Source organism: Lactuca saligna, chromosome 7 (genome assembly GCF_052625555.1).
Source record: "Lactuca saligna cultivar CGN05327 chromosome 7, ASM5262555v1, whole genome shotgun sequence".
In the NCBI taxonomy this organism is placed as follows: domain Eukaryota; kingdom Viridiplantae; phylum Streptophyta; class Magnoliopsida; order Asterales; family Asteraceae; genus Lactuca; species Lactuca saligna.
The window spans coordinates 177538237-177610325 of NC_136423.1; the positions used below are offsets into that span (position 1 = coordinate 177538237).

Sequence of the window (72089 nt, forward strand, 5' to 3'; positions counted from 1 at the left end):
GTTGTATGAAAGACCAGGAGGCAGCTCCTGGAAAACTGTATGCAAGAATAGAGTCTGAAATCTAGCAGTTTATTAGTTAAGTAGTGTAGATTGTATGCTACTTGTCTTTGTGATGCTTGCATGGAAGACCATGAGGTGGCTCATGGTACTTATCTGTAAGACCTAGGTTTGTGGCCCTCGGTCTGTCAAGGAAGACCACAAGGTGGCCCTCGGTTTTTAAATTCATGTTTTCTAAAAAAAGTAAAATATCACCATTTAAAAAAAATCGAAAATTATTAAAAAATCCAAAATTTTATTGATCATGTTAATTTTTAGATTATTATATTAATATTTTCAATAACAAAAAAAAACATTAAATGAGATTGATAAGATGACGATCATGCCCTTAATGAGTTAATTTTGATCTAATGCTCCAATATATATATATATATATATATATATATATATATATATATATATATATATATATATATATATATATATATATATATATATATATATATATATAGGTTTAGGAAAAATCCAAAAATTCTTTTTTTAATTATTATTTTACTCATTTTCTTTACCTAAAAGAAATTATAAAAAATTACCGTTTTTTTTTGAAAAATACGTGAAATATTATAATAAAATATTACACTGAAAATATTTCAATGTGATTTTTTGAATGTTAGAATATTTTATTATTCTAGTAGATTTATCATATATGTAAAATATTCTACTAAAATATTGCATGGATATTTAAAAATAATAATAATTTTTTTTTGGATAAAAAAAGTTACGAAAATAATATTTAAATTTTTTTTCGAAAATTTTCAATTATTTTGCATTTTAAAAATATATCTTTTTTAATCTTTAAAATGGGTTAATATCGTAAAATTATAACAAATAGTATTTCGCTTTCTTTTTAGTCACTTATCTTTTAATTATATTTAAAAAGTCAATGAACTCTTTCTATGTTCTCATTATATTATTTAAGTGGATTTGATCAAATAATTTTTGTCATAGTGGATGCAATACCACCATCATTAGCTAGATATAAGCAAACAAATTTAATAGGCTTTGGAAGTGCTTCTTAAATTGGCTTATTAGTTTATTGGTTTTTCAAAAAACAAATAAATTAAAAATGTTTGGATTGTTTAAAAAAGTTTTTAAAATGATTTTTTAGCTAGATAAAATAACAGAATTTCAAAAAGCCATAAAATCTTGGCCTTTTAGTTTTTTGTGATCAATTTAGCCTAATCAAATACTTTTTAAAATCAATTTATTGATTTTTTAGTTTTTCCCACGATAAAAATTAACCCAAACACTTTTTAAAAACTTATTTTAAAAGCAATAAATAAATAAACGCTTTTCCCAAAAACACCTTTGAGATTAAAAAACAATTCCAAAGATACCCTATGTCATATTGGATTTCAATAGAATAATTTGTCATAGTGGATGCAATACCACAATAATTCTATAATATAAGTAAACGAAATGTCACATTCACAATGTACCTTACATAAGCTTTGGTAGTCGGTTAAAATCTATCTCAATAACGATGATACAAAGCCTAAATAACAAATTACGTCAAGTTTATGACATTAATTCAAAATATGTTATTGAATTATGTAATTTTCGTCCCATTATTTCATATTTTTTTTTCTCAATAGTAAATAAACTAATAATGATTTAGAATTTAAAATTGTAATAATCTTATAATAATAATATATATTGAGCATTTAATTTCTGTATTAGCGGCAAAAATATAAAGACCAGAAATTTCACAAGACAGCAGCATTTGCAGTTTCACTTTCTGTTGGTGTGGGTGGGTCTACTCCCCTTAAATAATGTCTATTTTCCACCGCACCACCATCTGCTTTCAACCATCCTTCCCCAAATTTGAAGCCACGCATCGCATCGACAGTATCAGACACCAAGAAACTGTACCAATCGCACTTCTCCATCTCAAATTCGCAATCTTTTCGTTTCCTCAAACCACAAGGGCAACTAAATTCAACCGAAGTCCAGTTTCCAGTCCTCATAATCATTTGATCTAGGGCTTCCTCCCGTCAATTGACCTGCTGATTGAAGTTTGAAGTCAATAACAGTGTTCCTCGATCTGATTATCTATTTCTGATTGAGTTGAGCTCAGATTAGTTGCTTGATTTATCGGTGTTGCAAGAGTTAAGCTTACGATAATGTCTTGGAAGAACAGAGGTGGTGGAGAGTCGCATTCAAGAAGTCTGATGTCAAGACAGTTGACCCTATTCTTGTGTGCCGGTTGCTTCTTCGCCGGAATGCTCTTTACGGACAGGTTTTCTTCTCTTTCGTTTACTGACCCCACACACCACTTAATGGAGGGTTTATATTGGAATCATTGAGTCCTCATATCTCGCTTTTTGATAATCTTTGAAATGTGCGTCAAATGATTATGAAAATGGTTTCTTTAAATTCGTGATTCCTTTTAAAATTTAGTGATCTTAATGGACGGATTTAGCAATCATTTCTTGTCTACAGATTCTTGAATCTTGTAACTTTTGCTGATCTTGATATGGGTTTAGAATTCAGTATTGCTTACATATTCTTTATCCTTACACACGAACTAGATCAAACAAGATCCGGAAAAACATAATTTACCAAAGGAACGAGATTAATGAGATTAATTGTTTATGGTGTTAGATTGTGGATCGAGCCTGAAGCTAAAGAGCTATCAAGACCAACTGGAACTGAAGATGAACAAATTAAAGTCCTTGCAGATGGTTGTGACACAAGACTAGTGAGTAAAAAAATCTATTTAGTTTCATTTTTATTTATCTCATTCATCACATTTTCCTTTTTTATGTTCTCATTAGAAGGACGTTAGGAGGGATTCCAAAGATATAATCCGTGAAGTTTCAAAAACACATAATGCAGTCCAGTAAGCTTCCTTATCCATATCCTTTCAACAAAAAACATGTTTGACTTTGCTGATTTTTTTCTTCTTGTTGCAGAACACTAGATAAAACAATTTCAAGCTTAGAGATGGAACTAGCAGCTGCAAGAGCAATGCAAGATTCTATACTTACAGGATCCCCTATATCTGATGATTTGATGTTACCTGAGCCCATTAAGAAAAGAAAATATCTAATGGTTATAGGCGTTAATACAGCTTTTAGCAGCCGAAAGAGAAGGGATTCTGTACGTGCTACATGGATGCCTCAAGGTTATTTATGCTTCCATGCTTTTTATCTAATCTAAACATTCCTTTTTCTTTTTGAATCTTGAATCTTGAGTCTTGAATCTTTTTTATGTTTTATAAACTCCAGGTGATAAACTTAGGAAACTAGAGGAAGAAAAGGGTATTGTCATGCGATTTGTTATAGGCCATGGGTATGCAGCAACTACTTCACTATTTTATAGCTATGCACTAAAACATGTATTGTATTGATGTTTGATGTTTGATGTTGTTTTCCAGTGCTACATCTGGTGGTATTCTTGATAGAGCTATTGAAGCCGAAGATAGAAAGCATGGGGATTTCTTGAGGCTGGTAAAATAAAATTACTTCTCCACTACAAAAAAAAAAAAAAAAATTTAGGCATCTGTAACTAAGTAACTAAAGTATTAAAGACTGATTAATTAAGCACCAATACTTATATAAATGGATGTGAGCAGGAGCATATTGAGGGGTACCTTGAACTATCTGCCAAAACAAAAACATATTTTACAACCGCTGTTGCTTTGTGGGATGCCGATTTCTATGTCAAGGTCGATGACGACGTGCATGTAAATATAGGTAAAGTTATAATATGACCTTTTCCTTTTTTTTTTTATATATATATATATATATATATATATATATATATATATATATATATATATATATATATATTTTCCTCTTGTCACAAGTTTGTGGTTGTGATTACAGCTACACTTGGAGCAACCTTAGCTAAGCATCGGTTGAATCCACGTGTGTACATTGGATGCATGAAATCTGGTCCTGTGCTTGCTCACAAGTAAGCCAAAAGCTTTTTCTGTGTTAGTTTGAATGTTGACTATCGAGGGTTCGAGCATTGACTTTTTTTTTTCTTTTTCTTAAAGAGGAGTGAGATATCACGAGCCTGAGCACTGGAAATTTGGTGAGGAAGGAAACAAGTATTTCCGACATGCCACTGGACAACTATACGCCATCTCAAAAGATTTAGCCACTTATATCTCCATAAACCAGTAAGTAGCATCAATTATCCCCATTTGTTACACAAAACATGACATGACAGAACATGTTGTACTGTGTCTCTGGTATGACAAAATTCACTTTTTTGGTATCTAACTTTTGAATTTTTTAGGAACGTACTACACAAATACGTGAATGAGGACGTGTCTCTAGGATCATGGTTCATTGGACTAGACGTGGAGCACATCGATGATAGAAGGCTATGTTGCGGGACGCCACCTGGTAATTCTCTTGTATATATGTTGATTATCTGTGTCAGTATCTTACATCAGCTAGACACAGTCTCATCTGTCTCTATATATGTTGGAGTCTGTGTCATCTGACTCTTTTGAAGAGAAAATCAACGACTATAAGTATCTCACAATATGAATGTTTGTTTCTTGTGAGTGTAGATTGTGAGTGGAAGGCTCAAGCAGGGAACATATGTGTGGCGTCTTTTGACTGGAGTTGCAGTGGGATTTGTAGGTCTGCTGATAGGATCAAGGAGGTTCACAAGCGGTGTGGGGAAGGGGAGGATGCTCTTTGGAGTGCATCTTTCTGATGATGATGATGTCAAAAAGGTGTAAATCTTTAGAGAAAAAAAAAAAAAAACATTATCTTTCTTTATAACCATACTTGAAGAGAAAACCCGTGAGTTTGATGGTGAGAGGGTGCCAATCGATTTTAGGTGAAGAGGAAGTACCCGATGTTTTCTTTTTGATTTGGGTAAATATTGTTTTGGCACAATAAGCTTCATGGGTACGATGCATTTAGAAGATTGTGAAATTCAAGTTTGTAATATTTAGATTACGTTGAAAATGTTGTAGTTGTTGGGAACTAGTAAAAGATATTGATATGGAATGAAGCAAACAAAAAACATCAACGGAATATTTTTTGAGCAATAAAAAGGATTTTGTTGTTTGGATTTTATTGGGTGGAAAGCTTTGTGACATAAGAAACATATTTTGTAATGTTAGAAGGCAACCATCTTTTTCAATTCTAGCACAAAATGATCGCCATATTCGTGAGGAAATCTTGTGAATTCATGAGTTAACGTATTTGATACAAGTGATTTCGTTTATGAACACGAAATTCATTAAACATGGGAAGTGATTTAAGTCAAATCGTTTGAAGCTTTAACATTATTGTTTCGTGAATACTCTGTGAAGGAATACAAATGGTCCACCGTCTATTTATCATGATCGTGAAGCCTGCTTTTTTTTTTTTTTTTTTTTTTTTTTTTGCTTCGAAATATGCAAAAGATTTTCATTTCAAACACTAAAAATGCCATATTTTCAGAAAGGGTCTTTTATTCCCCAAAACTGAAAATTATATCACCATCAAGTATGCCCTTAAACCTATTTCCTCGAAGCTGATATAAAAAAAATGTTATGTTGAATTATACATATAAGACTATAAACATTTCTCGAGTGTAGACAAGTTTTGTAAATTTGTTTTAGGTAGGCAATTGTGTCGTATCGAAACATTAAACGGGTTAAAAATGTTTGACCCTAACCCGATCCGTTAAATAACGTGTCATATCATGTCAACCCGTTTACTTTCGTGTCGGTTTCGTATTAGGGGTATACCTTGAAATATGTTGTGTTATGTGAGGTTAGAAGATTGAGCATGTTTAAAGAGTAGGAGTTGTATAGGCAGAAAGAAAAAATTAATAGTTTGGAGGCGAAATAGATGAAGTCATAGCAAGTTCAGATGACATGAACTGGGGAGGTGAAAGACAAGATCATGATGATCATAGAGTGGTTAAAGGGACTGTATTGTTTGGAAGAGAACAGAAAAACTGAAAATGAAGTCTTGATCTAGACAGCTAAGTCATTTCAACATTACGAAACGACTGAATCTAATGGTTTTCTTTTAATTATGGTTTTTGTTTTGGGGAAAATGTCACTGTAGCCCCACGAACTTTCACATTTTGGTTTAAAAGGTCCTTATTGTTATTTTTTGGCTTTATAAGGGCATGAATTCTCTTTTTACCGGCTTTTAAGGCCATTTTCTAGAAAATGAAGGGGTCACCCGGTTACCCCTTTCACAATCAGCCAGTTATCTTGTACACATCATTAAAAAAAGCCAGCTCATTTGCCAGATCAGATGCCACCTAATGTATACGAACAGGAGAGCACGAAATTAAGGGAGAACAACCATGTGGAATCTATCGTCATTATCATCACTTCCCCTCGAAATAGCATTCATCATTTCTTTCTCATTGCTTCTTCTTCGTCTTACTCTCCCCTAACCCCCAACCTTCGTTATCATTCCATCTCAATTCCGAAAGTCAATTCCAAGAAACAACGACCATTGCCACCACTGGAGACATACTTGCACTCCTTGGCACACCTCAGCAGGTTGCATCCGTCGACCCCCAACTGATAATTTGAGATAAGTCAAGTATCCAACAACGAACCCATTCGTCCAAATCGATCACACACAATGCCAATTCCAAGCCGAACTTTCGCAGGTAACATAATTTTGACTTTCCCATTAACCCGTAAGAACATCTGTTCAATTTCCGATGGCAGATGAAAGATGCGCTTCTGATATCTGTACTTCAAATCCGATTACACCGTTCACAGATCAATAATTCCAATTTTGACCTTTTTAGTTTGACTCACAAGAACACCCTTACAAACGCGATTTCATTCCATTGAGTTCATGTCACGATTTCATTCGCTCGTATGACACAACCTGTAAGTTAAATTAACCATTCGGAACCCAACACATCATAAACACCAAATCCCAGTTCTTCAAATCGATTTTAAGATCAAATAGCTCATCAGTCGAGTTCATTACCACAATTATCTGTATTTTCAAAACTTTAAAACATCGAATCTTCATATCATCATTATTTTCATCGAATGACATAAACAAGAAACTAAATTGATGTTGAAACGAGAATGAGTAGATAGACTTTTTTAAACAAAGAATCAATTGATAAAATCAAAATTGATGTCGATAATGCCATTACTCAAAAAGATCGATTCCAGAACAGATGAGCAAAAGATTTAACAACCATGGATAAGAATCGTCAATTGTTGTTCATTGCCTCCGGCTTCTGCCCCCAGCCCTGGATGCCCTTTCCACCATTTCGATGGCGACAGCCAGGTCAAGGACTTCATCCATAGGCTTCTGCATCATCCAAAAATCCCTAATTCGATTTCATGTTAAGATACAATGAGATGGCTGACAACCTGATATTTTGGTGAATCTCACAAATTTGGCAACGAAAATGGGTGATGAATTGGGTGACCACTGTACCCTTAGGGCCCAAGCAAGGCAACTCATTAGTAAGTCGTTGATGTGTCATCTGAGGTGGGTGAGTTAACTCTGTAATTGAGTTAGGTGATGATTAGGCAAAGAAACCGGTTAAATTGGGGCAAAATCCCAAATTAGCCGGTAAAAAGAGAATTCATGCCCTTATAAAGCCTAAAAATAACAATATGGACCTTTTAAACCAAAATGTGAAAGTTCGTGGGACTACGGTGACATTTTCCCTTTGTTTTGTATATTTCTAGTTTATTTAAAGCATTCAAAAATCTTGCATATACATACACATGTCATTTTCGAGTTGAATTTCTCAACCCTAACCTTACTCGTTTAATTTTCGTATCGTGTCGTGTCAACCCGTTTATTTAAACGGGCTGAAATATCTTACTCAAACCCGCTTATTTCGTGTCGAGTTCGTGTCAGTTTCGTGTCGTATCAATTTCAGTTATTCATTTATGGCATTTAATCCTTCGAATTAATTTAAATATCAAAGAAACTTCTATAATACCTTATTTTATCATATGCGGTTAAGGAATTTAAATTATTTATATTTACATGTAATATTTAATGGAACATTCATTTCCTTTTAATAGCGGTTCACTATTAACATGAGTCTATCATTGAAATTTCTATGTGTTCAGTAGATAAATATATCATTCTTCTATGTTAATTCTTCACCCATCTTATACTATTTGTAAGCATTCAACGTTTATTAAATGATATTTAAAATTACATACTAAAACCATAGTTTCTAATAATATCAACTAAACTATACACCTATTTTATACAAATTGTTTCCTTTTTTTTTTTTTTTTTTTTTTTTTTTTTTAAAATTTTATGTTTTACATAAGACCATATTTAAATAAATACATTATGCAATACATATTATCTAATTTAGTTGGGTAATGGTCTTAATTCATTAAAGTGTTTGGGTTCACGATTTGTCATTGACACTTGTTTTTTAAATTTTAGTTTAAATTTATCGGAATTAATTTATATATAAATCCCTTTTCAGATAACCATAATAGATTTGTAATAGAGCCGGTTAAATTTTTTTAACTTATATAGTTCATATCTTAGTAGTAAAATTTTTATAACAATTAAATTAAATTTAATGGGAATTTCTAGTAATTGGGGGCCTCTATTTTTCTGTTTGCCTTGGGCTCTAAAATTGTTTGGGACAGCCTTAAGCCCAGGACATCAAAATAGTTGAGGCATGAGATTTGGTCCATTAATTATAGGTATAGTTAACTTATTTTATTTGGTCTTAATGTAATCTGGTCGAAGGTTATCGCTGATATGGGGTAAGGCGGCAAAACGGGCATGGCTTTAAAAAAAAAAGAACGTGGTAATATAGCGATCAACCGAGCCAATCACGAATGCAAATAGATGGCGAGGAGTCGGTGTCGATTTTCACGCAAAACGCATTATGAATCAACCGTAAAAAAATCAATTTTCACACATGTGATGGAGAATTTTGGATTTGCATTGTGATGGAAATTTTTTGCCCCTATTTTGCTTTTTGGTGTCCTACTTGGTGTTGATGATTTTTTTGCTCGTATATGGTGCGCTTGATTTCTTATTCAATGTTGGTTCCTCCATGTTATAGTTTTTGGTGGTGGTTTTGCTGCTTTCACTGTTGAGTGCTTCGTTTTGGACCTTTTTGCTCTTGCGGATGTGGGCAACGGGGGTTCCTGTTATTAGTGACATGGCACCTAATAACGGCGCCATAACGGGAGGAACACCGTCCCCTAGCCGTTATTAGGTGTTACGCTATAACGCATTATGACCATAACGGGAGGTAGCGTACGTGATTTATTGTGTTTTTTGCTTCAACGACTATAATTTTGACCGTTTGAAACAAATGATAACATAAAAAAAAATCAAGTTTTATATATACTATCACATAACCTTTCTTATTTTTACCTACAAACACATACTTCTTTACATATTTCTTTCAATATTTGAAAACCAAAATATGAGTCAATTTGATCCGGCCCATCCGTACAACGATGATAACGACGAAGACAATTTGTTCGTGAGTATGATGAATCGGTATTATACAGACAACCTACTACAGCCAGATCCAACTTCACTACTCGTGCGACGTGCGACGTGCGACGTTAAATAGAGATCATGAGGAAGGGCATAAACGGCTAGTTAAAGATTACTTTGCGGAAAATTGTGTCTACCAGCCAAACGATTTCAAAAGAAGATTTCGTTTGCGAAAAAATGTTTTTGAAAGGATAGACAATGCTATGGAAGCAATGTATCGTTTTATTCAACTTTTATAATTTACAAAATGTCACTTTTAGATAAAATAAATACAATTTTAAATGTTTAATATTTATTTAGGTATCGTTTTTTTCAACTTTTATAATTTATAAAATGTCACTTTTAGATAAAATAAATACAATTTTTACATGTTTAATATTTATTTAGGTATGAATTTTTCCAAATGAGATATGATGCTAGAAGCAAACGAGGCTTCATAAGGTTGCAAAAATATGTTACTGCAATTAAACTTATGGCAATGGGGAAGTCGTCCAATTTTGTTGACGATTATATGAGAATGTCTGAGAGGACCGCACGAGAAAGTTTGTATTTATTGGCAAGAGGTGTTGTCGAAACCTTCGGTGACCAATACTTGCGCAAACCTTCGTTGCATACAACTATATGCAACGCATGAAGAAAGACATGGTTTTCCGGATATGCTTCGGAGCATTGACCGCACACACCCCGTGGCATGGAAAAGCCAGTATTCGAGCGATCATCATGGAGCGCCTTTGTTGGTATTGGAGGTTGTTGGTTCACAAGATTTATGGATTCGACATGATTTTTTCAGGGTTGCGGGTTCTAATAACGACGTCAACGTTTTCGATCAATCACCAATATTTGACGATCTTTTGTCAGAAAATGCCCCGGATGCTCTTTTCACAGCGAATGAAAATGAATACAAGTTTGGGTATTACCTTACAGACGAAATATATCCACAATATTCCACGCTTGTGAAGGCGTTTCGACACCCAATAGATCCAAGGGACAAATATTTCAAGAGACGACAAGAAGAAACACATAAGGATGTTGAATGTGCTTTTGGGGTTTTGAAATCAAAATGACACATAGTTGAACATACGGCGAGACCTTATGAGTTAGATACTCTACGATATATCATGTATGCATATATCATAATGCATAACATGGTTGTCGAAGATAAATGACACAATATTGCAACATATTCTCCTACGGAGCCAAGACATGTGCAATTTCAACCCGGGACATCAGAATATTTATTTAGAATGGTTGATATTCAAGATTAACGAAAATACAAACAACTCTGTGAAAATTTAGCAGATTATATCTATGTTGGTCACGAAGATGAAGATGAACAATTTTAGGCCAAAAAATGTAGGTTTTATCATCTTTTTTTTTAAAATTATTTTTTAATGTTGTTTTTAATTTAAGTTTTATTAAAATTTTATTTTTACTTTTCAAATATAAATAAATAAAAAAAACAAATTCGAAATATAGAAAAAAAGCATCAAAATAATAATAATAATAATAATAATAATTGGTGTTATCACATGTTATTAAATATTACTAATTTCAACCTTGGGTACAGTAGAATGTTTTGAACATGTAATAACATTTTATCCATTCCTAGTAGTCTTAGAATTAGTTTCCCTTTGTGGTTCCTCTGTTTTAGTCATTTACTTTTGTTGGTTTCATCCTATTTAGACTTTGTTTTGTTCTTTTGTTTTAGTCATTTACTTTTGTTGGTTTCATCCTATTTAGACTTTGTTTTGTTCTTTTGTTCGTTTCTGTGCCGTATTGTACTTTTGTCCGGCCTCTGGTTGACCTTCTCTTTTTAAATGTATTGCTTGGCTGTTAAAAAAAAGCAAAAAGACGACAATGATTTCATAAGGATTTCTCTTCAATTCTATAGTCTTCTTGTATTTCTGTGTCTCTTATGAATATCTCTCAGTTTGGTTGCTCAGCCTCACAAATAGATTTTCAGGCTCACCCATTACTAATTTATAGCTTGCTATTTGTTTCAAAGGTCAGGTTGTTTTTGTTTATTGCTTTAGTAATGATTAATGGTTAAGCCATTAAAATCAATTGAATTATTATTAAAGTCGGTATTTAAATTTTCATTAAATTCAATTTAATTTTGCTATTTGACTTAGAAATGGGATTACAATTTACTTTGCTTCTATGTTATTGTTAACTCGAATCGTTGAAGCTCCTTTGTTCCAATGTTTTTGTTTGAAATTCATGAGTACATAGATTTGACTGCAAGACTTTTTTTTTTTTTTTTTTTGGTTCTACCCGGGTTTTTTTTATTCCATTCAAAGTTAGATACCAAAGAAACCAATCATTGAAAATAATTATTTGTTCCAACTTGTAATTTATTAAATCAAACCAAGTTACAAAAGAAACCAAACAATGTAAAATATCTAGCATTTTGCCAAAGAATAATTTAAGAGTAACTAGTTAGCATCTTATAAAAGAAACCAATATGTGCAAATAACTTTTGTTTATGCTATAATAGGATTTATAGGATTATCGTGAATTTTATTAGCTTCTTTGTAATTGCAATTTTTCTTTTTTTTCAATTTTCGCATTACTTATAGTCTTTTTGTAATTGCTATGTCACTTTGCTTCTAAAGTTTAAACTTTTTCAACAACCAAGTTGAAACAAAAACTCGTGTAAATGTTTTATTCTTCTCTGTTTTGGTATTGTTTATTAAGATGTATTTGTTATGTATTGAAGACCAAACATGTTTTCCCGACATAACCATCAAGTGATCGAAATAAGTGATGGAATTTAGCATATTTATTATTTATTGATGACATTAACTACGTTTAATACTTTGTTTTAGGTGACTTTTGCATGTTTTATGTTGTATCGATACAATCCTTTAATATAAAAATGTATTGCATTTTTGGTGTATAGCTTTATAATTTAAATGAACTCGATGCAAATGTCGGGGCATTATTAGCGCTTTTCGCTCGGGGCATAAAAAACCTTTGGATCGGCCCTGCATGCATGTTGCTAGCGTTGACAATTACATCTCTTTAGTAGATCTTAAACAACCATGATTTCATTTGATGGGATTGTTTTCAAAATTAACACTATAAAAATGACACTTGAAAGTCCAAAAATATATTAAACCAGTCTTACGACATGTTTGGAAAAACTAGTTGGTAACGAGTAGTTGGAAGCTAGAAACTGAAAGTTGTTGTATTTATGCAGAAGTGTTTCATAAAAGTAGTTGTTAACTTTTAAGTATGTAAATAAGTTAAAAACTAAAGGCCCCAAAAGCTATTAAAGTAGCTTTTGGATTCAAAGTTTTTTAGATAAAAGCTAAATAAAAGGGCGCGAAAGGTATTTTTTATGGTTCGTAACATTCGCTCAAATTTACCATTTTGTTCAGATGTGTAGGGATATGAGATACGAATAGAGATGCCATTTAAACCATATAGGTTGTGAAAATGCATGGTTGTCAAATTCCCCCATCAATTTCAAATTAGAAAGAACTTGACGTCTCGAATAAATAGGTTTTTAATATAATTGTGGAAATGAATAAATTCGGAAAATACGTTGAAATTTTGTTTTAAAGGATATACCGAAGCATGATGTGAGAAATGATCTAAAAATATGGCATGATATTTCCAACCACTATGACTAGATAAAGGGGATTTGCAAACTCCGAATGTGCAATAGCAAAAGGAAAGATACAGTATAAATGGAAATACTAAACGTAAGTCGCACATGTTTTCCTGCTTAACATACAAGAAAAAGAATGTTGGACTTGTATTTATTACACTTGATAACACGAGTAAAAACCAAATGTTTAAATATATTATTCTTGTAACTAGGTGGATAAAGGCATAGATGCCAAACAGACGAACCGACAACTAAAAAGACTTGAGAAGATGAAGCAATGAGTGGGTAGAGGTCACCCAAGCTATCACAATACAAAGGCATTTTATTTGTCCGAAAGTCTTTTATAGAAAAACCAAAGGCCTTAAACTTAATAGAAAATTTAGTTTTTATATTGCACTTACGAACATAAACAAGGTTTTTGATGATATGAGGAGTAATTATAACATTATGAAGATGTAAAGTTCGATAAGGCTGAGACTAGAGATAAAGGGAGAGCTTGTTTAGGTAACATGTATAGATGATCCATCATGGATAGAGGATGAGCCTATTTTGCCGTGACTTTGACCGAAACCACAATTTTGACTAAAATCTATCATTAGAAAAATAGGAGAAGAAGAATGGTCGGAAGATGACAGTTGTATAGCTCTCACTTAATTCATACGTTGCTCTTCAAGAAAGAGCATGGAGCGACTCTCGAGGAAAGTTGGAAAAGTAAGGCTAGCGATGTGGTCGTATTTAGAAGACAACTCGTTTATGGTATAAACAATCAAATTCTTCTCATGTATAGAGGAATCAATGTTGTCCAATAGGTTGATAATGGTTTTGATGCAAGTGCAATACTCTGTAACGGTGGAATTCCCGATGGTGATGGTTCTTAACCCACTATCAAGTTGAATAGCTTTAGCATCTTTATTGTTTCGAAACAACTTGTTAAGATTGTTCCAAATGTCACGAGTCGTAGCGGATGCTTTAGAATCATTTGAAGTAGGTTTTGAGAAAGGGTGCCATAGATCTAGGATTTGACAAGGGAATCTAGATGATTCCACTCTTAATCATTTATGTCTATCAAATAATGTTTTGAAAATCTGACCAGACATTAAATCGCTTGTCTTACCGGTTCGATAGTTCAACTGGTTTGATCACTTGAACGCGTCCTAAAAACCGGATGAACCGGACGATGTCACACACACACACATGTATATACATATATATATATATATATATATATATATATATATATATATATATATATATATATATATCATGATTTTTGAACATTTAAAATGTAACATCACCTTCTGATTTCAAATTCTAATAATTTATAAGCTTACTCCTTAAAATCTTGTTTTAAACGTAATGATAAAAGTACAAAAAAATCATCTTTTATTGAATGTACAAGAAAGGCCTCAAAGTTATTGTTTAGGTCTATCCCACATCGTCTAAAAAAACTAAAGTTGAGGCTTTGGAGAGGTGTATAAAAGGAATGGAGTGACTCGGTTTTGAGAGATCAAGGAACGGACCTCCCATATTAAAGTGTGGGTCCCTTTAACTTCTTTTTAGTATAAGTTTAATAATCTTTTAATGAAAGTCTGGTTTTGTTCGGTTTGACCACTCTAGTTTTTCTTGGTTTTTGGTTGAATTGTTGGTTCTTTCCCGATTTGTTTGCAAGCGGTTTTTTGGCTTAAGAAAACAGGTGTACTTACTGGTTCCCGGTTGAACCGGCCGGTTCGGTTCGGTTTTCAAAACAATGCTATCAAAGTTTTTGTGAAAGGTTTCTAAATATATAGTAACACTGAAACCTACATAACCTACAGAGTTTGTTATTGGCAACCATCAAGAAGATTGGAAGAAAAGAAGAATTAGGGTACGGAGGTCATGGGCCAGAAGGAACGATATCAACGAGCTTCAAAATAAAGGTAAGAAGACTCTAATGTCATGTAAAGCTATGGTTTTCTCATTTGGAAATATATGAAGCAACCAAGTTGATAGATGCTATTATTTCATATGTGATTATAAGTAGGAGTTTCATCAAAGCCATTTTATAATATTTGTTTTAAGAACACACATAAAAAAACGTTAATTGAACGATTAATTATGAAGAATATTATGATAATTAAATATGAAATTCATTAATTATAAAAAATATTCTTTATAATTAATATATTTTATATTTAATTATGATAATATTTCGATAATTAATATTTTGTTTATATCATATTAAAAAATTCATTATTCAAAATTATCCCAATCAGCCAAGACCCGTCCTATAAAGACCGGTTTTTAGTGAGCCAAATATTGGATCAGTAAAACCATCCGATCTAGGCCGTGCCTAACTCAAAATCAAGCCACCTGAATTATTCGTTTACCCTAATCAAGAAACGTAGAAAACTATAAGTCAATTAATAAGAGACCAAGACGTCACCTGCAATTTCCTGTCGATTTCAGAAATCTTTCTTTCCGGTTCGTAATACCCAAGTTGTTTCACTCGGTAAATTTCTATCTTTTCTGATCTTTCAATTCGATCGTTTTCTATAATTGTGTAATTTAATAGAAACCCTAATCTGATCTACCCATCGGTGTTCGTTTTTCAGTTGATAGCATCCTCTTGATCACAATGGCCAAAAGCTCCTTCAAACTAGAGCATCCTCTGGGTTCTTTTTCTTACCTCTTCTCTTTTTACTTTCGATATTGTTTTGATTAACCCTATACGTGCTTCCATTTACGGATGCTTGATTTTTTTCGTTCTTGATCGATTGATCGAACTAATTAGGATCGTTTTCTGCGATAATATTGATTAATTATGGGGTTTCTTGTTCTTCCTTTGTTTTGTGCAAATTGTTGCCTAGGGTTTACGTAGACAAAAAGTGATTGTTCTTTTCTATATTGTAGTAACCTTTTAAGGAATGATCTTTAATTACATTAATCTTTATAACTGTAAGATTTCCGTTCGTATCTGTATCAATGAAGGTTTTGAGCTACTCTATGAATTAGGGGTCGAAGGTGAAAACAAGATGTAATCAATTTCTGCCTTGCTGATAGTATAACCTCTTAAGTTTTTTTGTGAAGATTTAACGATTTTCTTAGTAATCTGTGTGCATCTTGATTTGATTAATGCTAGAATAGTTTGTGGAGGATGTTTGATTGTATGCATCCTTGATTGATTTGATCGCACTAATTAGGATCCTTTTGTGCCAGTTTGTTCTTCATTAATTACGTGTATTTTGTTATTTGATGCAAGTTGTATGCATTTTTGGTATTTTTTGTGGAATTCTTAAGTATGGTTTGCTTAGGCCTATATTAATTCTTTTAATTTGCAACTGTGGATGCATCTTTGAGTCATGTTATCTTTAATTACATTAATCTTTTATAAATATTTAGTGTAATAAATGTAATTACAGAAACTATAACTATATAAATATTTATACAATAACAACTCAAAATAACAAATGTCTGGTAGCTTTTGACCCATTTCCTTTTTAGCAACTTTTGTCACTTAACCTTTTATAGATAAAACATAACAAAGCTGGACCATTCATATATTTTGATGAAAATAAGTTGTAATTAGTAACTGAAAATACAATCTCTAAAGCTTTATGAAGTTTTAAAAGTTTTTTTTTTTTTTGTGGTTCTTTATATGTATTTTGTAGAGAGGCGACAAGCTGAAGCTGCTCGTATCAGAGAAAAATATCCTGACAGAATTCCGGTACTAAATATTTTCCAACATGTGTTAAAAACTTAAAATACATTAAATATTTGTGTTATTTATGTTCTGTTTTTACAGGTTATTGTGGAAAAGGCTGAAAGAACTGACATACCCGACATTGACAAGAAAAAGTTAGTCCCTTTCTTTTTTAGTTGAATTTAATCTTGTCATGCAACTATCATGTTCCACTTTTTTGTGCCAAAAATTGACTTCTGTTCTGTCTCAATCATGCCAAACACAGTACAACTTGTTATCTTATTTTCCACTTTCTTTTTTTAGTCTCATTGATATTGGTCTGATTTATGACATGACTCATGTCATGTCATGTTCCCACTTTTTTAGTGGACCAATAAAGTTGCACTTTTTGTCTCATTGATCAGTATCAATACCAAAACTTGATTAATGGTTGTAGGTATCTGGTGCCTGCTGATCTGACTGTAGGACAGTTTGTTTATGTGGTCAGAAAGCGTATTAAGCTCAGTGCTGAAAAGGCCATTTTTATCTTTGTCAGGAATGTTCTGCCACCTACGGGTAATAATAAGTTTGAAACCTTTTTTTAATATTGAAGATCTCAGTGTATATGATGAGATTATTTGCAACTTTTGTTTAGCTGCTATGATGTCTGCAATATATGAAGAAAACAAAGATGAGGATGGGTTTTTGTACATGACGTACAGTGGGGAGAATACATTTGGATTGCTTTGAAGTGCATGCTAATGGAAAAAGGTTGATGATTGATGTGATGTGAATATGGTGATTTGGGCGATATGAATATGTACATTCTTACTCTATTATGGTTATTTGGATATTTTTCTATTAGGTTCAAGAACTATGTCTTCTCTTTGCTTTTGCTTGATTTGGCAAGTTAATATGTTTTTACTTTTTATGTTGGAAGTTGGAATTAGTTGATGGTAATGTGAATGAATGGTGTTTGCTTAGTGTTAATGAAGGATTCATTTCTTTTCTAGAGTTGTGTTATTTCCACTGTGTTTTGGTGCCTGGCTGCTGGTGGTGGTGGTGGTTCCGGGTGTGTGGTGGCAGCTAGTGGCTACCACCGGTGGTTATGTGTCATTCTTCTTTTTTCCTTCCAAACTCTTCTCTGAGTTAAAGTTGATAGATATCATCAAAATTGATGAATATTTTGAAAATTGTTTTTCTAGATGTAAGAATAAAATGACACAATCTAGTAAAAAAACATATCTTATGACTTATGTATATACCATAGCATCTTGGGTGAATATACATCATTACATATTTAACCATTTCTTTCATACACAACTTCATTTAAAAAAAAACCCCTAGTGTTTGTTAAATGTCATTTTCTTTTGTCTAAAACTAATGTGTAAACTAAAAAATGATATATTTAAAATAGACATCTAATAATTTCAATTGATATGATTTAGATTGTCAAGAATATGATTTATATTTGTACATAAAACCACTTTCGAACTTTGGTTCATTTCATAGATGAATAATACGTTGAATATCATGTAAAAATTACTATGATTAAATTATAAATTTAAATTATTCAAAAAGTTGTACATAATAACTTTTCACCCATAACTAAGTTATAGCCTTTACATGGTAAACGAATTGAACACTAGAAACATGTTGAACACACTTGTTGCACGTGTTTGTTAATTAAGAGCGGAGATTGGAATTTCAATCATCTAAAGAGTATATTTAATGATATAATTTCTTAAACTGTTTTGATAAACTGTTAAACATAACCTTTTTATCCTGTTTGCTTTAAAAAACTAAACTGTAACTATTATAATCAGTTCTTGAAACAGCATTCAACACAATTTATTTACAAAAAGTTGAAAACAGAAGAAAGAAAGTGTTACATTCTTCATGTGATTGAATCAACCCAAATCCAGACTTTTTTGACCCGAACTCCTTACCCACCATCCGACCGACTCATTTTAGGAGCTCCACTTATAAAAAGTAAATTAGGGTTAGTTGAACTGTAAAGTCGGCATGCAAGAAACAATCAATAACAGTTTGCTTGTTTATTTGTTGAATTCATTATCATTAATAGATAATAGATGACAGAGTCATGACACCACAACACGGAGTCGGCCGAGTAATATGCGTGTGTTTTTCTCCTTATAAATTAATGTGTCTTTACACCTTGATAAACACAACATGGCCTCCTTTTTGTCCAAATTCTTCTGCTGCTTCTCACACACCTCCTCAGCTTCACCCTCCAAATTCATTTGCAAAGGAGACGTCTGTGTTTTGAATCAAAATGCCAACCTTCTCAACACCAAGCCATGCCACAAATCATAACATCAATACTATATATTCTGCAAAAGAGTTATTCTTCCAACATCCTCTAAGCTAGCTGACTCATAAACATCATTTGAGAGGCCACAAATATATTGAAATTAAAACACCCACACAACAGATGTTGAGCCTTAATTTGACCTCTTATATCATTTTCCAACCACCAGATTCAAGATCAGTTGCAGTGAAACGAGCCAGACTCATATTGTCGAAATGATTTTAATCAAGTCCAACCTCATCCATAACAGCCAGATGAGTAGCAACATACACAAAGATTATGTTAGATTGGTATAGGATATGTCGAGTCTTTGAATTACTACTTGAGATATGGATATGATGTTAGGTTTGTAGAGGATATGTGAATTCTAAATTTTCTTTCCAGAAGAGCTATTGAGAAACGAGGGTAAACTCCAAATATTAGCCGATGTGGAGCTCCGACTGAATAATAGTTGATATCAAACTTAATGTATAATGCTTGTCATGATGTTTGGTATTGAGCATGTGGTGACCGGTTGCCTGCTTATGCGACCAAGCAATGGGGTCTTGAAATCAGAAACTACGTCTCTGTATATAGATCTTGATGTACTTGTAGATCTTATCATGAAATCAATAGAAACTCTCTTTGGTTCGTGTGTGGACGTAATATTGAAAACCATAATCGTATGAAACACGTAAATCATGTGTTGCTTATTTTTATGGTATTTTATTATCATGCGTGTCGATTTAAAAGTTAACACTTGGTTGAGGATATATTGTAGCACCAAAACATAGACCATATTCCAACAATTTCATCTTGCAAATATCAACCACACACTCAATCTTAGCCACCTTAAAATTCACAATAGCATACAACTCACTTTTTAAAAAAAGAACAATGTATTTCTTAATATGGTTCTTTCGTTTGAAAATAAGTTTTGATTAATCCCGAAAATATGAACATGCAAAATCTGTTAGTATATATTTTGTATTGTATTCTTGTATTTAGAATGGCCCATTGTTGGCCCAAGGCCTTTATGTATTTTTCTTATGTTGTACGTGTATTTATTTGGCATGTTAATGAGAAATCCAATTCATGGAAAAATATCCATTGTAATATGGTATCAATATCATGCCTTTAAAAGCGCCGTAATCCTAATCATTCCTTTCTTCCTCACGATTCTTCATCCCTACGCCCCCTGTTCTTATTCTTCTTCTTTCTTCAATGGCCACTGATAAACCTTATGGAATCACTACTATCCGAGCCCTTGTTCCTCTCATTCTCGATCTGGATCGCCATAATTATGATGCATGGCGGGAACTTTTCTCCACTCGTTGTGCTGGTTATGGAGTCAACACTCATTTGAAATCTCCTACCAAAACACCGCCTGAGTTATCTGATGCTGAATGGAACATGATTGACAATGTCGTCAAGTCTTGGCTATATGGTACGTTATCTCAGAACCTTCTAAATACGATCCTCAAATCTCCAGGCTTCCGCTCACGTTGTTTGGATGAACCTGGAAAAACTATTCAGAGATAATAAGGATTCCAAAGCTTTTCAACTTGACATTGAAATCAGGAATATAACTATGGGTGACTCCACTGTTCTTGCTTACTGCACCCGCATCAAAACTATTGCAGATTTGCTTGAAAATCTTGAAAACCCGGTTCCAGAGAAGAATCTTGTGATGTACACCACCAATGGATTATCCTCCAAATATGATTCTATTGCCACTCTTATCCGCCACACCTCTCCAACTCCATCTTTTTTCAGATGTTCGATCCACGGTGGAAGAGCAACGAATCAATCTCCACCATCCGGTTTGTTGGGGTTGAAACAAACTTTTATTCTGAGCTGGAACAAAAGAAAGAGCTTACATCGCTCAATTACAAGAAAAAAAACAACCCTCTAATACTCGCTCTAAGTATTATTGTATCACGTTTTTGTGGTGTTCTACAACTTTAGTTAGAGCTCTTATTTATAGCTAAACAAGCCTACAATTACTATTGCTACCATTTATTGTGTTCATTAGGTGAACATACGAAGTTGCCATTTTAATATCACCAAAGGAAGCATTCATTTGTCAATAGAAGAGGGTGGTGCAGTTACTCTTGTCAGGTTTATACCTAAGTCACCCAAGTCAGGTTTACACTCACATTCTCCCCCTTAAACCAAACTTGGCTTGATATTCGTCACGCCGATCATGTTTCGCATTTCACTATGTTTCACGTATGCTAAAGCCTCTGTAAAGATGTCCGCCCATTGATCATTCGAGTTGACATATTCCACTATAATTTGCCCATGTTCAACACATTCTCGTATAAAGTGATAACAAATGTCAATGTGTTTGCTTTGACCATGAAACACGATATTTTTCATCAATATGATTGCTGACTTGTTATCGACATATAAGGTGATAGACATGATATGATGTCCCGTGAGCTTCTTCACGAGATTAGCAAGCCAAATGGCTGGACATGCTGCTGTTGTAGCTGCCATGAACTCGGCTTCACATGTGGACAAAGCAACAGTCTTTTGCTTTTGAGATTGCCAAGTTATCACATTTCTTCCTAGATAGAGAATCATTCCACTTGTGCTCTTGATATCAACATGGTCACCTCCAAGATCACTATTGGTAAAACCAACCAAATCTTCAATTTCACGACCTCTTCCATAGTTGAGTCCATAATCAACGGTTCCTTTCACATATCGTAATATGTGTTTCACAACTTGGAAATGCAAAGTGGTCGATTCCTCCATGAAACGACTTGCAATTCCAACCGAAAATGACAAGTCCAGTTGAGTGTTAGTTAAGTACCTTAAACAACCTACCACTCGCCTATATTCGGTTGGGTCAACTTTTTCACCATCTTCATCCTTCTTAACCTTCAACTTAGGTTCCATTGGTGAGGTTATCCAAATTGCTCTAAAATCTTCTTTGAGTAAGCCGTTTATCATAAAGATATTTCACACTTCTTTTGCAAAACTTCGATTCCAAGGTACTAAGAAAGTAATCCCAAATCACTAATTTCAAATTCTTTCTTGATTTGTTCTTTGAATTCGACAACGTCATTATTGTTCGATCTGGTTCCTTTTGTAAACAGTTGGGTCTTGTGAACTTTTTGTAAAACAAAGCCTTTTTAAGCTTTTATCCAACCGAATGTTCCAAGCTCGAGGAGCTTGTCGTAGACTATAAAGAGCTTTATAAAGCTTGAACATCTTGTTACTGTTTGCTTTATCAACACATCCTTCTGGTTGGGGTGACATAAACCTCCTCCTTGAGATCTCCATTGAGAAAAGCCGACTTGACATGGAGATGGTGGACAACCCACCTATGTTGAGTTGCTAAGGCAAGGATGAACCTTACGGTGTCAAGTCGTGCTATCGGTGCAAAAACTTCATCAAAGTCGACTCCTTCCTTTTGTACAAATCCTTTTGCTACAAGTCGAGCTTTATGCTTCACCACATGTCCCAACTTATCTTTCTTCACTTTAAACACCCATTTCAAACCGATTGTTTTGTGTCCAGGTGGTAAATCGGTAAGTTTTCATGTCTTGTTCTTCTTGATTTCATCTAACTCTGTTTGCATAGCCTCCTGTCATGCTTTAGAGGTTACTGCCTCTTTAAAATTCAAGGGTTGATCCGCTGAAATCATCAACAATTCTCTGGGTTCAAGGAACACATTTTCGGCTTCAGAATAAATATCAGTTAACGGACGTAATCCCCTTGCCCCAATCTCACTAGAAGGGCTTTCCATATGGGACGAGGCTGAAGAAAAAGAGGCTGAGACAGGAATATGTGGGGCTTATTCAGACTCGTCAAATTGAGCATATGGTTTTCCAACTTGGATAACATCACTTCCAAGGCTGTTTGGTTGTTCCGAGTTGGTTTTGGGGTTATTTTGAGGTGTATTTGAGGTTATGGTTCAATTATAGTAAATGTCTTGGGAGTCACCATCTCTTCTTCTTGTTTTTTGTACCAATTCTGCTCTTCTTTTTCGTCAAAAACAACATTGCGACTAACTCGCAACTTTCGGTCTTGCAGATCAAACAAACAGTTTCCTTTAGTTCCATCTTCCACACCTAAATACACCATCTTTTTACTTCGATCATGAAACTTCTTCAAGTGCCCACCTACAAGTTTAGCAAAAGCAACACAACCAAAAACTTTTAGATGTTTAAGGTTGGGCTTTTTACCAAACCATGCTTCATAAGGCTTTTTGTGGGGAAGTGCTTTTGTTGACAGGAGGTTGAGAAGATAAACTGCATGTCTAACTGCTTTTCCCCAAAACTCTCCCGAGACATTTCTTCCTTTGAGCGGACTTCTTGTCATGTCCATAATGGTCCGATTTCGCCTTTCTACAACTCCGTTCCGTTGAGGCGAATATGGTGCCGTAAGATGCCTTTGAATACCATTTTCTTCACATAATAATGAGAATTCTTTTAAAGTTAACTCCCCCCCTCGATCCATTCGAAGTGTCTTCATTTGATAACCTAGATTCTATTCAACCATCAACTTGAACCGTTTGAAAGCGCTCAAGGCTTGAGACTTCTCCGATAGCATGTAAACCCACATCTATCGACTAAAATCGTCTACTAAAAGGAGAAAATATTTACTCCCTCCAACAGACGTAGGTGTGATCGGACTACATAAGTCCGTATGAACAAGTTGTAGAGGTTTTTGAGCCCAAAAAACTGCATGATCCGAAGGAATTCGGGTTTGCTTGGAAAGAGCGCACCCTTCACATACTTGGTTTGGGTGCTCAATCTTTGGGACTCTAGTTGCCATATTCTTTTCGGACAACTTCTTTAAGGCGAGAAAGTTAACATGACCGAGTCTAGAATGCCATATCCAAGCTGGTTCATCTTTTATTGCTAAAAGACAAGTCGTTCTACCGGTCCTTAAAGGAGATTTATATTATTTTTAACTCTCAAAAGTAGAGTTTGTTTCTGTCAAACAATGTCAGATTCGACCCATCATTATGACCCAAATCCCTTCCTCTATCATTTGTCCAAGACTTATAATATTATTTTTTTAGACTTGGAATAAAATATACCTCCTTAAGGAGTCTTTGGTCGCCATTTTTCTATCGAGTAAAATCGACCCTTTTCCCAAAATAGTGACGGTCGAACCATCCCTAAATTTCACGTGACCCATAATGTGGTCATCTAGTTCACGAAACTTTGAGAGGTATCTGGTCATATGATTGCTAGCACCATTGTCGAGATACCATACCTCAGACTCGACTCGACTTTCTCCTGATGCAAGAAGATTAACACATATCTTCTCTCTTAGACACCTTTTTGTGTGCATATTCTTGTGAGGCCGCCATCATCAAAATAGGATCTTCTTCGTTGGCTTGAGTGAGGTTCACCTCCTCACCTCGATTCTTGTTTGGACACTCTGAAGCATAATGACCAAATTGTTCACAAGTAAAACATTTGATTTTACTTTTATCCTTTCGAGAAGGATTATGGTCATTCTGATTTACATTCTACTCGCGACCACCTCCTTGGCCACGTCCACGACCTCGACCTTATCCCCGACCTCGGTTACATGTCCTCCTCGTCCTCTTGAAGTGTTTGACAAGTTTCTCTCGCCATTTTACTTCGAACGAGATACCCACTCGACATGTGTAAGCAATAAAGAAGGTCCTCCTTCTTTTTCTCCATACCTTCGAAGTCTCTCTTCATGGGTCTTAAGACGACCCACAACTTCTTCTACCTTCATATTCTTCAAATCTCCGAATTGCTCGATAGATGTTGTGATTTGTATAAATCGAATTGGTACGACTCGCAAAAACTTCTTCACAGCCGTAATTTCTTCAATATTTTAACCTAGAGATCGAATACCGGTTACGATAGTATTCAATATCATGACAAAATCATCTACCGATTCACTGTCTTTCATTCAGATCACCTCAAAGTTACTTCTCAAGGTTTGAGCTTTGGCCTCCTTGACCCAATCGACTCCCATGTGCATCACCTTAAGTGTTTCCCATGCTTCTTTAGCTGTGTCCTTCTCAACTAACATCAGAAGTACGTCCTTTGGAATTGCTTGATAAATAGTCGCAAGAGCCATCCGATCTTTACGTTCGTCTGTTTCTGCATTTTTAATTACATCCCATACTCCTTGTGCTTGTAAATTTACTCTCATTTTATGGCCCACACCGCACAGTTCATCTTCGTGAGCATCAGGTAGTGTAACGTAACACTACCATCTTTCTCGGTCCTTTGAATACTTTCAACTTTGGGTTGAGAAGATGACGAGGTTGGTGTAGTCATTCTTGGCATATACTTTGGCATACATGACCTTGAAACTTTTTTTAAGTATGGGGGACAATATGAACTTTTCAGACGTTCAGGTGGGCAAATAGAACTTTTACGGAAGTAAAAGGGGGCTAAAATGAAATTATTCTGAAAAACAGGACCAAAATTGAATTTTTTCTGAACAACAGGGGATAAATTGCACTTTCCGAAAGAATAGGGGCTAAATTGCAATTTTTTAGAACTTTAGTCAGCTGCTGACGTCACTGCTATAGTGTTGCTAGAGTACTGATGACGTCATCCTTCTTCTCCGGCGGACCATCGGTGAACTGGTTTTTCGGCGGGTTTTTCGGCAAGTTTGAGCAACTTTGACCGGTGATTTGGATGCCTTCCAGTGGTCGAAAAATCCAAAAAAATATATTTTCGGAATCCTCGGAACGAGACCTTTCCGACGGTGTACTTGGAAATTGTTTTTGAGTCAAAAAAATTTCGACCAAAAAACTCTGATACCACTTATTGGGGTTGAAACAAACTTTTATTCTGAACTGGAACAAAAGAATGAGCTTACAAACTTAATTACAAGAAAGAAAAAAACCCTCTAATACTCACTCTAAGTATTACTGTATCACTCTCTGTTTTTATGGTGTTCTACAATTAAAGTTAGAGCTCTTATTTATACCTAAAGAAGCCTACAATTACTGTTACTACCATTTATTGTGTTCATTATGTGAACATACGAAGTTGCCATTTTAATGTCAACACTGGAAGCATTCATTTTTCAACAGAAGAGGGTGGTGCAGTTACTCTCTTCAGGTTTATACCTAAGTCACCCAAGTCAGGTTTACACTCACATGGTTCAACCCTCACATTTAGAACACTCTACCTCCCCGATGTTGCTCCTCTCTGAAGCATCTAGTGGTAGCTTTGGTCAACATAACGGTGGCTTTAGCTGTCTTGGTAATGGTCGTGGTGGTGGAGGAAATCGGCAACATTAGCGACGCTCTTCTGATCAGCGTCATCAGCAATCATCGGCGCCATGGGCTCCCCTCTAGGTTTTACATGGGCTTTAGATCCTGCTGGATCCCCTTCTCATCAAAATGGACTTCTCGCTACACCGATTTCAATCCAGTGCCCTCTACAAACCCACTAACGCTCCAACAATCAGCCCATACACAACCAGGAGGACCACTTCGCTGCTACTAGACCAGATCAACATGCCCCTAAGTGGTTTGAGACAGCCTCGGGCGCAACTTATGATCAACCCACTAAACTACCTTAGTTTTTAGTGCTATAAGTCTCAATGACACGACGAATGGTGGTTGGTTTATGGATTCCAGTGCCGCACCTCACATCCATTCCAATGAAGGTATACTTAATTCATCTTATTCTATTTGCAATACTAGTTTTGTTATGGTTGGTGATGGGTCGTTTATTAATGTAACTAAGACCAAATCTTCTACTCTTTCATCCATTAATCCGTATCGTACCCTCCACCTTCATAACATTTTAATTACTCCTAAAATCATCAAAATTTTAGTATCCGTTCAAAAATTTACCAAGGATAATTGTTATTCTATTGAGTTTGATGCCTTTGGTTTTTCTGTGAAGGACTTCATGACCAAGCAGGTTCTTCTCCGTTATGATAGCTCTAGCGATCTACATCCCATTACTGCACCATCTCATCAAGCTCTTGTTGTCATTGATCCTTCTATTTGGCATCAACGTCTTGGTCATACTGGATATAATGTCTTTTGACAGTTAATTTATAGTAAATTTATTCAATGTAATAAAACTAAGTCCAAACTTCTTTGCCTTGCCTGTAAAGCAGACAAACATGTTCAACTTCCTTTCAGTCTTTCCGATTTTGGTGTTTTTTTTTTTTTTTTTTTTTTTTTTTTTTCCATTTGACTTAATTCATTTTGATGTTTGGACTTCACCTTTGGTGAGTCATAGTGGTTTGAAATATTATGTTATCTTCTTAGATTATTTTTCTCATTATGTTTGGGTGTATCCTCTTCAACGTAAATATGATGTGTTTGCTAAGTTTTTTCACTTTCATGCTTATGTTCACAACCAATTTAATCGGGACATTAAAGCTTTTCAATGTGATAATTGGGGGGAGGGGGTTGAGTATGATAATCGTGCCTTTCATGATCTGTGTGACTCTAACGGCATATCTATGTGTTTTTCGTGTCCTTTCACCCTTAACAAAATGGACGGCCAGAACGCATGTTAAGAACTATCAACAACACTGTCCGTACCGTATTATTTCACTCTCATCTTCATCCCCCATTTTAGGTGAAAGCGCTCCATATGTCATGCCACTTGTTAAACATTATTCCATCCACATCCATAAAAAATGACACACCTCATTTCAAGCTATTTCAAAAACACCCAACAGACTCCCACCTTAAAGTTTTTGGTTGCTTATGCTACCCCCATCATAACCTCACCCATAATTTTTCCCCTCGCACTTTTTCTTGCATCTTCTTAGGCTACCCATCTCATCACCGTGGTTATCGATGCTATGATCTCGAGTACAAAAAGATAATCATTTCCCTTCATGTCACATTTGATGAGACTGTCTTCTCTTATGGCTCATTTACTCCCAATGATTCTCCCTCCTATTAATTTCTTGATGACCTTGAGTCTTCTTCTCCTGTGGGTCAGAAATTTCACACCTGTCCTTCCAACTCCACTACTGACGTCGCCTCTCCCTTAATCTTGACTACCCTAATCACCACTGAAACCATATCAAACGACACTCTAACTCACCCCATGACTACAAGAGCCAAACATGGTATTCAAAAACCTATTACTCGTCTCAAACTTCTTACCCAAAATGAATTGTCCCTTCCTCAGTCTTATTTACATGCTCTAGATGATCCTCACTAACTATCATCCATGCAAGAGGAATATGATGCTTTAATGAAAAACAACATGTAGACTTTTGTTCCATGACCACAGGGGGAAAATATTGTTTAATCCATTTGGATATTTAAGAAGAAACAAAATGCAGATGGCTCTTTAAACAGGTACAAGTCTAGGTTGGTTGCTAATGGAAAAAGTCAACGTCCGAGCATCGATTGTGATGAGACTTTTAGTCTGGTAGTTAAATTGGCTTCTATCCAGACCATTCTTAGTTTAGCTACTTCTTAGCATTAACCTATTCACCAACTTGATGTGAAGAATGTCTTTCTTCACAGTCATCTTCAAGAGACCATCTACATGCACTAGCTCCCTAATTTTCGTGATCAGGTTCACCTTGATTATGTTTATCTTCTTCAGAAGTCGCTATATGGTATCAAATAGGTTCCTTGCGTATGGTACCACCGATTTGCTCAGTTTTCTACTCAGATCGGGTTCACTCATATTCGTTGTGACTCATCATTGTTTGTATTTAAAGATGGTCATTCTATGGCATACTTGCTTCTTTATGTGGGTGATATCATTCTTACGGCTTCATCTAAGGATCTTTTCAATGACTTATTTCTTCTTTCTTTCAAGAGTTATTTAAGAATGATCTCGAGAATCTTAACTATTACTTGGGTATTTCGGTTCAACGCAACACCACCAGCTTGTTCCTCATCCAGAAGAAATATACTTTGGATATTCTTGATCGTGCATAGATGCAGTCATGAAACCCATGTCATACTCCTATTGACACTCATACTAAGTTGGACTCGTCTAGCACTCCGGTTGCTGATCCCACTATGTTTAGAAGTCTTTTTGGGGATCTTTAGTATCTCATGCTCACTCGTCCCAACATTGCCTTTGTTGTTCAAAAAATCTGTCTTTACATGCATGATCCCAGGGAGCCACATCTTCATGCTCCTAAATGTATCTTGCATTACCTGCATGGCACTATTGATCATGGTATTTAACTTCATGTTTCCCTGTCTCGTGATCTCATTGCATATTCTAATGCAGATTGGGGAGAAGGGGGAGGGGGTTGTCCTACTACACGTAGGTCCACAACTGGTTACTGCATCTACCTTTGTAGCACTATTAAATCATGTTCATCCAAGAACTAGGCTACCATCTCTTAATGTAGTGCCGAAGCTAAATACAGGGGTGTCGCTAATGCTGTTATGCAAACATCGTGGCTTCGTAATTTACTCAAAGAACTTCATTTTTCACCTACCGAAGCCATGATTGTCTATTCAGATAATGTCAACGCATTTTACATGTCTACTAATCCGATTCAACACCAACGGACCAAAGACATAAAGATTGATATTCACTTTGTCCGTGACAAAGTTTCCATTGGAGATATTCGAGTTTTACACGTTCCTACCACATCTTAGTATGCCGACATATTCACCAAAGCCCTTTCTTCCACTCTGTTTTTTGACTTCAGATCCAGTCTGAATGTCCACTCTTCTCCTCCTGTTACGACTAAATAGGGGATGTTAGTTTATACTTTGTATTGTATTCTTGTATTTAGAATAACCCGTTGTTGGCCCAAGGCCTTTATGAATTTTCCTTATGCTGTATGTGTATTAATTTGGAATATTAATGAGAAATCTAATTCATGGCAAAATATCCCTTGTGATAAAAGCTAAAGGTTAATTTGTTTAGATACAAATAGTATGTATCGTGATACATAAACAATAACATAACCATTAGAAGCATATTATAGCGAACTACATTATTACATGGATATATTTTAGGTTATATTAATATATATGTTTGAAACCGTACATATGTCTACAATAACACTTGGACACTTAACCTTTGGGTGATGGACACCGATTCATGACCTCTTGATGTTGCTAAGCCAAAAGCTCTCCGATGAGTTTCACTTGTGATGCATTATATATTTTCTTTTTGGTAAAACCATGCCTTGTTGGTGGTGCAATTCGATATATTCTTAGTATCATTGCCTCGTGTTAAGTAATCCATAAACTTAACAATAAAAATGTCTTGCTTCATGACCATCTCCAAGAAATCGTATACATGCACCAACAGATTGGGTTTCGTCTCCCCACTTGTCCCAACAATGTGTGGATTCACAAACAACCATTCTACTACTTAAAACTCGCACCACGAGCGTGATACCAACAATTTTGCTCACTATGTTTGCACTACCTATTTCCATCATATTTGTTTCAAGCACTTTCTGTTTATCTATATCAACTGCTTGGGATGTCAATGGGGCCAAATGGGAGGCATAAATAGCCTCCGCACCCCACCCCCGAATTTGCATATTTCCCCCGATCTCATCCCCAAATTTCAATATCATCCCCATTTCTGCCCCCTTTTCTCCCGTTTCATCGTTTTCCCCGAATCGGCCTGAAATCTCTTGTTTAACCTTATATATATATATATATATATATATATATATATATATATATATATATATATATATATATATATATATATACTATTTTTCACTTATTTATTTTGCTTAACCTTAAAATTATGCTAATCATTCAAAGACATAAAAATATATAGTAGATAATGGTTATGCTAATTTTAATTATTACTCTTATAAAAATAGTTAAATATAGGGTAATAATTTAAAGGCACTCGCAGGGCATTCGGGTAGGAACGGAGGCCTAGCCCCGACCCTGACTCGGAAAACTAAACGGGAGTAAAACCCGACCCAAACTGAGCCCAAAAATATTGCTACATACCTCCCATATGAAAACGGGGTCCCACAAAATTTTTTGACATCTCTATCACCACCTCCTCAAATTTACTAACAAATGTTATCAGAGGATTTTTTAGGCTCAACGAAATGGGTTGCCAATGTGGGCTCGCTATGAGGCTAGCGCCTCGCTGAATATTTTCCCTGGCTTGCGCTAGGGAGCCTGCCAGCATACAATCGCCACCATCCTATATATATATATATATATATATATATATATATATATATATATATATATATATATATATATATAGAGAGAGAGAGAGAGAGAGAGAGAGAGAGGTAAATGCATGTGATTGGTAGTTGGACTTTTGACTAGAACTTTATCATCTTTTAACCATTTTTTTTAAAATCAATATTTTTAACAAAAAAAATAGCCATTTTTTGCTAACACAATTCAAATTTTATTCCAACCACTATAAATAAACACTTAACCCTCAACATTTCACCACACACAATTCCATTTTTTTCTCTTGAAACACTTTTCAATTCACTAAAACACAATGTTTTCACCTATTCAAAACAAAACCCAAGACGAAACAATTTTTTTTTTCAAACCTTCCATCACTAAACTTTTCATCACCAAACATTCTATCACCAACTTGTTATCAACCTTCACTCGATCAACCTGTTCATTCACCTGCTAGTTACTATTATCCTGCTATGGGTCCATAATTGTATACACTACATCCATACTCTTCTTAATTCTAATCTCAACCCATGCCATTTTATCAAAACCATCCCCAAACTAATTTTCAATCCCAACCCATACCCGATCCAGATCTTGAACTTGATCTATTTGAGTCGGTTCAAGAAACCCAATTCTTTTCCCAACACAAACCCCAAACTACTTTCCAATCTGAACCACGCTCACCTAGTCGATGGTCCTTCTAATTCTTCCGATGAAGAACCTGTTCAAGAGCCTGAAGTTGACCCCAAAGGAAAACGTAAAGAAAATGAAAAATGACAAGGATGGAAGGATAAAGAAGAGAAGTCATTAACGCAAGCAAGAATAAATGTATCAGAGGATCCGAAAACGGGGGACGATAAAAATTCGACAAACTTTAAATTTAGAGTTTGGAAAGGTTTTTGTGCCCGAATGAATAAGGAGTATTGCACTACTAGTCAAGTATGCTCGAAATGGAGGACCACCAACAAATTCGACAACTTTTAAATTTAGAGTTTGGAAAGGTTTTTGTGCCTGAATGAATAAGGAGTATCACACTACTAGCCAAGTATACTCGAAATGGAGAACCACCAATAAAAATTCAATGGAGTTCAATGACATCTATATGAACGCGACCTGCAACCTGCAAAACGGTGCAAATGAGGTGAATGTCATAGAAAAATGTAACATCTCGAAATAGCAGGAGTTGTGTGGAAGGGCTAAAAGTGTAATTTGGGAAAGAGTGACTCGTCGAGTCCATGGATGGACTCGGCGAGTAGAGTCACGACTTGGTCGCGTGTTAAATAGTCGACTCGGCGAGTCATTGAGATGGACTCGGTGAGTAGGCGCTGAGTGGAGAAAACCCTAATTCCCGGAGTTGAGCCCTATATAAAGAGCCTTATGTTTCCTCCCCAGCCTTTTTATCACCCCTTTGAGTCCTTGAAGCCCTAAAATCATGGAGAAGCACCATTGTTGAGTGGATTGGAGCTTGGAGAAGTAATTGTTGGAGAAAGTTTGGAAGTTTGAAGGTGTGGAGCAAGGGGTTTTGCTTGGATTCGAGTTTCCTTGCAGTTTAGGGCACCCTTTGAAGGTAAAATCTCGTTCTTAAGCTGCTATTGTCTTGTCTCTTCATTTTGGGGTTTGGGGGGAAACTTATCTTGGGTTATTTTGGAGTCTAAAGGTTAGATCTGAGGTTGCTACCTCAGATCTGGAATGGAGGAGGGTTAGAATGCAGGAAAGTCCCTGTGTTGAGTGTTGAATGAAGCTATCTTGTGCCAAACCTTAGCCCTAATGTGCAAAATGCATAGATCTCTTTGGATTCACGTAAAGATTGCCACTTTACGTGATGGATGAGTTGTAGGAGGCTAGATCTATGTTTTGGATCAATTGCATGGCCTGGAACGCTTCTGTTTGGATTCAGATCGGTGGTACTCGGCGAGTCACATGGGTGGACTCGATGAGTTGCTTGAAGACGAGCTGAGACTCGTCGAGTTGGAAGAACAACTCGGCGAGTTGGATGAAGATGGTCTGGAACTTGACGAGTTGGATGAACAACTCGGCGAGTAGGTTGAAGATAGCCTTGGACTCGGCGAGTCTGTTCTTGGACTCGGCGAGTCTTGTCGAGGAGTCCCAATATCTTTTGGTTGAGTCGAAGAATCGGCGAGTCAAGGGATGACTCGGTGAGTTATGTGCGAATGGACTCAGAGTTGTTGGAATCGGCGAGTTAGGTCGCAGATTGAGTGAAGTTTGGAGTTGGGATCTCGACGAGTCATAGGGTTGACTTGGCGAGTAGGGTCAGTCAGGGGTTGACTTTGACCCAGTCTTGGACCAAGGGTTGACCAGTGGTCTCCAGGGGTATTTTGGTAATTGTTGGTTATGGTTTTGAGTTCAGTGCATTGGTGGCTGTCTAGTGGTGGAGATCGTATCAAGGATCAGAGCAGTTCGGGTTATCTGTTCAGTCGGCAGTTTCAAGGTGAGTTATCCTCACTATATCTATAGGGTTTAAGGCACCAAGGCCGACCCTTTTTATCGGATGGAAATCCGAGTAATTGTCTGTTGTATGATATTACGGGATATGGGCCAGAAGGCGTTATGTTATGGGCCGGAAGGCATTACATGTTGCGGGCCGGAAGGCAATGCGATGTGGACCGGAAGGTCATGGCCTGGAAAGGCGTATGTGCATAATTATTATGTTGGCTTAGTCGTAGGGTGATGTTATGCTAGTGATCGGCTAGGGTGGTATCTTGGTTAGAGTAATGATATGTTATGTGATCTGTTGACCGATTTGCTAACTGGGAACTGTTATATGATTACATGTTATGTGCATGGTTGTTTTATGTTCTGTCATGATATGTATGCTTTTTATGTTGCGGGCCGGAAGGCGATATGATATGGGCTGGAAGGCTATGTGTTATGGGCCGGAAGGCGATATGTTTTGGACCGGAAGGTTGTGGCCTGGAAGGGCGTATATGTGGTTGGTATTTTGGGGGTATCTCACTAAGCTTTCGGGCTTACAGTTGTGGTTTGTATGTTTTCAGGTTCTCAGGAGTCTGTGGCAAGGAAAAGGCGTGATCGTACCGTTCCTCGCGTTGGTGTTTTATGAAATGGACCTGAGAAAAATACTCTGTTAAATAATGTATTGAAAACCTTTTTGTAACAACGTTATTAAAATGGATTGTTTTGAAAAATTTAAATTGGTTGTATTTTTCGGTTGTTACAAGTTGGTATCAGAGCCTTGGTTTGAGTGAATTGGAGGAACACTTGTGTGACTCCAGTCTCAAATCGAGGAAGGTTTTAAAAGAGAAATTAAAATGGTTTTAAAATTAAGAAAAAAGAGGACGCGGAGGTACGATCAGCCGGAGCCAGTAAGTAACCCCAAATTACCATTCATAACATTGTTTTATTGAGCTTTGATAGAACAACATGCTAGAGTTAGGCTAGGGATCTTCAGGAATTCATGTTAATGTTGCCTGATTGTGATGTCTGTAGCCTAGGGTTCCTTATGGGAGATTCTCAGTGTTCCTCTAGTGGTGAAGGTTGAGCGTTGATATGCATGTTCTCTAGGGTGTTGTGGTAGTACTTCATACAAATATGGGTAGGTGTGGAAGGTAGTATGGGCCCGAACTACTAAAAGCACAGGACCCATACGCGTATCAGGGAAACCATGACCTCTAGGGTTGGGTTGAGAGTTGGTTCTCGGGATAGTGGGAAGAGTCTGAGGTTTTCTAATATATTTTCAGTATGGAGATTTCGAGGCATGCTAGAAGCGGATCCGGGTCAGGATCGGGTGCAGGAGGAGGGGTTGCGGACGGGTCAGTACCGCCTGAGATTATTGGTCAGATGAGCTCGTGCGAGTTGGATGCGAGGATCCGCGAGATCCTGCATGATGAGGTTGCTGCATTGTTCCGGGCTGAGTTGCCGGAGTTGTTTGGGTCGATCAAGACCGCCATGGTCGAGTATTTTGATGAGCGTTATGCGGCTCTCGCGGAGACGGCTGCCGCGGCGGCTACAGTGGCTGTAGCAGTAGTAAGGGGAGGAGCTGATAGGGATTTTCAGTATCGGGATTTCGATAATACGGAGCCTCCCACCTTCGATGGAGTTCAGAACCCGATTGTTGCTATGAGATGGTTATCGGACATGGAGGGGTGTTTCTTCATGAGTTCATGCCCTGCTGATCAGAGGGTGAAGTGTGCTCTGAACCTGTTGAGGCTCGGGGCAAAGGATTGGTGGAGGTTGACCACGGGGTCATATTTGGATGCGCAGAGGGCTGCGATTTCATGGGATCAGTTCAGAGAGATGTTCAGTACTCGTTATGTTCCGCAGGTAGAGAGGGAGAGGTTGGCTCGGGAGTTCCTCGAGCTGAAGCAGGATTCGGAGTCGGTGACGGAAATCACCAGAATGTTCACTGAGAGGGCGATGTTTTGCCCTGAGTTCGCTTCGGAGCAGGCTCAGATGTCCTGATACCTGAGTATGCTAAAGAGAGACATCAGACAGTTTGTGTCCGCACAGAGGTGCGAGACATTGTTGGAGTTGCAGGAGGCCGCCAGGCGGCGTGAGTTAGAGATTGAGTTGGAGTTGCGTGAGCTGAGGCAAGCCCCGATTCAGTCGGAGCCGACAATGAAACGGTCTAAGACCGTTGATTCCAGGATGGGGGATCGAAGCAGCCACACTTGTGGGAAGTGTGGGAGGAGTCACACCGGAGTTTGCAAGTCCGGTGGTGCATGCCGCAAGTGCGGAAAGGAGGGACATTATGCCAGGGATTGTCGGCGGTCAGCACCGGTTCGGGATTTGAGGATTTGCTATCATGGTCGTCGGGTTGGACGTATGAGGGTCAACTGTCCACGGTTTTCCGCGGGATCGGTGCAGGCTCCAGCACCGACCACTTTGAGGATTTCAGGAGAAGGTCAGGGTGGAGCGGAGCCCCCAAGGGCTCAAGGTCGTGCTTATTAGATTGCGGCAGAGGATGTCAGAGCAGTACCGGATACAACTGCGGGTATGTTTCTTTCTGGATGTCATGTTATCTTGCGATTATTATGGTGTATTGTTGTGTTGGTATCTTTGTGTGGTTTTGATGCGGTATTCGTCGTTATGAGGGTTTGGCATGGTTATGGATTTGTGATTTAGGTTTCGTCTTGGTATCCGTTGTTCCTTGAGGGTTTGGCATGGTTATGGATTTGTGATTCGGGTTTTCGTCTTGGCATCCGTTGTTCCTTGAGGGTTTGGCATGGTTATGGATTGTGTTTCGGGTTTTCATCTTGGTATCCGTTGTTCCCTAAGGTTTGGGTATGGTTATAGTTTGGTGTTTTGTGCTTTCGTTGGTTATCATTCGTGAGGGTTATTAGTGGAGGTGCGACATTGGGTTAAAGGTCGGGTAGCATCGGCTTCCCGAGGAGTAGTTAGATACAGTTGAGTTTCTTTCGAGCGGGTTAATCAGTGTTGATATGAGATCTCGTTGAGGATTGTTATGCTTGTGGGAAGCAGTCCGCGTGTAAGTGTTCTCTTTGTGCAGGGTTGTTCTGGAAGGTCGGTGATGGCGACCGGTGGTTGTTAATCAGTGCTATAAGTGGGGGAGAGTTGGAGAACTCTCTGGGAGATCGATGAGTATTTTAGAGTGCTTAGCTGTTAGGATTCAGCAGTGTTCTGTTAGCCCAGAATATAGGCTGATAGGAATCGAGTGTCGGGCATGCGGGGTGGGATACCGACCTAGGGCATTTGATTGTGGAGGCCTGGGAGCAGGCCGGGATCGAGTATGTATGATGGAATTAGGGTTCGAAAACCCCTAGTGGACTAGAACATTATGCATGGGAGGATTTCCGGGGGCGATAGCTCGGAATGATGAATGCTTGTTGAGCGGTCTCGAATGGACTGAAGGCTTGGTAGGACGGTCCAGTCATGCTGAAGACTCAGCAGGTATTGTTGGATCAGTTTGAGGATATGGATTGGGTATGTCGCAATGTGTTGCATTAGAAGATCTGGCCCCGGGTAGTGATCTTGGTGAGTTGAGATAATGCATGGGCTTGAGGGTCCCCTGCGATGAGAGTCATAATATGTATGTTGGATGGATAGCGGATACGCTATGGAAGGGTGGTGTAGCGTTGGGCGAGCACTGTGGCACTTGTCAGAGTGACATTGTGGTCGAGTGGCTTCCTTGGTAAAGGAAGAGAGAGTGAGGTGTAACTCCGAGAGGGGGTGCAAGTTCATAGAAGTGAAAGCGGCAGAGCAGAGTTGTGATTAGAGTGATTCGAGTATGGTTTTTGAGCCGCATGTTTACGGCAGTGGAATAGGAGCTCATCCATTTTGGGATGCCTGCTGAGGTTGCAAGGGAAATTCCGCAGCTGTAGAGCCAAGAGGCTCAGAAAGGATGCAGGGAGGGAGTCTTGAACTCTCGGTGTGATTTTGATCAGGGTATGGGGTATGTATTAGTGGCTTATTCCGGGGGATGTTGGAGGATATTATCAGTGTATCAGGTTTTCCCAACCTGAGGGTGTTAGGACTAGTTCAGCATGTGTATGCGGTTGCAAGGGGAGAACTCGTGGGAGTTGCTCTGAGATTGAGAATGGGTCTCTCAGTCGTCCCAGATTGGATAAAGTGGGATTCGGATCGGGGATCCGACGGTTCAAAGTTTTCTAACCCTTATGGGTCGAGTGATTATTGAGATTTGGGGGCAGTAATGCATCTCGGGTAATTCTCGATTATTGAGTGTGATTATCAGAGGGTACAGTCGGTGCCCGGTCCGAGACGGTGGTCAGGACACCGTAAAGGGAGGGAAAGTGTGTTCGAGTTTCAATGGGTATGCCTTGTGGGACCTGGTCCGGTTATGGCCAGATGGCGTGCTGTGGGAACATCTTTGGAGTTGTATTGCTGTAGGCTTCGGGGGCGAAGCCTAATTTAAGTGGGGGAAAATTGTAACATCCCGAAATAGCAAGAGTTGTGTGGAAGGGCTAAAAGTGTAATTTGGGAAAGAGTCACTCGTCGAGTCCATGGATGGACTCGGCGAGTAGAGTCGCGACTTGGTCGCGTGTTAAATAGCCGACTCGGCGAGTCATTGAGATGGACTCGGCGAGTAGGCGCTGAGTGGAGAAAACCCTAATTCCCGGAGTTGAGCCCTATATAAAGAGCCTTATGTTTCCTCCCCAGCCTTTTTATCACCCCTTTGAGTCCTTGAAGCCCTAAAATCGTGGAGAAGCACCATTGTTGAGTGGATTGGAGCTTGGAGAAGTAATTGTTGGAGAAAGTTTGGAAGTTTGAAGGTGTGGAGCAAGGGGTTTTGCTTGGATTCGAGTTTCCTTGCAGTTTAGGGCACCCTTTGAAGGTAAAATCTCGTTCTTAAGCTGCTATTGTCTTGTCTCTTCATTTTGGGGTTTGGGGGGAAACTTATCTTGGGTTATTTTGGAGTCTAAAGGTTGGATCTGAGGTTGCTACCTCAGATCTGGAATGGAGGAGGGTTAGAATGCAGGAAAGTCCCTGTGTTGAGTGTTGAATGAAGCTATCTTGTGCCAAACCTTAGCTCTAATGTGCAAAATGCATAGATCTCTTTGGATTCACGTAAAGATTGCCACTTTACATGATGGATGAGTTGTAGGAGGCTAGATCTATGTTTTGGATCAATTGCATGGCCTGGAACGCTTCTGTTTGGATTCAAACCGGTGGTACTCGGCGAGTCACATGGGTGGACTCGACGAGTTGGATCAACAACTCGGCGAGTAGGTTGAAGATAGCCTTGGACTCGACGAGTCTGTTCTTGGACTCGGCGAGTCTTGTCGAGGAGTCCCAATATCTTTTGGTTGAGTCGAAGAATCGGCGAGTCAAGGGATGACTCGGTGAGTTATGTGCGAATGGACTCAGAGTTGTTGTCGGGGTGACTCGGCGAGTTAGGTCGCGGATTGAGTGAAGTTTGGAGTTGGGAACTCGACGAGTCATAGGGTTGACTCGGCGAGTAGGGTCAGTCAGGGGTTGACTTTGACCCAGTCTTTGACCAAGGGTTGACCAGTGGTCTCCAGGGGTATTTTGGTAATTGTTGGTTATGGTTTTGAGTTCAGTGCATTGGTGGCTGTCCAGTGGTGGAGATCGTATCAGGGATCGGAGCAGTTCGGGTTATCTGTTCAGTCGGCAGTTTCAAGGTGAGTTATCCTCACTATATCTATAGGGTTTAAGGCACCAAGGCCGACCCTTTTTATCGGATGGAAATCCGAGTAATTGTCTGTTGTATGATATTGCGGGATATGGGTCGGAAGGCGTTACGTTATGGGCCGGAAGGCATTACATGTTGCGGGCCGGAAGGCAATGCGATGTGGACCGGAAGGTCATGGCCTGGAAAGGCGTATGTGCATAATTATTATGTTGGCTTAGTCGTAGGGTGATGTTATGCTAGTGATCGGCTAGGGTGGTATCTTGGTTAGAGTAATGATATGTTATGTGATCTGTTGACCGATTTGCTAACTGGGAACTGTTATATGATTACATGTTATGTGCATGGTTGTTTTATGTTCTGTCATGATATGTATGCTTTTTATGTTGCGGGCTGGAAGGCGATATGATATGGGCCGGAAGGCATTACGCTATGGGCCGGAAGGCGATATGTTTTGGACCGGAAGGTTGTGGCCTGGAAGGGCGTATATGTGGTTGGTATTTTGGGGGTATCTCACTAAGCTTTCGGGCTTACAGTTGTGGTTTGTATGTTTTCAGGTTCTCAGGAGTCTGTGGCAAGGCAAAAGCGTGATCGTACCGTTCCTCGCGTTGGTGTTTTATGAAATGGACCTGGGAAAAATACTCTGTTAAATAATGTATTGAAAACCTTTTTGTAACAACGTTATTAAAATGGATTGTTTTGAAAAATTTAAATTGGTTGTATTTTCGGTTGTTACAAAAAATATCGTCAAATTTATAAGGAAAAAACAGGAACATATTTTGCAAATGAGGTGTTTTGGGGAGTTGTGAAGAACAAACCAAAATGGATTGCTCTAAAAAGTGCTGATGATTTTTCGGGTATGTCCAAACAAAGAAGAACTTCCGATTCAACCTGTATTTAATCTTCCAATGCGCATATCAGGATTGACCTCAACAACGAAGATCCATATGAAGTTGAAAGCTAACAGGTGGTCAAATTTTATCGAGTGAAGTGGAGGAGATGAAGAACGACATCCAAGAGTTTGACAGTAAGCTTGTAAACTATTTGGAAGTTGAAAAGGAAAGAGAAAAAAATTGTATGCTAAAGATTTTTTTAAAAAGTGGATCGAAGTTGTTCGAAATGGATCGTCAGACTTTCGTGAATGCAAAGCCAGAGATTGCTAAACAATATAATTGAGATAAGTAGTAGGATTTATGTATTAAATCTACTTTTAAATAATTATTTTTAAATCGAGTATTAAATCGTGTTGTATGTATTAAGTCGTGTTTTTATGTATTAAGGTAAGGTTTTAGTAATAAGTAATGTTTTAATTTATTAAGTCGTATTTTTAGTTTTAATTTATTGTAAACCCTTTTTTGTTTAATATTAAGTTTTTGCGTTTAAAAAATATAAATGATTTAATATGAATTGTTTCTGAATTAAAAATATAATTTATTTAAGATAAAAAAAAATAAAAAAAAATCAATGAAGGCTAAGGGTGCTACCACTTCCTGTCAAATGTTAAGAAAAAGATGGTAGCCAAGTGACATGAAAAAAATGACACGACAAAAAAAACATTGATATGACAATGTGCAAAGTGTCCTACCATTTCATTATACCTTGTCTTGTTATTCATGTCACATAAGTGAGTCTAAAAGGGTGTTTGAGATTGTTTTTCAAATGACTTTTTAACTTTTGGCTTTTCCAAAAAGCCAAAAAATTCAAAAAGATGTTTGACAATTAGAAAAGTATTTTTGAAACTAACTTTTTGTCGAGAAGAAAAATATGGTTTTTCAAAATTCAAGAAATACTATCTTTTTCTAATTTTTAGTCACTTAAACGGTAAATTACATTCAAAAGTCAAGAAATATAAATGCAAACACTTTTTAAAAACAACTTTTGCTTTTGTCTTCTCAAAAGCTAAAGTAAAAAAGAACTTATACAAAAAGAAAATTTGAGATTAAAAAGTAATCCAAAACCCTAAAGTGATGTTTGGTTCGCAGAATGTTGCTGAAGAAATTTGAATTGGAATTAGAAAAGGAATTTGTTAGGAATTTGAATCAAAATCCATATGCTATTTGGTTAGCATGAAATGAAATTGAAATGAATTCAAGATTTTGTTTGGTTCGCAGAAAATGAAATTGAAATTCATGTAAAATTACAAAATTGCCCCTTTATCTATCTTCCTTAAATATGCTTTGTTTTCTAAGTTATATGTAAGTATATATTATATAAATTATTAAAACAGTAAAGGTTTTTTTCCCCTAATTTACTATACCATTAAACTTATTTTTCATATTTCTTCAACAATTGAAACCCAAATATGAAACGAAATCTTTAGCAGCTTCCATTTCATGTTCAAATGTAACATCCCGATGATGAGGTATTTCTAATTTTAACCCTAAGTAAGAAGATTAATTGCATTTTAGACCATGTGTATGAGAAATGTTGCAATTTGGCCTACAGTGGCATTTTTGAAATTTTGGGGACGGGCTCATGTAACGCCCCGATTCTCAGGTATTGCTTAAATAAGATTTATTGGGTTAAGCTCTGCTCGACCTACTCGTCGAGTAGCAGCTGGGTGAGATCGCGTGTTAAGTGGCCTACTCGACGAGTCCATATTGGGACTCGCCGAGTAGGAGCTGGCAGATGAAACCCTAAATTTCGGGGTTTGCACCTCTATTTAAAGGAGCCTTAGCCTCCTTTGGCATCTTTGCAGTCTTTGAGAGCCCTTTAAAACCCTAATACACGTGTGTAAGTGCCTTTGTGTGGTGTTTGAAGCTTAGAAAGAGAATCTTGGAGGAAGAAAGCTAGGAGTGCAAAGGAATTGAAGCAAGGAAGGCGTGGGAAGCAAGATTTATCTCAGCTAGTATCCTTTGGAGGTATCAAAGTGCCATCCTTACTTCCCTTTTTCCCTTTTGTTGATTTTCTAGGGCTTTTTATGGATTTTCAAGTTGGTATGATGAGCTATGGGCTAGATCTGGAGTTGTAACTTCAGATCTGGACCCTCCTTGGATTTTAGAAGCATAAAGTCACAGTTTTGGTTTTGATTGAGGTCTCTCTTGGGCATGAAGCCCCATTAAGAACTTAGATTTGGCCTTTAGAGCCTTTATAGCCATGCATGCACGTAAAGTTTGCAACTATATGTGATAAGCATGCCCTGGAAGCTTGTATCTATGATTTGGAGCCGATGCATGGCTCAAAACAAGTCTGTATGGAAAATGGACTGAATGGACTCGACGAGTCGCAAGGTTGACTCGGCGAGTCACATGAAAATGGCCGTGAACTCGACGAGGTGGATGAACAACTCGGCGAGTACGATGAAGATTTCCATAAACTCAACGAGTTGAAGAACAACTCGGCGAGTCGGATGAGTTTTCACTTGGATATGTATGAGTGTGTACCCGTTGAGTTGCAAGGACGGAACTCGACGGGTGGCCTTAAAGTTTGATCGAGAATCAAAGGACTCGACGAGTCACCTCGATGACCTGGTGAGTTGGAAGGTGTTTCAAGGAACTCGGTGAGTAGCCAAGGGTACTGAGCGAGTTAAGGTCAACATGGACTGTTGACCTTGACTGGGGACTTTGACTTTGACCAGGGGTTGACTAGTGGGTTATGGAGTACCTTATAAGGTTAAGGACTTATGAGTATGTTGTACTATGATAATAGGTGGTGGAGCCTGTGTCAAGTGTTCCAAGAGTTGGAGTTTACCTTTCGAGTCTACATATGCGAGGTGAGTTATCCTCACTATATCGATAGGGTCTACGGCACCAAGGCCGACCCTTTAGTTGTTATTTTTATGGTATGCTACATGTTGTTATGATCTGTTAGATCGGAATCGGGGTAGACAGTATGTTATGCTCTTATGATCCATAGGGATTGGTATGTTAGTGACCTGCTAGGTCGGTACTGTAGTTACAAGAGAATTCTATGATTGATGATCAGTGAGATAGACATGTTTGATGTTTGTATATGCCAGTATATGATAGTATGCGCACATGGTTATTTGCTTGTGGTTGGGTTGAGGCGGTCCTGCTTTGTGCTGAAGGCCAATATACCCTATGAGCGGTCCAGGGAGACTGTAGGCCCACGTGGCGGACCAGTCATGCCGAAGGCTCAGGATAGATTTAGACAGACTGTAGGCCCGATAGGGCGGTCCAGTCAGGCCGATGACCCAATATGCATGTTGATGTATTGAATATCTCTGATATGGTATTGTCAGTGTGGTATTGGTATTTTGGGGGTAGCTCACTAAGCCTCGGGCTTACAATTTTTAGTTTATGTTTTCAGGTACTTCAGGAGATCATGGAAAGGCAAAGGCATGACCATACCGCTCCTCATCCTTATGTTATGATTTTTGGGACACTCTGATGGAAAATGATTTGAAAACATTTTGTAAACAATGCTATTTGGTTTTCATTTATGATTGAAAAAGTTTAAATTTGACGTAAAATTTATGGATGTTACAAGTTGGTATCAGAGCCTTGGTTTGAGTGAATTGGAGGAACACTCCTGTGAATCCAATCTCAAATCAACGAGATTTTTGGAAAGTAAGTTTTTAAAATGGTTTTCAAAATAAAGGATGGAGGGTGTAGAGGGTATGATCAACCGGAGCCTGTAAGTAAACCCCAACATACCATACAGTTATTTGATATTCTGATATCTTAGAACAGCATGCTAGTGCTAGGCTAGGGATCTTCGGGAATCACATGATAGATTTGCCAGATTATATGATGCCTATTAGCCTAGGGTTTCTTGTATGTGGAATTGACATCATAACTGTAGATGTTTAGTGTATGCATCACGTCTGTGCATAATAAAGACCTTATAGCCTAAGAATGTTGATTCGGCCTTCCGATAAGATTGGATATTCAAAAGTCTATTGGGTCCAGCATTATGTCCAGCTAGCATGCACTAGAGCGGAAGGGGATGATGGAAGTTTCATGGATGTATGAGTCATGAGGAGTGGTGAGACTAGATGCGAGATAGTTGATATTCCTCTAGAAGAGAGGGTTGGGCGTATTTCTATGTTGATGATATTGTTAGGGCGTTCTGGTGATACTTGAGGCAAATATAGGTAGGTGTGGAAGGTAGTATAGGCCCGTACTACTGAAAGCACAAGACCCATACGCGTAGCAAGGAAATCACAACCCCTAGGGTTTTGGGGTTTTGGTCTCCCGACATTATGTTATTTATCCGATGACTTATATATATATATATATATATATATATATATATATATATATATATATATATATATATATATATATATATTCAGTATGGTGATGACGAGACGTGTTGCTTTGGGATCCGGATCCGGATCCGGATCAAGATCGGGGTCGGGAGACAGACGGTTGGAGGTGCCGGTAGCACCTGAGCCTGTGGTTCAGATAGGGACCGAGGAGTTGGATGCCATGATCCGGGAGATCATGCATGACGAGAATGCTGCTTCATTCCGAGCGTAGCTACCAGAGATATTTGGGTCGATTAAGACCGCGATGGTTGAGTACTTTGATGAGCGATATGTAGCTCTAGCAGAGACAGTTGCCGCTGTAGCCACTTGGGTTGTAACTGCGGCAGGGGTTGGAGGAGGAGCCGACAAGGCTTTCCAGTATCGGGACTTCGATAATACGAAGCCCCGTGACATTTGATTGTACACGAGATGCGATCAGGGCTATGCGGTGGTTGTCTAACGTGGAGGGCTTTTTCTTCACGTGCTCATGTCCTGCTGACCAGAAGGTCAGGTGTGCTCTGAACCTGCTTAGGCTCGGGGCAAAGGACTGGTGGAGATTGACGACAAGTTCATATTCTGATGATCAGCGGGTTGCTATTACTTGGGAGCAGTTCCGGGATATGTTTCGCACCCGCTACATTCCATGTGTGGAATGGGAGCGGCTTGCTCAGGAGTTTTTGACATTGAGATAGGATGGGGAGTCTGTGATGGAGATCAGCCGGATATTCACTGAGAGGGCTATGTTTTGCTCGGAGTTCACCTCATAGCAGTCTCAGATGACTCGTTATCTGAGTATGCTCAAGACGGATATACGACAGTTTGTGGCTACACAACATTGTGATACCCTCGTGGATCTACAGGAAGCCGCGAGGTGGCGTGAGTTGGAGATAGAGCTGCAGCTGAAGGAGCAGCATTAGGAACCGACACAGTCTCAGCCGACGCCTAAGCGGTCTAAGACTGCTGATACACGGTCTGGGGGTCAGTAGAGCCGCACTTGTGGAAATTGTGGCAGGGTTCATTCGGGAGTTTGTAGAGCAGGAGGTGGGTGCCAAAAATGTGGCATGGAGGGGCACTATACCCTGTCATCAGTCCGCCCCTCCCACAAATATGAGGATTTGTTACCATTGTCATCAGGGTGTTCATGTGAAGACCAACTGTCCGCAGCTCCCTGCCAAGCCGGCGCAGGGTTCCGCATCAGCTACTGTGAGGATTGGAGATTGGAGGCCAGTCAAGGTGGCGCCCCCGGAGGCTCAGGGTCGCGCCTTCCAGCTCACGACCGAGGAGGCCAAGGAAGCACCGGACGTGGTTGCTGGTACGTTTCTATTCTTTGTCTCAGTTATGGTATTTGTGTTATGCTTATGAATTGTACTTGTGATTAGGTACGTTTTTAGTAAACTATTTTCCCGCTTTAGTATTATTTGACTCGGGGGCGAGTCAATCGTTTGTATCTCAGACCTTCTCTAAAGGGTTCAGTATGCCGAGGGATGATCTTGAGTGCTCGTTGCGAGTTTCGATCGCCAACGAGCATGGAGTTTTTCCTTCTTTGGTCTTCCGGGGATGCGAGTTGGAGATTTTCGGGGTGTCCTTCCCGATAGATTTGATTCCTATCCCCATGGGGGATGTATGCATGATTGTGGGGATGGATTGGCTTAGCCATTTTGGCGCCATGATCTACTGTGAAGGATAGCGGGTGGTGGTTCGAACCCCAAGTGGGGGAGAACTTGTAGTATATGGTGAGGGCACCAGGTTGGGAGCAGGGTTTTTTTTCAGTAGCCAGGGCTCGACAGTATATTCAGCATGGGTGTGCCAGTTATTTGGCGTATGTGGTAGATACTTGGGTTAGAGAGTAGCTCTCAGTTTCTTAGGTTTCGGTGGTGAGGGAGTTTGCTGATGTGTTTCCGGAGGAGTTACCCGGAGTGCCTCCGGAGAGGCAGGTTGAGTTCAGGATTGACCTAGTGCCAGGTACAGCCCCTATCACCAAGGTGCCGAACCGATTGGCACCGCCTGAGATGCTGGAGCTATCATCTCAGTTGCAGGAGCTGCTGGGTAAGTAGTTTATTCGTCTGAGTAGTTCACCCTGGGGAGCACCGATCCTTTTCGTGAGGAAGAAGGATGGTTCGCACAGGATGTGCATTGACTATAGGGAGCTGAACAAGTTAACGGTGAAGAACCGTTACCCACTCCCGAGGAAAAATGATCTTTTCGATCAGCTGCACGGTGCATCTTGGTTTTCCAAGATTGATTTGAGATCAGGATATCACCAGGTCAGGGTGAGGGAGGACGACGTGGAGAAGACCGCCTTTCGGACTCGTTATGGTCATTACGAGTTCGTGGTGATGCCGTTTGGGCTCACCAACACGCCAGAGGTGTTCATGGATCTGATGAACCGAGTCTGCAGACCGATGCTTGATCACTCGGTCATTATGTTCATAGATAATATCTTGGTTTATTCCAAGACTTGGGAGCAGCATGAGGAGCATCTTAGGGAGCTTCTGGGGGTTCTGAGGCGAGAATGGTTGTATGCTAAGTTCTCGAAATGCAAATTTTGGTTACGAGAGATCCAGTTCCTCAGACATGTCATTAACCAGGAGGGGATTTTGGTCGATCCGATCTTGAGTTGAGAGCGGTGGTTTTCGCTTTCAAGATTTGTAGGCACTATCTGTACGGGGTCCGTTGCACTATATACACGCATCACAAGAGCTTGAGACATATCATGGATCAGCCGGACCTGAACATGAGGCAGCACACGTGGCTGGATGTGGTCAAAGACTATGATTGTGAGATCCTTTACCATCCTGGTAAAGCGAACGTGGTTACGGATGCTCTAAGCCGCAAGTCAGCTGGGTACGTTCTCGACCCCAGCCAGGTGTATGAGGATAGCGGTGGATTGCCCACTGGTGGGTTTGGTCATGGATGCTTAAATTGAGGGTATGAGACTAGAGAACTAGAAGATGGAGAGGATTAAGGGTGAAAGAGCCCGGTTTGTTCAGGATAGTCGCGGGTTGTTGACCCGTTACGGTTGGGTTTGGGTTCTGATGTCTGGAGGGGTCCGACAGACAGTGATGGAGGAGGCTCATAAGTTTCATTTTTTGATTCACCCGGGAGCCTCTAAGATGTACCGTGATTTGAGTTTGAGTTATTGGTGGCCTGGCATGAAGCGAGATATCGCTTGGTTTGTCGAGAGGTGCTTGACCTGTAGGATGGTCAAGATTGAGCACCAGAGGCCGCATGGTAAGCTGCAGCCTCTGGAGATTCCCATGTGGAAATGGGAACGGATCGCGATGGATTTCATCACAAAGTTGCCGAGGACAGCAGGGGGGTTCGATGCTATATGGATCATCATGGATTGATTGACCAAGAGTGCCCATTTCCTAGCCATATGGGAGAGTTCGTCGGCAGAGAAGTTGGCCGACCTGTACGTCAGAGAGATTGTCTCTCGCCATGGGGTTCTAGTTTCTATCGTTTCCGATCGAGATGTCAGGTTTACTTCCCATTTTTGGCAGAAGTTCCACGAGGAACTGGGTACGAGACTGCATTTTAGCACAACGTTCCATCCGCAGACTGATGGGCAGAGTGACTGGACCATTCAAACCCTTGAGGATATGTTGAGGGCGTACGTTATTGATTTCGGTGGGAGTTGGGATTCCCACCTACCGCTTGCAGAGTTCGCCTACAACAACAACTATCATTCCAGTATTGGCGCCTCGCCTTTCGAGCTGCTGTATGGGCGGAAGTGTAGGACCCCAGTCTGCTGGAGCGAGGTGGGGCACATGATGATGGTTCGGACAGAGGTAGTTCTACAAACTACCGAGATGATACACCAGATTAGACAGCGACTGCAGATCGCTCAGAGTCTGCAGAAAAGTTATGCCGACCGATGCCGATCTGAGCTGGAATTTCAGGTGGGTAACATGGTTCTCCTGAAGCTCTCACCCTGGAAGGGTGTGATTCACTTCAGGAAGAGGGAAAATTAGGTCTCCGTTACATTGGGCCGTTCAGGATTATTGCCACGGTTGGCAGGGTGGCTTATAGGATAGAGCTTAGCTGGATCCACAAAACATTTCATGTTTCGCAATTGCGAAAATGCATTATGGACTAGGAGGCAGTGGTATCGTTGGATGACATTTAGGTCGATGAGCGCCTGAACTATGTGGAGAGGCCTGTGGCTATTTTGGAAAGGAAGAAAAAGATTCTATGAAACAAGGAAATACCTTTAGTAAAGGTACAGTGGGAACATTGGAAGGGATCCGAGTGGACATGGGAGCCGGAGGCGGAGATGCGCGAGCATTACCCGACATTGTTTATTCCAGCGGACTTCGAGGGCGGAGTCTAGTTCAAGTGGGGGAGAGTTGTAACGCCCCGATTACCAGGTATTGCCTAAATAAGATTTATTGGGTAAAGCTCTACTCGACGAGTTGGTTGACCTACTCGTCGAGTAGCAGCTGGATGAGATCGCGTGTTAAGTGACCTACTCGACGAGTCCATATTGGGACTCGACGACTAGGAGCTGGCAGATGAAACCCTAAATTTCAGGGTTTTGACCTCTATTTAAAGGAGCCTTAGCCTCCTTTGGCCTCTTTGCAGTCTTTTAGAGCCCCTTAAAACCCTAATATGCATGTGTGAGTGCCTTTGTGTGGTGTTTGAAGCTTAGAAAGAGAATCTTAGAGGAAGAAAGCTAGGAGTGCAAAGGAATTGAAGCAAGGAAGGTGTAGGAAGCAAGATTTATCTCAGCTAGCATCCTTTGGAGGTATCAAAGTGCCATCCTTACTTCCCTTTTTCCATTTTGTTGAGTTTCTAGGGCTTTTTATGGATTTTCAAGTTGGTATGATGAGCTATGGGCTAGATCTGGAGTTGTAACTTTAGATCTGGACCCTCCTTAGATTTTAGAAGCATAAAGTCACAATTTTGGTTGTGATTAAGGCCCCTCTTGGCCATGAAGCCCCATTAAGAACTTAGATTTGGCATTTAGAGCCTTTATATCCATGCATGCACGTAAAGTTTTCAACTTTACGTGATAAGCATGCCCTAGAAGCTTGGATCTGTGATTTGGAACCATTGCATGGCTCAAAATAAGTATGTATGGAAAATGGACTGAATGGACTCGACGAGTCGCAAGGTTGACTCGGCGAGTCACATGAAGATGGCCGTGAACTCGACGAGTTGGATGGACAACTCGGCGAGTCCGATGAAGATTGCCATAAACTCGACGAGTTGAAGAACAATTCGGCTAGTCGGATGAGTTTTCTCTTGGATATGTATGAGTGTGTACCCGTCGAGTTGTAAGGAGGGAGCTCGATGGGTGGCCTTCAAGTTTGATCGAGAATCGAAGGACTGGACAAGTCACCTCGATGACCCGGCGAGTTGGAAGGTGCTTCAAGGAACTCAGCGAGTAGCCAAGGGTACTCGGAGAGTTAAGGTCAAGATGGACTGTTGACCTTGACTGAGGACTTTGACTTTGACCAGGGGTTGACTAGTTGGTTATGGAGTACCTTATAAGGTTAAGGACTTATGAATATGATGTACTATGATAATAGTGTTGGAATAGTTTCTAAGCCCGTAACTATATTTGGTATGTACTTGACCCGATTGTGCATGGTCCTTTTGGATTGCCTTCACCAAAGCAACTTGACAAGGTAATTTAAGGAGAAAGAGAGAATATTATGGTTTATTAATAAATTGTAAGAATAATATCTTAAAGGAGAAATCATACTTATTTAATTAGTATTGGTCATAAATTAATTAGGAATTAATTTGGTGACTAAAGGAGATTAATTAAATAAAGGGGTATAAACTGTCAAATGTATGATAGTTAAGTTTTGGGCTAAGGAAGCCTTATGGACTTAAGGGGGAACGAAATTATGATGTGGATCCATCATATTTTCGGCCAAGGCCTTATTCCGGAAGGTTCCTTGGGCTGCTTGGTGGTTATGCTGTCCATTAGTGTTTAGACTGAAACCCTAGTAGCCTGCAAGTATAAATAAGACCCCCAGGCTATGGTAATTGGCTACACTTCATTCCAAGAGAACCCTAGGGCCGATTTCTAGCATCTCTCACCCTCTCTCATATTGCCTTCTTGCTTGTGGGGTTTGTGAACCATTAGAGGAGTTACAATTGTGACTCTAAGCTCAAGATCAAGAAGATTACAAGGATTTCAAGCTACTTGAAAGAGGTAAAACACTTGGATCTGTTTTCTTTATGATAATTTTGAATTATATATGATAGATCTAGGTTTGTAAGTCTTGGATTCAAAGCATGTACAATAGAGAAACCCAGATCCAAGCATTAGGGTTTGTATGAGCACATATGATTGTTTCTTATGCATAAAACCCATCAAATAGGTGGTGGAGGCTGTGTCAAGTGATCCGAGAGTTGGAGTTTACCTTTCGAGTCGACATCTGCGAGGTGAGTTATACTCACTATATCGATAGGGTTTACGGCAACAAGGTCGAACCTTTAGTTGTTATTGTTATGGTATGCTACATGTGGTTATGATCTGTTAGATCGGAATCGGGGTAGATAGTATGTTATGCTCTTATGATCCATAGGGATTGGTATGTTAGTGACCTGTTAGGTCGGTACTCTAGTTACAGGAGAATTCTATGATTGATGATCGGTGAGATAAATATGTTTGATGTTTGTATATGCCAGTATATGATAGTATGTGCACATGGTTATTTTCTTGTGGTTGGGTTGAGGTGGTCCTGCTTTGTGCTGGAGGCCAATATACCTTATGAGCGGTCTGGGGAGACTGTAGGCCTATGTGGCGGACCAGTCATGCCGAAGGCTTAGGATAGATTCAGACAGACTGTAGGCCCGGTAGGGCGGTCCAGTCAGGCCGATGGCCCAGTATGCATGTTGATTGATTGAATATCTCTGATATGGTATTGTCAGTGTGGAATTGGTATTTTAGGGGTAGCTTACTAAGCCTCGGGCTTACAGTTTTCAGTTTATTATTTCAGGTACTTCAGGAGATCATGGAAAGGCGAAGGCGTGACCATACTGCTCCTCATCCTTATGTTATGATTTTTGGGACACTCTGATGCAAAATGATTTGAAAACATTTTGTAAACAATGCTATTTGGTTTTTATTTATGATTGAAAAAGTTTAAATTTGGCGTAAAATTTATGGATGTTACAACTCACGTACGCTGGGTGTACATAGGGTACGCTAGACGTACGTTCCTGATCCACACACCCTAATTTTATGGTTTGGACCTTATATAAACATCGTTAACTTCCTAATGCTCACTCCCCCATCAACCTCCAACCCTCATTTCGTCCATTGCAACCCTAATCTATTGTGTGTGTCCATTTGAGCTTAAAAGTGTGTGTTTTGGTGCCTTTAAAGAAAGAAAAAGATAGAAGAACCAACTTAGAAGAGCAAGACCTCAAAGATCTAGGAACACCTTACCTCTAACCTTCATTTTTAGGTATAAAGTTTTGAACTTGTTGAGCCTATCACTAGATCTTGTTATGTTATATGTTTAAGCTTATTAGCCATATGTTCTTGGTTCTTTGGGTGTGAGCTACCATAGACCCAATGAGTTGTCCTTCTGGAAGTTTTAGGGTAGTTTGAGTGATAAAAATATGATCTTGGCTCTTAGTTCTTCCCCATGCATGAGTTTGGTTGTCTTAATGGCTTACGATGTTGTGGGTTTTTAGTGTTAAACACTTAGTGACCATGCAAGACCATAAAGTTGGAAACTTTATGGTCAAGGACAACAATTGAGACTTGGATACATAAGGGATTAAGTATTAAGTACTTAATTAGTTGGGGAAGCATCCAGATGCATACGCTGGATGTACCACATGGTACATCGTGCGTATGAGGCCAAGCCCTGTTTTTTGGTCAGCAATTGAGTAATCCCTGTGTATGAGGCCGGATCAAGTTGGCTGGGTTGAATCGACTGGTTTGTTGAGTTTGACCAATTGTAACCAAAGGGTATTTTGGGAAATTTGGTACTAATTTAAGCTGGGCAATATTTTGAATAATAGGTGTCGGGTAGAGCTGGTATTTGGAGCTGAGATTTATTTCAGCTTTTGTTCAGACTGAGAGGAGAGTTCTCTCACTATGCTAATGGGTCTAAGGCACCAATGTTGACCCACTTATTAAATTCATATATATCCTAAGATGTAGGATTGCTATGATAGCTCCATGTGTGCTTTGTTTGTGTATATGTCAACATATGGACGGTTGGGTTGAGGCCACGTGCCAACAAATTCGGTATGGTTGGATTGAGACTGAGAGTCAACAAACCTGGATTGTTGGGTTGAGGCCACGTGCCAATAAACCTTGGATGATTGGGTTGAGGTTTTAATGCTCTGTGCTGTAAACCAACAAACCTGATATGATTGGGTTGAAGTCAAGGACCAACAAACCCTGTATGCGTGCTTGTATTGTATATGTATTTGTTTGTGTTGTAGGGTATTTTGGGAAGCTCACAAAGCTTTGGCTTACAATTTGGATCTCAATGTTTCAGATACTTTTGATGAGCAGGGAAAAGCAAATGCGTGATTTTACACATCATCTCGCAGTTTATGGCGATTAATACTCTGATTCGATATTTTGACTTATTATGATTTGCAAATAATGTTTTGGTAACTTGTGGATTTATAGATTTGTGTTTTAAAATGAAAATTTTTACTCTGATTTTTGGGACGTTACATCAAAATTCTTCTACATGCTATTTCTTTCACCTTTTCATGTCAATAAACAACAACATAATTTTGTTACCAATCTTTCTAAATTCAATAGTAAACTTAGAACAAAAAGGAAGTTGAGATTTCACACATCCTTTATGTTTTCGCAAAAGACAATTCACCAACAATAAAACTCATATATGTATAACTAAAACACCACATTCAATTTTTCACAAAGCTGATGTGAAATAAAAGAGAGATTGACTTGTAACACCCAAAAATTTCAAGCCAATTTAAAACTTTTAAAAACATTTAAAACCAACAGTTATTACAGATTTATTTTCAAAATAGTCTATATCAAAATTTTTCCCAGAAACATAAACAAAACATGAGGAGCTGTACGATCATGCCTTCCCCTTGCCGCGATCTCCTGATGTACCTGAAACAATAAACTGAAATTGTAAGCCTAATAGCTTAGTGAGTTCCCCCAAAATACCGATACACTGCACATAATACATATACAAATAACATCATATACTGGGTCCGTAGATTTACAGACTGGATTACCTTCTCTGCCCACAGTGTGAGTGGATTGCCTTCCGGCCCACAACTCACATCTGGATTGCCATCGAGCCCACAGTACGAGTCTCCCCTAGCTTGTATCTGGAATGCTCCTGGGTTTGTTGGTTTCCGCACGAAGCAGTATCACCTCAACCCATCCCACATAATATGTTGACATATAATATAACTAATATACATACAAATAATCACATGATACTACAGGTAGTCATACAGATCTACCTAACTGGCATAGCAACTAACATGCAACACTAACTCATACTACCAACTGCTAGGACATCGTATCTAATGGGCCAGCCTTGGTGCCTTAGACCCCTTAGTATAGTGAGGATAACTCACATCGCAACAGCCGACTCGAAATATAAGCTCAAACTCTCAGATCACAGCTCCAAACTCCACCACCTATATTCGCCACACAATCATGTTCATAAATTCCCAAAATGCCCCAGAAGTCAAAAAGTCAACCCTTGGTAAAAGTCAAAGTCAAAGTCAACTGCCAAGGTCAACAGTCCATGTTGACCTGAACTCGTCGAGTACAACCAGCCACTCGCCAAGCTCCTTGCATAACTCATTAACTCGCCAAGTCACTTGAGTGACTCATCGAGTTCCTAATATTTGTGGCCGTGAACCCGTTGGCCAACTCGTCGAGTTTCTCTTGCAACTCGCCAAGTTCACGCGTGTCCAAAGATTGGGAAAACCCTAGGTGACTCGCCGAGTCACTTTACTGACTCGTCAAGTCTACTATAATCTTCATCGGACTTGCCAAGTTGACCATGCAACTCGCCGAGTGCCTTCAGTCGTTCATCCAAACAGATGCTTTTTAAGCCATGCTAAGGTTCCATATTGCAAAGCCAAATCCGTAAGGCATGGTTATCACGTAAAGTTGCAAACTTTACGTGCATGCAAGGCTCTAGAGACTTTAAATGACAAATCCAAGCTTGCAATGGAGTTTTTCACCTTAGGAGAGTCTCATTCATGCAAAAGCTGGAAGCTTTATGAACTTAGAGATCCAAAGGAGTTCAGATCTGAAGTTGCAACTTCAGATCTAGCTTAAACATAAGAAAGGCTTCCTAATATGCTAGAAAAGCCCTAAAAATTCACCCAAAAGAGGTCTAGAATGGAATGAGGTCAAGATGATGACTTAATACCTTCCAAAGGGTGCCCACTGAAGTAGATATCTGATTCCCATGAGTTCCTTGCTTCTAATCACTTGTTCCCTCAGCTTTTCTCACCAAAATCCTTCTTCAAAGCTTAAACACACTAATGAAGAATACACACACACAAATTAGGGTTTTGGAATGTCAAGAGGCTGTAGAGGGGAGGTTGGGGAGGCCAATGACCCTTTAAATAGGGTGCAAAACCCCGGGAATTAGGGTTTCATCATCCAGCTTCTGCTCGTCGAGTCCCTACTTGGACTCGGCAAGTAGGTCACTTAAACATGTGGACTAACCTGCTGCTACTCGACGAGTCGGGCAACCAACTTGTCGAGTAGACCTTAAAATCAAAAAGATCTTATATCATAAGTCAATACCTGAGAATCAGGGCGTTACATTGACAACCAAGAAGAGAAATGGATTTTAACAATCATTCAATTAATAGAAATCGACAAAATTCCATTCTAGTAACAACGAGTTTAAGAAATCAATTTTAACAAGCATTCAATAAACAGTAACAATGATTTTAAGAAACCATCGATTTTGACAGAATGTAGACAACAACAACGGTTTTAACAAGCATTCAACTAACAGAAACTGAAAAACAGGAAGAAAAATCAGTTTTCAGGAGACGAGGTTGAGATAACCAGGAAAAAATCGATAAATAGGAAGATCAATCGGTTTTAGGAAACTAACGATTTTGATAGTAAATTAAGAGCGTGAGAGATAGCAAGCATGAGATCGAGGCAACAACAATTCACTTACATGGCGAAAGAATCGTAGAAGAGGCTGATTTTGATGAAAAGAGGTTTGTCGAATGATTTTGACAAAGAGATTGTATATGTGAGATATGGTTGTATACGTGAGTATAATGGTAATCGTTATCTTTCCTTGTTAGTAAGGAATTCATTCCATCCTTTAATTGAAGGAAAGTATTTTCCTTCCTATAAAGGAATATTTTCCTATTTAAGATTCATTTCTCCTCTTTAAAGTTGAACCAAATAGCCCTATCGAAAATACCCGATACCCGAATTACCCGTCCGATTTTTTCGAGTATCGGGTAAATTTTTTTGGGTAATCGGGTGACCAGACTTTTTTTGGGTCGGGTAAAGGGTATATTTTTTTGGGTTTCGGGTATACCCGAATTATTTTAATTTTTTTTTTTTGTAGAGCTTGTACTATATAGTCGCTATTTGATCACACTTAAAGTAACTATTATTATTGTAAAACATGAATCTCTTTATTATGACAATATGACACTAACAATATTAAAAGTAATTGTTTATATATCATCATGTTCTTTAAAACTTAACTGTTTTCTAGATTATAGTTTTTATTGCAACCAACAAACTTATAATCTTAACAAAACTTCAGAATATGACAAAACTTATGACTATAATTATCTTAAACATTTAAAAATTTTAAATTAAGATCTTTAAGTATTTATTTTTTTAACATCTTATTGGATTAAATTAAATTGTTAAAAAATTACTTGATATCTTATGTATTATTGACTGAAAAATCTTAATGTTCAAAGTTTGAGTAACTTCGTTTATGTCTCGTTTGTTTATATAAACAAGACTAATAAAGCACTACGTATTTATTTCATTAAATTTATTTTCAGGTGAAATTCAATTTTTTTTTATATATTTCAGATAATACCCGAATCACCCAAACCCGACCTGATACCTGAATCACCCAAACCCGACCTGATACCTGAATTACCCAATCCGAATTTAATTTGGTTTGGGTAACAGATATTTTTTTAACATGAAAACCCGAATTACCCGAAACCCGAAAAAATTAGCCGATAAACACCCCTATAATCCGCAAGAATTCGAGGGAATTGAATTATTAAAATCATTTTCCCTGAATTTTCATTCCATTCCTGCCAACCAAAGAGATCTAAGAATATATTTTTTATTTTTTTTAGCATGAATTGATAAAAAAAATCTGTTCATATCAAATCATTAAATTATAGAATGATTAAATTATATTACATTTTAACAAATCCAATTAAATATCACTAAAATGGTAAAACTATATCATATATTTACAATTTCAATTACCCAGATGATTGAGTTTTTTTAACAAATCAAAATAGCTATTGTATATAATTAATTACACAATATCATAATAGATTTTTCCAATGTATACCAAATTAAAAAATATTATCCCTAAGTATACGGTTTACACCGTTGCACCACCCATACCACAAACCGAGAGCCTGCACGCACACTCAAACATGGGATCACGTTATGAACCTTCCGATCGTTCACGCCGCCGACTCTTGACCTCGTTTATAAACCCCACCAGTCTCCCACTTTTCCAAGCACAAATTAACACATCATGGTTGTTGCTACTTCCGTCAACGGCGAAGTGACGGCATTCTTGGTGTGTTTTCTGGTGTTTATTGGGCTAAGAATCAGTGTATGTAAAGCTCAGGCAGCTGCACCGGCGGTTTACATGTTCGGGGACTCGTTGGTGGACGTCGGAAACAATAACCACCTGCCACTTTCAATCGCCAAAGCTGATTTCCCTCACAACGGCATTGATTTTGTCGATGGAAAACCCACCGGCAGATTCTCAAACGGAATGAATGCTGCTGACTTTCTTGGTACGTGGGGTTTATCTGGTCACTTCTTGATTGATTATATGCAGTAAATGTATAGTAATATTGTAACTGTATCTTGATTCTTGCAGCGAAAAAGATGGGGTTACCAACATCGCCACCATATTTATCATTGATCGGAGATGCTACACTTCCGATAACCGGAGTCAGCTTTGCATCTGGAGGATGTGGAGTCCTGAACAGCACCGGCGAAAAATTTGTAAGAACACATTGACAAAAAATGAAAAAATAAATAAATGCGGTGAACGTGGATCGAACACGTGACCTTCAGATCTTCAGTCTGACGCTCTCCCAACTGAGCTATCTCCGCTTTGTGATTTAGTCATTAACGTAGTTTATTTTATAATCTTACTACAGAAACAATCGATTTCATTTGCTCAACAAGTAGAATACTTCTCATTGGTCAATGACCATCTGGTCAGACGACTCGGACCATCTGGAGCCCAGGTGCACCTATCAAAATCATTATTCGCCATTGTTATTGGAAGCAACGATCTTTTTGCCTACTTTAAAACGAGTTCCACAGTCTCTATCAAGTACACTCCACAACAATATTTGGATCTTATGGTGTCCACCTTCAAAGGTCTACTAAAGGTACCAAATTTTGGTAAAATAAGTTAAGGCTAATTGACCCTTTTGGTTTAATTGAAAGTGTATTGAATACAGATGTTATATGAATTGGGTGCACGAAAAGTTTTGGTGACCGGAGTTGGGGCAATAGGTTGTTCTCCAATTCAAAGAAAGCAAAACAAAACTGGTGGTTGCAATGTAGGGCTAAATTACTGGTCGGTCAAGTACAATGATGGGCTGAAAACAATGTTACAAGAGATGAAATCTGAATTGGGCATGAACTATGCTTACTTTGATATATATAATGTCATGGTCAACCTATTTCAGGAGCCCGAAACTTATGGTACTATATATAAGTGATGAACCCATTATTTGACCTTTATTGTCAAAGTTGTAGCTGGTCCTTACCAAAAAAGTTCGGTCCGGAACCGGAACCGGAACCGGCTTTTCTTAACCGACTTTGACCATAATAGTATATTTGAGTCATGCAAGTGTACACTTCTACCTTTTTGCTACAATATAAAAAAACTCATGTTTTGAAAACCGGACAGGACCGGCCGGAACCGGTTCTTAAAGGCTAAAAAACCGGTATTCATGTGAACCGATGAAAATCGGTAAAAACCGGCTGAACCGGTAAAAACTGGTCTGGTTAAACCGGTAAAACCGGTTATTTTAAAAAATATATATATTTTTTCATTTTTGGTATTTTTAATATAATTAAATATAATTATCACATCATCCGGTTTTTCCGGTTTTTGAGACAGGTCCGACCGGTTGGACCACTTGAACCATCGAACTAGTAAGACGACCAGTTCGGTCTCCGGTTCAGTTTTCAAAACTTTGAAAAAAACAATAACTTCTCTTGCAAAAGGTAGAAACTGAAAATGTTAATTTATGCTCACGATGCACGTATGATTTTAGGGTTTACGGAGATAAAAAAGGCTTGTTGCGGGTTCGGGAACCTAAATGCGGATGTGCCGTGCATTCCCTTATCGAGTTATTGCTTGAACAGAAGAAGCCATGTGTTTTGGGATCTTTATCATCCTACAGAAGCAGTTTCCAGCATGTTTACAGACATTTTGTATAGTGGATCGCAACAATATATGATTCCCATGAATGTGGAGCAGCTTCTTGGTGTTTGAATTAGGCTCATGGAGGAAAACAAAATAATAGGATTCAAATAACTTTTTTTTCTTCGAAAATTGACGTAATGTAGGTTAATAAAAAGGCCACAAAGAGAAAAGTGAGAATTTTAACCCATTTACTTATAATTGATTGATTTGGGTTATAAACTTATAATATATCATCAACGAGTTAAGCGAGTTTAATTGCTCAATACGATACTTGTTTTATATATTATCGTCTAATTTTATCATATTGGTGATTTGGATAACTTAATATCGAAGTTATTTTTCATCAACAATAAATCAAAATAGTATTGTAAAAATCTAAACAAGACTACAAGTTCCCACTTAATTTCTGATTAATCTCTATGTGGTATATGAACGTCCAGGAGACACGTAGTGATTAATTCATGAATACACAATTACTAAAATGGTCGAAACCGATAAATATTAAACACCTTAAAAAAGTTCTATCTTAATATTAACTATTTGAAGAAAGATTGGTGTTTTATTAGTCGTATTAACTTACTTTTTTCATGATATTAGTAGTATTTACTTCCTGTTTATGATATTAGTCATATTTATTTTATTAAATGTTAAATGATTTACAATTTAGGGTCTCCGATTAGTGGCCGAAGTCGCAGACTAATCCACGATTAGAACGACTAAACTCTAGTCACTAGTAGACCGACTTAATACCATCTAATGATTTTTACAACATTGAATTAAACAATCTAATTTTATCTCACTTAAATTTCATATCAATTTTTTTCTAAGTTCAACCTTAATTGGTTTTTCGATATAAGTATTCCTTTCAAGTTGTAGGTGTAATATGAACATCTACCTATTATTATCGATAACATGATGTAGTAGTTGTGGACTATAAGCATCTTGTTTTTCTTTGCAAAAAGATTAAATGGTTATTTTCTTATCCATGATTCATCTTGATTATACGAAAGTAATCATAATGACCAGTTATAGAGAAATTAAATGTGTAATAAGAAGTTAAGAATTTTCTTGTTCTTGAATATGAGATTTGGGAAGTGAAAGGAGCTAGTAAGCTTCTTAAATTTTACTTATAGAGTTTAAAATCAGATAGCACCGATGATATATATATATTTTTTTAGAATGATAGATATTATTAAAATAAACTTATAATATATCATCAACGAGTTAAGCGAGTGTAATTGCTCAATACGATACTTGTTTTATATATTATCGTCTAATTTTATCATGTTGGTGACTTGGATAACTTAATATCGAAGTTATTTTTCATCAACAATAAATGAAAACAATATTGTAAAAATCTAAACAAGACTACTAGTCCCCACTTAATTTCTGATTAATACCTATGTGGTATACGACCGTCTAGGAGACACGTAGTGATTAATTCATGAATAGACAATTACTAAAATTGTCGAAGCCGATAAATATTGAACACCTTATAGAAGTTCTATCTTAATATTAACTATTTGAAGAAGAATTGGTGTTGTATTAGTCGTATTAACTTACTTTTTTCATGATATTAGTAGTATTTACTTACTATTTATGATATTAGTCACATTTATTTTATTAAATGTTAAATGATTTACAATTTAGGATCTCCGATTAGTGGCTGAAGTCGCCGACTAATCCACGACTAGAACGACTAAACTCTAGTCAATAGTAGACCGACTTAATAAAATCTAATGATTTTTACAACATTGAATTAAAAAATCTAATTTTATTTCACTTAATTTCACATCATTTTTTTCTAAGCTCAACATTAATTAGTTTTTTCGATATAAGTATTCCTTTTAAGTTGTAGGTGTAGTATGAACATCTACCTATTATTATCGATAACATGATGTAGTTGTGGATTATAAACATCTTCTTTTTCTTTAAAAAAAGAATAAATGATTCTTTTCTTATTCACGATCCATCATGGTTATACAAAAGCAATCATAATGATATTATTAATAACAAGTTATGATGAAATTAAATGTGTAATATGAAGATAAGAATTTTCTTGTTTTTGAATATGAGATTTGGGAAGTGTAGGAGCTAGTAAGCTTCTTAAATTTTAATTATAAAGTTTAAAATAAGAGAGCACCGATGATATATTATTTCTTTTAGAATGATGTATATTATTAAAATAGGAATGAGGCTAAAAAACCAGCACAACAAAAGCAATTAGATATTATATGCAAACACCAACAAATGAAAAGTTCCTTTTTCTTTATCTAGGAAAAGAGAAACAATGTAATTTCAACTAAGAAAATCAACTCCTTGGTATTTACACTCCTGCAAAGAACCTCGTTCCGTATGTTAGGAAATCAGATGATACTTGTCAAGAATCAAAATAAATCTTATGCCAATTGTCAAAATCCGATGAACCTTGTTAGGAAGTAATCTAGATAACACACGAATCTAAAAAGCACACAAAGACAAAGTATTTATGTGGTTCGGTCAAAATGAGCTAAGGCCATGGGTAGGAGGGAGTATCTTATTTACAAAGTTCTCAAACAGAGATTACAAGTACAGTCAACATAGATTCAACCTACTCACTAAGGATACAAAAAGATATATTCAAATGACTAGGCGATATCCCTATTTATAGAATAAGGATCATACCTAAAACCCTAATGGCCCAAGCCCATGAAAGGTGTCAACCAATCATATTCCGCCGTGCAGCCGCTTTTGGAACCTTCATCCTTGAGATACTCTGCATATGCATCATCAAAACACATGATCTAGCATCATGAACAAAGATCATTCATCGTAAGTATCCATGGCACATCATGATGGCGTATCCTCCACCATAGTGGCGCATCATGCCATTTGGAGTAACCAAATTGAGAATCTTCAACTTTCTGTAACATCCCAAAAATCACAACAAATTTAAACTTTTTAAAACACCGCTTTTACTAATGAAAATGTTTACAAATAATTGTTTCCAAAAATATATTTAAAATCAGAGTCTCCAAAGATCTTCAATATAAAAACCTAGGATGTCTACGGTCACACTTTCGTCTTCCTGCGATCATCAAAAGTACTTGAAACAACAACTAAAAACCGTAAGCCAAAGCTTAGTGAGTTCCCCCAAAGTACCACCACATACAACATATCCAACAACAACATGTACAACCGAGCCTTCAGCCTGATTGGAACGCCTCGCAGGGCCTACAACCTATCTAGAACGCTCTCGAGCCTTCGACATGACTGGACCGCCTCACAGGGCCTATAGCCTATCCAGATCGCTCGCTGGGTCCTCGGCCTGACTGGACCGCCTTGCAGGGCCAACAGTCTATCCGGACCGCCCTGGGTATCTTGGTCTTCAACACAAAGCAGGATCGCCTCAACCCAACCCACCACAACATGTCGACATACACATAACAGATAAACATATAACCAGGCATCAGACAAACAAGCAGATCTACAGACAACTATCGCATGCTAACATCCTATATACCAGGATACTGATTTAACAGATCACTACAGAATAACAACATCATATATACTAGGATACAGATCTAACATATCACTACAACATAACAACATTGTATATACCAAGATAAAGATCTAACATATCAATCCAAAGGGTCGCCCTTGGTGCCTTTGACCCGTAAGTACAATGAGGAAAACTCGCATCCCAATCTGAACAATAATTGATGAGGTCCAGACTCCGAATCTCAGCTCTGACAGACATCTATCCATCCAAATGACCAAATTCTCAAACACAATCCGAAATACCCAAAATACCCTCAAGTCAAACTGGGTTAACCTTGGTCAAAGTTAAAAGTAAAACTGGTTCAAAATCAACAAGTCAACTGAGTCAACCCAGCCGAGTAAACCCATGGCACGTACACGGGGCGTACTCCAAGAGTACACGGGCGTACTTCGACATTGACCGCAGATTGGTGAGTTGACCTCGTTCGTGCTACGTACTCAAGTTACGCAGGGCGTACGCCCAGACTTCCCAAACTTCATTAACAGCCTAATGCCTTAAGCTGTTATGTCTAATTTTCAGATCCAAGGTGAAATCATCCTCAAGAGTCATAAAGTTTCCAACTTTATGATTTTTCATGTCTATTAAGTGATTCAACATCTTAAAACATTAAGACCTTCTAAAGCATGCATGGAGAAAGACCAACCATTAAGACTCCATTTTTATGACTCAAGACCCTTCCCAAGGTCTGAAAGGACGACTTATTGGGTCAAGAATAGGCCATGCTTAAGAATCACCACTTTGGGACCAAAAAGTGTCTTAAAAGAGCAAAATTCTAGATCTACAAGATGAAGTGATCAAGTTGCTAACTTTTTACCTTATGAAGGTTGCTATTCAGGAAGGAATCGCAGATCTAAAGTGATTCCAAATTCCAAGCTCTTCACACCACATTATTCTCCTTCAAGAACACTTCTAACCGCCCAAATGGGCCTAAAAAAGGCACTCTTTCACTTAGGGTTTGCTTAGGGTCGATCTCACAAAAGGAGGCTGAGGAAGGAAGGGGACATGAGGTTATAATGACATTTATATAGGGCCAAAACCCTAAAAATTAGGGTTTGGACATCCTGCGTGTACGACCTGCGTACGAGGTGTACGCCCAACGTACTAAGGTTCGCCCTAGTATTCTTAGCATACGCTTCGTACACCCAACGTACTAATCCACCACACAAAATTACTATAATGCCACTAAGGCCCACACATGCAATCTTTTCCAATTCCAAGGGATAAAATATAACATTATTGAAACATAGTGTCGATGTTGAAATTACTTGACATCAGGATGTTACAATTTTCCCCACTAAAATCAGACTTCGTCCCTGAAGTTCGTTGTTGCAACTAACCCAGGGTAGTGATCCCACATCTCCACCTCAGCTACTCAGACGGTCCACCTTGGAACCTGACCCAAACTAAAAGTCGGCTCATTTAGGCGATTGCCTTCCCCTACTATCCTCATCCCACTTTTTAGGGTTTTAAAAGTGAGCACTATATTTTGCAATGCTTTAAATTCCTAGAAATTTTGTAGATTATAAAACTGATTTGATACAAAATACAAAATGAGTTATGTTTAGAAATGTACGCATTAGTGATGTTTCATAAACATGTTTGGAGTAGATAGTTGCAAATATATCATGTTTGGTTTCGAGAAAACACATTTAAGTAAAGTACAATGCCTAAATGAGAAAGTGGTCAAAGAGTCAAAACAAAAACAGTTTTAAAGGCCCAACGAAGCTTTTACACATAACATGAACATCGATGCCATATGTTTGGGTTTTATAGAATAGACTTTAAACACTTTTATAAAAGAAAATGTTTCTAATTTTTTTGAAAATGTGACAAAATTGTAACAAGGTTTAAAATGGTTTATATTCCCTTAAAAAACACATCTAACTATTGAAACGGATTTGAAAGGATATTAAAATGGCAAGGTTAAAATCAACTTTGGTTAAATTAAGTTTTAAAGAAAACTTCTAAGTTAAAGTGAGTTAACAAGGTAAATTCGGTTGTTTTTAGCGAGAAATATAGATTACATGGTTGGGAAATGTCTAGTAAAATGTGTGTAATGGTTATAAATTATTGTCATAATGATAAATAAAACCGGTGAAATGAAATAGGTTTTTAATGAAAGTTTAAGAAGTAAGGAATAAGTGGACTAGTTTAACTAGCCATACCTAATACTAAGGCGAGTATAAGGAAAGTACCGATGACTTTCCTCCAAAATAAAGGACATGAAATTTTTTTGTATAACGTTTTATAGTATAGACGCAGTTCTGAACATTTTGTAGAAGTCAAAGGTTAAGTTATAGGCTTGGCGTGTGGCGTATGGCAAAGAGGATGTAATCCTTGATAATGATAGGAATGTCAATAATGCAAATAAGGACTCAAGCAAATGTTTGAAAACGATAAGGGTTGAAGGAGATTCAAAATTATAGGAAAGATTCATACAACGAAGTCGTGTGATGTTTGATCGGTCATGAAAAATTTAAGGTTGAAGGTTGGTCATGAAACATGTTAGTAATATCGAAAGTGTAAGATAATGGTACACTTGAGATGATCACTGCTACATTTGGGGGCCTTAAATTAAGACTTGTAAATATTTGTCATAAAGGGGATGGTTTGTGCTTGAATTTTGATATACAAAGTAATAATGGTAGGGTAAGAACTACCTAAAGAAAAGGTTTTAGGTATAAAAGAGATATTCTAGGTTAAATTTGAAGGTCAAGATGGAAATAACTGATAACTAAAATCGTAGTGTTGAAGAGAAGCCTCATGTATCGGTAACAATGGGTTAAACCTTCGTGTCTCCTTGTGATTCATATCGAGAATGCTCACCAATGATATCCAAGTCATGTATACTAGTAGCGACTCTTTTGCCTCCTACCACGATGCTGCTATTGCCATCCTCCTTTTCGTATCTGTAACATCCCGACTCCCTGGTATGATTTTTAATTATTTTATTTCTTTTTGACATGGCAACTTGACGAGTTGGAAGCACCAACTCGCCGAGTAGAAAATATTATGGCTGTAAGATTTTAGAGTCTACTCGACGAGTTGGAGGACCCCGACTCGACGAGTAGGAGCTGGGTGAGAAAACCCTAAAAATAAATAATAAAAATAATTTCAGAATTTGCAAAGTCTGGCAAAAAACAGACATCGAACAAAGAAGTTATGGATTTCTAACGAACTTTTCTTACCCCGACCTTTTAAAAATAAATAATAAAAATAATTTCAAAATTTGCCAACGGAGTCTAAACGAAAGTTGTAGAGTGTAGTCTCACCTACACGCGAATATAAAGAACGTCGAAAACGGAGTTCATATGAAGAAGATATGAATCTATAAAGTTTACTAAATAATAAAAATATAAAATTTAATCAAAATTCGGTATTATCCGAAGGGGGAGTCACCGGCCCAATCCAAGTTACGCCCGGCGTAATAGCGTATGCCCAGCGTACGCGAGGAATAGGCCTCAGATCATCCACGTCGCCCCTATGCGAGGCTATTCCCCGTCCCATTCGAGCTCCGAGGCAGTCAAGGATGCGGTCACGCATGACGCACGCGTACGCCCAACGTACCGAGGCGGTTCCCAGCCCCTATAAAAGGGATGTTAGGGTTCCGGGGAATTTACACCTTTTCTCTCATCTTTCTTGCGTTTTTGCCTTGTTTTCCGTGCACGTGCTATCCCGAAGCCCTGGTGTCCATACTCAAGTCCCGAAGGTCATTTGCGCTCCCGAGATTCCCGAGAAAATTCGCTTCCTCGAGTCAAAGTTCTGCTCGGTTTTCATCTCACTTTCTTCGATCTTTCAAGTAAGTTCATACCCCTATAAACTACGTTTTTAAATGTTTTATAAATACTTTTTATACAATATTAAGGGGGGGGGGGGAATGCAAGTAAAACACGCGGTTATTATCGTGTGTAACATAACGATTCACTATATAAACTTTTTATCTAAATAATCATATGTGATTCATAAACTACTACATGAGTATTCTCGTATGAAATATATACTTTCAAAGACACCTTGTCTTGTGGAAATAAAATGTGTCTATATATGTATATATATATATATATATATATATATATATATATATATATATATATATATATATACAAATCAAATGCTCCATTTTACATTAGGTATATGTGAACAGTTAAGTCACTTTACATGTTATACCTTACATAAAGAGTGAGCATTATACTAGGGTTTACTATATGAACGAAACACACTTTGAGAAACTATAATAGCTGTAGTTTACGAGGAAATCACGAACATTTACATACTAGGTACACAACATCAAAGAAGATATTTTCATATACAAGAACAAATGGATATTTTTATACGTAAATCTGTTTTATACTAAATTTTGTGAGACATTTCACGTACTTTTAAGTATGCATTTTAAGTCTTGTATTATATACCATAATCCCTTGTAGGGGGAGCGTGATACTTGTGTATAGATCTATACAGGATTGACAATCCCACACCTAAGCTGTTAGCTACAGCTAGGCCGGCAGGCCTGGGGTGACAATCGTCATAACTTTCCAACGCCTGAAGAACGTTGATATAGGCATCCTGGTCAAATAGCATGGTTATAAGACTCACATGGAGTATTAAAAACACATTGATTTACGGGGTTTTTCAAATGCCTTAACGATTTACACATGAGACTACTATTTTAGGCATGAAAGGCACTATTGCATTACAGTTGTGGAACAAATCAAACAATCATCTACTTTGTAGAAAATATGGGATTTTCTTGAAACATTTAACGTGAACAAAACATTTTCATTCTTTTTCATATAAACATTATCACTAAATACTTATGAACTCACCATCTTAAATGCCGATCTACTATTTCAAAAACCACTTGTATTTCTCAGGGATTCAGTAATAAAGGTAAACTACAGCTTTTGAAGAAGGGACGTTGCGGCGTTAGTTTAATTTCATTTTAAACGTCATGTTGTAATTTCTTTTGAAACAAGTACCTTTCAACAATGTCAACTTTTAAATTATATATATGATGGTTGTATTTCTTTCTTTACTATGTACTCAATTGTTACGATACTACATGAAGTCATCCACCCTCGAACGATTCCGCCGTTCTGGTTTGGGGGTGTGACATTAAGTCATAGAATTGAGTCATGGCTGAATAAAGGTGGCAACTTTGAGCTTCTAAAGCTTGAGAGTGCCCAAATTTGAAGTCCTTTCATCCCCAGGAGTGTAAATCTCGGAATGACCTTGGAAATGGCCCAAAATGACAACATACAAGCTAGGAAGGAGATCTAAGTGAATAACAACCAAGGTATAAGCTTTATACCTCTAGGAAAACGGAAATGACTCGTTAGCTCCGGATCTCCAACCTTCCTTCTGCAACTCCAAGCCTTTGCTTCCTTCTTCTAGCTTTAAATCACAAAAGTGGCAAGAAATAGCTCAATATCACACAAGGCTGAGTAAGGTTTCGAGAGTGGGTTGTGGAGGTGATGGAGGTTGGGGTGGAGACCTGTTATGATGCCTAAATATGGTGTAAACCATAAATATTAGGGTTTCCTCCTGACATACCTACTCGTGGAGTCCAGGCTTACGACTCGTCAAGTAGATCACTTAAGACCCGCATCCAATATGTCATATACTCGACGAGTTAGGTCTACCAACTCATCGAGTAGCTCTAAAAATAAATACTTAAATAGATTAAATGCGTAACAGGAACGGGGCGTTACAATTCTCCCCCACTTGTCTTAGACTTAGTCGTCGAAGTCTGCTATGTCTGAAAACAACTCCGGGTAGTGCTCCCTCATCTCCTCCTTGGGCTCCCAAGTCCACTCCGAGCCCTTGCGGTGTTGCCTCAGCACCATAACTAGCTCGACCCTCTTTTTCCTCAGCTCTTTCATCTTGTGATCCAAAATCGCCACCAGTCTATCAATGTAATTCAGGCTGTCATCAACCTAAATATCCTCTAAGGGTATAACCGCCATTTCGTCCACTAAGCACTTCCGTAGCTAGGAAATGTGGAAGGTACTGTGCATTTAGCTGAGTTCGACAGGTAGTCCAGTCTATACGCTACCTTACCCACCCAGGCTATGACTCTGAAGGGAACGATGTACCTGGGGCCCAACTTTCCTCGCTTTAGGAACCGTATAACACCCTTCTAGGGTGACACCTTCAGGAGGACCATATTGCCTTCCCGAAACTCCAAGTTTGAATGCCGCTTGTCGGTGTAACTCTTCTGCCTACTCTGAGAAGTCTAGAGTCTGATCCAGACCTGTTGGATCCGCTCCGTGGACTTTAGTACTACCTCCATACTCCCCATGACCCTCTGACCGACCTCACCCCAATAGATTGGGGTCCTACACTTCCTCCCGTAGAGCATCTCTAAGGGAGGACGGTCTATACTGGCGTGGTAATTGTTGTTATATGAAAATTCCGCTAACGGAAGATATGTATACCAACAGCCACCAAAATCCAGAACGCATGCTCGAAGCATGTCCTCGAGAGTTTGAATCCTCCTCTCACTCTGTCTGTCCGTCTGGGGTGGAAAACGATGCTGAAATGGAGACGAGTACCCATCTCATCGTGAAACCGCTTCTAAAATTTGGAAGTAAAACGGACATCTCGGTCTGACACTATCGAGACAGGCACTCCGTGTCGTGCCACTACCTCTCGCGCATAAATCTCGGCCAGCTTCTCGGCCGAGATACTCTCTTGGATTGGTATAAAGTGGGCGCTCTTGGTCAATCGATCCACAATGACCCAAATCGCATCAACCCCACGTACATTCTTGAGAAGGTTAGTGATAAAATCCATAGTAATGTCCTCCTATTTCCACACAGGGATGTCTAACGGATGCATCTTTCCGTCAAGCATCTGGTGCTCTGCCTTGACCTTCCTGCGGGTCAGGCATCTCTCCATATACCAAGCTACGTCCCACTTCATGAAGGGCCACCAGTAATTGGGTCGAAGATCTCTGTACATCTTCGTCGCTCCCGGATGGATGGAGAACCTGGACTTGTAGGCCTCATCCATCAGTACATGTTGTACTCCTCCCCAATATAGTACCCAGACCCTCCCATGCAGGGTCAACAACCCGTGACTTTCATAATCGAATGAGGCCACCTGGCCTATAATCCGCTCGTACTTCCGGCGCTCCTCCTTCAGGCCCTCAACCTACGCCTCTCGGATCTGCTCCAACAATGGAGTAATCACTATCATCCTCATACAGATGTCTCGGATCGGGACTGCTATCGGCTTACGGCTCAAGGTGACAGCCACTACGTTGGCCTTGGCTGGGTGGTAAAGGATCTCACAGTCGTAGTCCTTCATCACATCTAACCACCGACGCTGCCTCATGTTTAGATTTGGCTGATCCATGAGTTACTTCAAACTCTTGTGATCCGTGTAAATGGTACAACGGACCCCATAGAGGTAGTGCCGCAAAATATTGAGGGAGAATACCACAACCCCCAACTCTAAATTGTGCGTTGGATAGTTAGCCTCGTGGGGCTTCAGCTGTCTCAAGGCATAAACTATCACATAACCCCGCCGCACCAACACTGCTCCCGTGCATGTGATCAAAGCATCACATTAGACTACGGATTCATCTACTCCCTCTGGCAGAGTGAGAGTTAGTGCCTCGCACAACCGCTATCTGAGTGTCTCAAAGGTTGCCTGCTGCTCAGGTCCCCAGTGAGAAACCACTAACTTATTGGTCAGTCAGGAGAACGGAACTGCAATCTTGGAGAAGTCTTGGATACATCTCATGTAATACCCTGCTAATCCCAGGAAACTCTGAATCTCAGTTGGAGACCTCTGAATATCCCATTGCATCACGGCCTCCATCTTGGTTGGATCTACCAAAATACCTTTCTAGTTGACAAGATGCCCAAGAAACTGCACCTCGCGTAACCAGAACTCACACTTGGAGAACTTTGCAAAAAGTCTCTCCCTCCTCAGTGTCTCCAACACCTATCTCAGTTGCTCCTCATGTTGTTCCTGAGTCTTGGAGTAAACTAATATGTCCTCATTAAATACTATTATAGACCGATCCAACATCGGTCTACACATGCGGCTCATGAGGTCCATCAACACGGCTGGAGCATTGGTGAACTCAAATGGCATCACCACAAACTCATAATGACCATAGTGAGTCCTAAAAGTTGTCTTCTGCACATCATCATCTCTGACTCGCATCCGGTGATACCCTGGCCGTAGGTCAATCTTCGAGAACCAAGATGCACCCTGGAGCTGGTCAAACAAATCATATATCCTCGGAAGTGGGTAATGGTTCTTCATCGTCACCTTATTCAGCTCCTGGTAGTCTATGCACATGCGATGTGACCCGTTATTCTTCTTCACAAACAAGATTGGGGCTCCCCATGGTGAACTGCTCGTCCTGATAAAAACCTTGTCTAACAACTCTTGCAGCTGCGTAGACAACTCTTGCATCTCAGGAGGAGCCAGACGATATGGTGCCTTGGCTATCAGAGCCGCACCAGGAACCAGGTCAATCCTAAACTCAACCTGTCTCTCCGGAGGTATCCCAGGTAAATCCTCCAGGAATACGTCTGGGTACTCTCACACTACCGGTACATCATCAACTGTCTCCTTACCCTTATCCCGGGTATCCATGACATAGACAATGTTTCCTGCGCAACACTGCTAAAGGTGGCGCCTCGCCCTCGCACTGAACAGAGAACCGGTCCGCGCTGTAGCCTTTCGCCTTGGATCACTAACCCTCCCCCACTAGGAGTGCGAACCTTCACTAACTGCTGCTCACAATCAATAACTGGCCCATTAGGGCTCAACCAATCCATGCCCACTATTTCCTTATTCCCACGCATGGGAATAGGAAATAGGTCTATTGAAAACTGCTCATCGAATAGTTGTAGCATATATCCTCTATGAACCCTCATGACCCTGACGGTCATTCCATCTGCTATCTCCACATCCAGTGGACAACCTAGCTCCCCTGGAGCTCCTACAAATTGCTTGTTGAGCGTGAGCGACACAAAAGATCGGGTGGCACCTGAGTCAAACAATACCAATGCTGATATACCGTTCATTAGGAACGATCCTATAATAAAACACATAAAACATGAGCGATAATCAAGATAAATAAAGAGATAAGGAGAGAATATATACTAGTCACAACATCGGGAGCTGCACATGCCTCCTCAACAGTCAGTTGAAAATATATGCTCCTTACTATGGGCGCCTCAGCCCGGCCCTGATGGCCATCTGTAATCCTTAGTGTAGCAGGAGCAGGTGCAGCCACCTGTCCTACTGTAGCTAAACTCGGGCACTAGGACCGACTTTGTCCCCTCTGATTGCACTGAAAGCAAATTAGATATGATCCTGTCATAGTGGTAGTAGCTGTACGATCCTTGCTCA

General features: G+C 38.6%; 4 protein-coding genes, 1 long non-coding RNA gene, 1 other non-coding gene and 1 pseudogene across 7 annotated transcripts; 4 read left to right on the plus strand and 3 right to left on the minus strand.

The window, feature by feature from the left end:
* The first annotated feature begins 1791 nt into the window (after window positions 1–1791).
* On the plus strand, window positions 1792–5102 carry LOC145004733 (putative beta-1,3-galactosyltransferase 2). Of its 2 annotated transcripts, none has more exons than XM_078963715.1 (11): window positions 1792–2296; window positions 2662–2758; window positions 2835–2899; window positions 2973–3184; window positions 3288–3351; window positions 3437–3509; window positions 3635–3755; window positions 3888–3975; window positions 4061–4186; window positions 4306–4415; window positions 4586–5102. In XM_078963715.1, the coding sequence occupies exons 1-11, from the start codon at window positions 2181–2183 to the stop codon at window positions 4732–4734; spliced, it is 1221 nt and encodes a 406-aa protein (XP_078819841.1). In that variant the 5' UTR covers window positions 1792–2180; the 3' UTR covers window positions 4735–5102. The 2 variants fall into 2 exon arrangements, with proteins under 2 accessions (XP_078819841.1, XP_078819842.1); XM_078963716.1 differs by having other exon boundaries at window positions 2838–2899.
* A 4330-nt stretch (window positions 5103–9432) lies between these two features.
* Window positions 9433–10573, plus strand: LOC145007493 (uncharacterized). Its single transcript, XM_078966422.1, has 3 exons — window positions 9433–9509; window positions 9897–10028; window positions 10300–10573. Exons 1-3 carry the CDS (start codon window positions 9433–9435, stop codon window positions 10571–10573), a joined length of 483 nt encoding a protein of 160 aa, XP_078822548.1.
* Window positions 10574–15416: 4843 nt separating this feature from the next.
* LOC145004348 (autophagy-related protein 8C-like) lies at window positions 15417–17795 on the plus strand. The gene is made up of 6 exons (XM_078963243.1): window positions 15417–15613; window positions 15717–15776; window positions 16773–16828; window positions 16907–16959; window positions 17241–17359; window positions 17439–17795. Exons 2-6 carry the CDS (start codon window positions 15740–15742, stop codon window positions 17531–17533), a joined length of 360 nt encoding a protein of 119 aa, XP_078819369.1. The 5' UTR covers window positions 15417–15613; window positions 15717–15739; the 3' UTR covers window positions 17534–17795.
* Window positions 17796–21263: 3468 nt separating this feature from the next.
* LOC145007494 (secreted RxLR effector protein 161 pseudogene) lies at window positions 21264–22055 on the minus strand (annotated as a pseudogene).
* Window positions 22056–53414: 31359 nt separating this feature from the next.
* On the minus strand, window positions 53415–55721 carry LOC145005881 (uncharacterized). The gene is made up of 4 exons (XR_013662700.1): window positions 55661–55721; window positions 54890–55001; window positions 53730–54143; window positions 53415–53601 (listed from the first exon to the last, which is right to left on the minus strand). It is a non-coding gene; the product is annotated as an uncharacterized LOC145005881 (long non-coding RNA).
* Window positions 55722–57172: 1451 nt separating this feature from the next.
* LOC145005808 (GDSL esterase/lipase At5g55050-like) lies at window positions 57173–59281 on the plus strand. The gene is made up of 5 exons (XM_078964924.1): window positions 57173–57512; window positions 57599–57726; window positions 57885–58121; window positions 58194–58440; window positions 59019–59281. Exons 1-5 carry the CDS (start codon window positions 57245–57247, stop codon window positions 59237–59239), a joined length of 1101 nt encoding a protein of 366 aa, XP_078821050.1. The 5' UTR covers window positions 57173–57244; the 3' UTR covers window positions 59240–59281.
* TRNAF-GAA (transfer RNA phenylalanine (anticodon GAA)) lies at window positions 57765–57837 on the minus strand. Its single transcript has one exon. It is a non-coding gene; the product is annotated as a tRNA-Phe (tRNA).
* Window positions 59282–72089: the final 12808 nt, after the last annotated feature.

Bases quoted from the DNA above. Each gene is read 5' to 3' on its own strand.
- LOC145004733 (XM_078963715.1), top strand. From the start codon at position 2,181: ATGTCTTGGAAGAACAGAGGTGGTGGAGAGTCGCATTCAAGAAGTCTG. The intron at 3,185-3,287 runs GTTATTTATGCT...TATAAACTCCAG, and splicing joins TGCTACATGGATGCCTCAAG to GTGATAAACTTAGGAAACTA. The intron at 3,510-3,634 runs GTAAAATAAAAT...GGATGTGAGCAG, and splicing joins ATGGGGATTTCTTGAGGCTG to GAGCATATTGAGGGGTACCT.
- LOC145007493 (XM_078966422.1), top strand. From the start codon at position 9,433: ATGAGTCAATTTGATCCGGCCCATCCGTACAACGATGATAACGACGAA. The intron at 9,510-9,896 runs GTATTATACAGA...ATATTTATTTAG, and splicing joins TTCGTGAGTATGATGAATCG to GTATGAATTTTTCCAAATGA. The intron at 10,029-10,299 runs GTCTGAGAGGAC...TGATTTTTTCAG, and splicing joins GTTGACGATTATATGAGAAT to GGTTGCGGGTTCTAATAACG.
- LOC145004348 (XM_078963243.1), top strand. From the start codon at position 15,740: ATGGCCAAAAGCTCCTTCAAACTAGAGCATCCTCTGG. The intron at 15,777-16,772 runs GTTCTTTTTCTT...TGTATTTTGTAG, and splicing joins CAAACTAGAGCATCCTCTGG to AGAGGCGACAAGCTGAAGCT. The intron at 16,960-17,240 runs GTTAGTCCCTTT...TAATGGTTGTAG, and splicing joins CCCGACATTGACAAGAAAAA to GTATCTGGTGCCTGCTGATC.
- LOC145005808 (XM_078964924.1), top strand. From the start codon at position 57,245: ATGGTTGTTGCTACTTCCGTCAACGGCGAAGTGACGGCATTCTTGGTG. The intron at 57,513-57,598 runs GTACGTGGGGTT...TGATTCTTGCAG, and splicing joins GAATGCTGCTGACTTTCTTG to CGAAAAAGATGGGGTTACCA. The intron at 58,441-59,018 runs GTACTATATATA...GTATGATTTTAG, and splicing joins TCAGGAGCCCGAAACTTATG to GGTTTACGGAGATAAAAAAG.